Consider the following 72,089-nt stretch of genomic DNA (forward strand, 5'->3'; position numbering starts at 1 on the left):
ACCTTTAGAGAGAGACATGCACTCATCGTGATTTTGCTAGAATGCTCATCGTGCTTCACTTATATCTTTTGAGCTAGATATTTTGCTCTAGGTGCTTCACTTAGATCTTTTAAAGCACGGCGGTGCGTGACTTGGTAGTTGGTCTATGCTATGAAAGTAGTCCCAAAGGTGATAGGTACCCAAAGAGGATACAAACACCTCCATCTTCATGTGCATTGAATAGAAAGAGAAGTTTTGATTCCTCTCAATTAGTTTTGATCGAGATGTGGATTTGGTAATATTAAGAGCTATGTTAGTAGGGTGTTGTGAATCTAGAAATACTTGTGTTGAAGTTAGTGATTCCCGTAGCATGCACGTATGGTGAACCGCTATGTTAGGAAGTCAGAGCATAATTGATCTATTGATTGTCATCCTTTGTGTTGAGGTCGGGATCGCGCGATGGTTAACACGTACCAACCCTTCCCCTAGGAGTATGCGTTTAGCACTTTGTTTTGATTACTAATAAAAACTTCCGCAACAAGTATGTGAGTTCTTCATGACTAATGTGAGTCCATGGTATATATGCACTTTCACCTTCCACCATTGCTATCCTCTCTAGTACCGCGCAATTCTCGCCGGTGCACAAACCCACCATATGCCTTCCTCAAAACAGCCACCATACCTACCTACTATGGCATTTTCATAGCCATTCCGAGATATATTGCCATGCAACTCCCACTGTTCCGTCTCATGACTTGTGCAGTCACTCTCATATTGCCATTGCATGATCGTAAGATAGCTAGCATTATGTTTCAACGTCATACGCCAAACTAGATCGTTGCACATCCCGGTACACTGCCGGAGGCATTTCCTATAGAGTCATCATCATTTTGAGCTTTGTGCTGTGAGTAAATAAAAGTGTGATGATCATCATTATTAGAGCATTGTCCCATGTGAGGAAATAAAAAAAAGAGGCCAAAGAGCCCAAATAAAAAAGGGGAGAAAAAAAGAGAGAGGCCCAAGAGCCCAAATAAAAATAAAATAAAAAAGAGAGAAGGGACAATGCTACTATCTTTTTCCACACTTGTGCTTCATAATAGCACCATGTTCTTCACGATTGAGAGCTTCTTGCTTTGTCACTAACATATGCTCGTGGGAATCTTCATTGTATAACTTGGCTTGTATATTCCAATGATGGGCTTCCTCAAATTGCCCTAGGTCTTCGTGAGCAAGCAAGTTGGATGCACACCCACTAGTTCTCTTTTTGAGCTTTCACATACTTATAGCTCTAGTGCATCCCTTGTATGGCAATCCCTACTCATTCACATTGATCTATTAATGGGCATCTCCATAGCCCTTTGATACGCTGAGTCAATGTGACCATCTCCTCCTTTTTGTCTCACAACTACCACCACACTCCATTCCACCTATAGTGCTATATCCATGGCTCATGCTCATGTATTGCATGATAGTTATAAAAAGATTGAGAAAGTAAGAATGCGAAAACAATTACTTGGCCAATACCGGGGTTGTGCATGATTTACATTAGTTGTGTGAGGATGATGGAGCATAGCCAGACTATATGATTTTGTAGGGATTACTTTCTTTGGCCTTGTTATTTTGAAAGTTCATGATTACCTTGCTAGTTTGCTTGAAGTATTATTGTTTTCATATCAATAGCAAACTATTGTTTTGAATCTCACGGGTCTGAACATTCATGTCACATGAAAGAAGTTGCAAAGGACAACTATGCTAGGTAGCATACCACATCAAAAATTCAGTCTTTATCACTTCCCTACTCGAGGACGAGAAGGAGTTAAGCTTGGGGATGCTTGATACGTCTCCAACGTATCTATAATTTTTTATGGTTTCATGCTATTATCTTGTCAAACTTTGGATGTTTTGTATGCCTTTTATATCTTTTTTGGGACTAACTTATTAACTCAGTGCCAAGTGCCAGTTCCTGTTTTTTTCATGTTTTTGACCCTTTTCAGAGGAAGATTTGAAACGGAGTCCAAACGGAATAAAATCCCCGAAAAGATTTTTTCAGAAATAGAAGAAGATCGGGAGACTTGAGAACCAAGGCAGAGGGTCCCCAGGGACCCCACAAGCCGCCTAGCCCCGGTCAGGGGGGAGGCTGGGCCTCCCTGGCTTGTGGGCCCCCTGGACCTCCTCTTCCCTAGGTTTTGCGCCTATATATTCCCTAAAATCCCAGAAAAAATAAAGAGATCATCGAAAGTACTTTTCCACCGCCGCAAGCTTCTGTCTCCGCAAGATCCCATCTAGGGCACGTTCTGGTGCCCTGCCGAAGGGGGATTCGGATACGGAGGGCTTCTTAATCAACACCATGACCTCTGCGATGATGCGTGAGTAGTTCACCATAATCCTACGGGTCCATAGCTAGTAGCTAGATGGCTTCTTCTCTCTCTTGGATCTTCAATACAAAGTTCTCCATGATCTGCATGGAGATATATCCGATGTAATCTTCTTTTGCGGTGTGTTTGTCGAGATCCATTGAATTGTGGATTTATGATCAGATTATCTATGAACCTTATTTGAGTTTCTTCTGATCTCTCTTATGCATGATTTCATATCCTTGTAATTCTCTTCGAGTTGTGGGTTTTGTTTGGCCAACTAGATCTATGATACTTGCAATGGGAGAAGTGCTTGGTTTTGGGTTCATACCGTGAGGTGACCTCACCCAGTGACAGAAGGGGTAGCAAGGCACGCATCATGTTGTTGTCATCAAGGGTAAAAAGATGGGGTTTTCATCATTGGTTGGAGATTATCCCTCTACATCATGTCATCTTGCTTAAGGCATTACTCTGTTCATCATGAACTCAATACACTAGATGCATGCTGGATAGCGGTCGATGTGTGGAGTAATAGTAGTAGATGCAGAAAGTATCGGTCTACTTGTCTCGGACGTGATGCCTATATGTATGATCATTGCCTTAGATATCGTCATGACTTTGCGCGGTTCTATCAATTGCTCGACAGTAATTTGTTCACCCACCGTAATACTTGCTATTTTGAGAGAAGCCTCTAGTGAACACTATGGCCCCCATATTTTCAGCCTTACACTTTTACTTCGTTGCACTTTCCGCCTTCAGATCTCACTTTGCAATCAATCTTGAAGGGATTGACAACCCCTTTATAGCGTTGGGTGCAAGCTCTTTTGTGTTTGTGGAGGTACTCTGGACTTGACGAGATTCTCCTACTGGATTGATACCTTGGTTCTCAAACTGAGGGAAATACTTACTGCTCCTGTGCTGCATCGCCCTTTCCTCTTCAAGGGAAAAACCAACACAAGCTCAAGAGACGAGAGAGGGTTTCTGTCGCCGTAGCCAAAGGATTTCTGGCGCCGCTGCTAGGGATAGCACTCACACAGCAGTGGCACCCTCGGTACACTCCGGAGTACCCCGGAGACAGTTATTTCCCTCCTTGGGGGTAGACCAACTTAGGCCAAAATCCTAAGCTTGGGGGAGTACGTGTTTCTCACCGACTTTATATTCATGCTTACGTTTTCACTTTGTTAGTCGATGTTCACACTTTGCCACTGTATCATCCATGCTAGTTTATTTCTTTTTCTCGCTTTCTTCTCGTGTGTTTGTCTAGTTTGAGAAAACCCAAAAATATTTCTCGTTCTTCTTTTGCTTGTTGGGAGCTTTCCCGTGTAAATAGTTTTCTTTTTCTTTGGGTCAAGGAAGAAGACCATGGTTACAATGTTTAGTGGCTCTCGCATGCATATTTGTTTATCTGTTAAAGAGCCATATTACTTTGTCTTCTCCTTTGTGTTTGCTTGCAGATTCCAGCTTAGTCCAATGCACGAACGCTATTATTATTGTTCACATCATTTGGTCGTGCAAGTGAAAGGCAATAATGATGATATATGATGAAGTGACTGAACCTAGAAAAGCTGGTATGAACTCGATCTATTTTGTTTTTGTAAATATGACTAGCTCATCATTCCAGATTCAGCTTTGTTGTGAGAGAAACATGTTTGCAATAACAACTTAGAGATCATAGTTTCTGATGCCATGCTTAATTAGCTAGGAGCTTATAATTGTTTGTCTCGGATGCCAACATGAATTTCGAGATGACTACGATGTAGTATTATAGGATGGTATCCTCCTTTGAATGATTCAAGTGGCTTGACTTGGCGCATGTTTACGCATGTAGTTGAAACAAAATCAACATAGCCTCTATGATATTCATGTTCATGGTGATTTATGTCCTACTCATGCTTGCACTCAATGTTGGTTAATCTCAAAGCATTTTTACGACTGTTGTCGCTCTCTAGTTGGTCGCTTCCCAGTCTTTTGCTAGCCTTCACTTGTACTAAGCGGGAATACTTCTTGTGCATCCACTTCCATAAACCCAAAGTTGTTCCATATGAGTCCACCATACCTACCTATATGCGGTATCTACCTGCCGTTCCAAGTAAATTTGCATGTGTCACTCTCTAAACCTTCAAGAAATAATTTGTTTTGCATGCCTGAACCGCTCATGTGGTGACAAGGGGCGATGAGTATCTTCCATGCTAGGCGTGTTATCCTTGATATGTGTTTGTTCAAAATCATTCACGAGAAAGGGGCCGGTAATTGGAATGCCCAGTTCCATGCTCAAATCGAAAAGATAATTGCAAACAAAACTCCCCCTGGATTGTTGTTGGTATGGACGGCACCCGAGTATTCGGCTAGCCGTGGAGTGTGATTGATCGGTGGTGGGGGATTCAAAACTTTACTTTTCTGTTTGGGAACCGCCTATGGTATGCGTAGCATGGAAGATGGTGAAAACTATTGGTCATTGCGTTGACAATGAAAGCATGCCACCCAAAATTATTATCTCTGTTTTCAAAGCTTGAGCTCTAACACCTCTGCAAATCAATGCTTCCCTCTGCGAAGGGCCTGTCTATTTATGTTTCTGTTGAGTAATCCTCTTCTTATAAAAGCACCAATTAGAGAGAACCTCCATCATTTTTATGCTTTGCTTTTAACTGATATTGAGTATGACTGTGACTGGATCTTCTTTGCCATGAATTACAATGTTTAGTCTGCCCTTAGTCTTTGAAGGTGCACTGCATTTATGTTTTGCGGTCTCAGAAAGAGCTAGCGAGATACCATCTGTTCATACTGCTTCATGATTGTTTTGATTGAAGTGTTGACGTTTGAAACTTATTATTATTGCTCGCTAGTTGATTATGCCATTGATATGAGTTACCGTGAGACCTAGATGTCATTTGCTTATGTGGTTAGCTTATGATCTTGCTGAAATTCTGGATATGAGTTAGACATAGTTGCAACAACAAGATCAAACAGAGTTCATAAAAGTTTTTCTTTTCTCCCTTTCAGTTTCTCAACTGAATTGCTTGAGGACAAGCAAGGCTTTAAGATTGGGGGAGTTGATACGTCTCCGTCGTATCTACTTTTCCAAACTCTTTTGCCCTTGTTTTGGACTCTAATTTGCATGATTTGAATGCAACTAACCCGGACTAACGCTGTTTTCAGCAGAATTGCCATGGTGTTGTTTTTGCGCAGAAATAAAAGTTCTCGGAATGACCCGGAAATTTACGAGGATTTTTTGTGGAATATATAAAAAATACTGGCGCAAGAATCAAGCGAAGAAGTGGAGCGTGGAGCCCACAAGCCCACCAGGCGTGGCCCCCCTGGCCGCGCCTAGCAGGCTTGTGGGGCCCACGTTGCTCCACCGCCTCCAATTCCAGCTCTATTTAGTCCCTTTCGTCCGGAAAAAAATCAAGGAGAAGAGTTCATCGCGTTTTACGATACGGAGGCGCCGCCAACACCTGTTCTTCCTCCAGAGGGTAGATCTGGAGTCCGTTCTGGGCTCCGGAGAGGGGAGATCGTCGCCATCATCATCACCAACCTTCCTTCATCGCCAATTCCATGATGCTCTTCATCGTTCGTGAGTAATCCCATCGTAGGCTTGCTGGACGGTGATGGGTTGGATGAGATCTATCATGTAATCGAGTTAGTTTTGACGGGGATTGATCCCTAGTATCCACTATGTTCTGAGATTGATTTTGCTACTACTTTGCCATGCTTAATACTTGTCACTAGGGCCCAAGTGCCATGATTTCAGATCTGAACCTATTATGTTGTCGCCAATATATGTGTGTTCTTGATCCTATCTTGCAAGTTGTAGTCACCTACTATGTTTTATGACCCGGCAACCCCGGAGTGACAATAGCCGGAACCACTCTCGGAGATGACCATAGTATGAGGAGTTCATGTATTCACTAAGTGTTAATGCGTTGGTCCGGTTCTTTATTAAAGGGAGAACCTTAATATCCCGTAGTTTCCATTAGGACCCCGCTGCCACGGGAGGGATGGACAATAGATGTCATGCAAGTTCTTTTCCCTAAGCACATATGACTACATACGGAATACATGCCTACATTACATTGACGAACTGGAGCTAGTTACATATCTCTCCGTGTTATAAATGTTGCATGATGAATAACATCCGGCATAATCATCCATCACCGATCCAATGCCTACGAGTTTTTCCTAATGGTCCTTGCTACGTTACTTTGCCGCTACTTATGTCACTACTGCTACTATTACTCTATCGCTATTGCTGTCACTCCTGCTACTGTTACTCTGTCACTACTTCTGTCACTTTGTTGCTACTAGTTACTATTGCTACTGTTGCTATCACACTACTCTGCTACTGATACTTTTCTGCAGATACTAAGTCTTTCAGGTGTGGTTGAATTGACAACTCAACTGCTAATACTTGAGAATATTCTTTGGCTTCCCCTTGTGTCGAATCAATAAATTTGGGTTGAATACTCTATCCTCGAAAACTGTTGGATCCCCTATACTTGTGAGTTATCAATAAAGTGGGGCCCATGCGTCGCATGAGGAGAGAGAGAGGGGACCCGACAGGTGGGCCCCGACCCCACATGTCGGTGAGAGAAGACCTGGTCCAGCTGTTAAGTGGAAGTGTATTCTGGTAAATACGCTTTCATTTAAGCAGCAGCGCATTTCCAGCAATACGTTTTCTATTTTTCAGCCCAGGGACCTGTTGGAGAGGATATTTTTTGCAGATTGGTCCCTGATCTTCTTTCGTCCGTATCTTTTTAACTGTGACTCCGATCGAGGTGAAACCAACGCTCACGTCTTCGTCTCGTCGAGCCCGTCATGTTGGTAACATTTTTACAAGGTGGTTACACTGTGAAAATGACCCTTGTGTCCTTGTTTCCAATCAGCCGCCTTCGAGAGAGAGCGGTATCCGGCGATCCTTTCTGGGGGCTCTCCGCACCTCTTTCGGTAGTATTCTTCGACCCGAGGCAAGCCGACCACCTGAGATATGCCCTAAAGCTTGCTTTGTGTTCTTCCTGCATGTTCAATTAATATGCTTACGGTTGTATGTATAGTAACGTGTGGTACGTGACTCTGACGAACCCTTGCTCGCATTTTCTTCAATGACGGCACCACGCCCGATTCTGATCTGCTTTCGGCCGTCCGGGGTGGATTCCGACTTTATAACTCTCTCGTCGACAGCTAGCTCGTGTTCTGAGCTGCTTTTTGGCCGTCGCAGGTAGCTGTTGAATTTCTTTCCGTGGTAGTGACCCTATGCTCTGAGTCGTTCTTCGGCCGTCTTAGGGAACTGCAATATTATTTTTATCAACACCGCCTCATGCTTTGTGCTGCTTTCCAGCCATCTTGTGCCGGGGTTGAGTTATTTCGGTAACGTCCCAAATCTATGTTGTAAAGACCGTTCTGGTGGCTACCGATTTATTTGCCGGTTTTATGCGAGGGTTCTGAGGGTCTAATTTACATTTAGAGCTTGTAAAGTAATAGCGTGTCATTTACATACTGTCTTATTAATGACTCGTAATATAGAGATAGATTGAGGTGTTTCTAATGTTGTTATTTCATGCAGAATCATCATTATGTTAAGTCATTGCTGACAACAACCATGCTTGATAAATATGTTGTTTAAACCAAACCTAATGGGTTGATCTTGAGTCACCTGTCCAGGCTTATCCGTGCAACCACATTTGCCGATATGGAACGGCCATGACTTGGGCTGATAGCGTGACCTTTCACCGGTACTCCCAAAGAGGGAGGATTATGCACGCGTGCTACCCTGATCAGGTGGGTAGTGATAATCCTGTGAGCCCAGTTGAGTTGAGTTGGGCCCGTCCCTAGGTGGGACAGTTCAGTTAGGCCACGACGGTGGTAGGTGTCATGAGGACACAGGGCCACCCAGGGCAAGACTCCAGGGAGAGTGGTTGTCGGGGGTACGATGAAAGTGTCACGGGTCAGGCAAGTTCCGTTGGAGTAATGCAGCTCCACCCGAATGAGATCACGAGGTCAGTGCTTCATAGTGTGGGTAAAGTGTGCAACCTATGCAGAGTGTCAAATCTATTCGAATAGCCGAGTCCAATGTATTGGACAGCCCGACCAGACCTTAGTAGGTGATCAACCGTAAGAGCAATGATAATGATGGAAGAACTCGTCTTGTGCAGACATCGAAAGATGTCCCGTATATGACATGTTAGCCATGAGATGGCTATGAGATGAGTGGTCGATGACCACATGAGTTGGATTGGATCAGATTCACACTGGATCATGAGAATAGTCGGAGTACAAATCATTTAACTAATATGCTTTACCTTATCGCATTTACTTTAGAAGTTATCTTGCTAGATAACCCTGTTATACCTTGATAATTAACCTTGCTAGATAGGTATGCTATGTCATGATGATTAATATTGCTCTAATAACAAATGCATGCTTGAATGCCATAGACTGCTTTGCTCAGTGTATATGTTAGTTTTGGTTTGCTTGCGAGTACATTCAAAAGTACTCAACGGCTTTTAACGTGGCCAGGTTCACATAAGGATCCGTCGTACGCGAGGAGACAGAGTGTTCGCGGGCTAGGAGCGTAACCGAGTCAGATCCCTGTGGATTGGAACTGCATCAAGACCATGCTGCCTTAGATAGAGCTTTTCCGCTGCCATCACCCTTGTGGCTCATCTTGTAAAACTCTTATATTCATTAGTAGAAATGCCTATGTTCCCGATACCTGTTGTAAATGTGCATGCCAGAGTGATTTCCTGGGCTGGTATGCGAAGCGACCGTCTGGCTACAGTGGTAATCAGGCAGAGCGCCACACAGAGGTATGATGAAACAGCTGATATCAATCCGAAGTTTGTTGCACTGGACGGAGAAGCGGCCAAGGCTCATGGCATGCCTATTGTTCGGTAATTAAACCATATACAGGATTTCACTGACGTAGCATACCGGTATTGGCACGGGTCTCCTCTCGTCAAGCCTGAGTTAGCCAACGAGCTACCAACAAAAATATGAAGATTGCATAACTAGTAATCATTGTACCTGACGATGGACTAGTAAAATTCATGGACCCGAAACGCAAATCCCTCGCTGATTGGACGAACATGCAGGAATGCCTCCATAGGTAATTTCAATCATTATGGCACTATATCAACAACTTTTTATTCATTTCCTGATAGCAAGTAATTAATATAGAACTCATTTATTCATTTCCTTTTCTTGACAGGTCTTGGAAACGGTTCACCGCCAAGTGTCGGGGTGTTTGGAAGCCAGAGCTTACATTTAGACAAATGGATGTAAGTACTACTAGCTAGATCCGTGCATCTTTTTATTCTAGTTTCAATACCATTATCATGCTTGATTATGTTTTTGATTAAACTATGTTCTCGTAAAGTGCTTGAGGCAGGAACAGGGGAACAATTTATGTGGATACTATGTTTGCGAGTTCATTCTACAGACGACCCATGAGACGGGCAAAAACCGGGACTTCAAAAAAATTTAATTACGATAAACAATACTCATAACTTTATTTTATTACCATCAATTGTGTTCGGTTTCATTGATATATATTGACCCCTTCTTTAAATTAGAACGAATGGTTGTGGGACGGTCTTCTATCACATGAACGCGTACGAGTAATTCAAGAGGAAATTGCCGGATTCTTAGATGCAGAGGTCCTAGATCTGAAGGGAGAATACTATTGCCCCCCGGTTGAAGTGAAATGTTAAAGTGTAAAAGAGATGCATATGTGCATGTAACTCGTGTCTACATTTTGTAATATGCTCGACCAAACACGATGGATGAGATGGTGTAATATAGCCCCGACTAATGGCCCAAACGAACCGGGACTATAGCCCTGTTTTCTACTAGTGACATGCATGATCGCGCCCTGCTATCCTGGGGTAATCAAACTTGTGGGAGTAACATTAGAAAATTATATTACAAATTTTTCATATATAAATGGTACGTCTATGTTCCATGGATCAATAGAATATCCGTTCAATGAAAGAAGATGTTTGGGTCGAAAGCAAAACGTCAAATGGTACTTCTTCAATCTTAAGAACCATTAGCTCATTCTTTTAGGTGTGTTTATAAGAGTAAGGTGTGCATGAATGTATTTATGCGAATGAGTGTGTATACGTATTGAGCTCAAGGTCACTGCCGCCAGTACTATGTTAACTAATCAGCCGGATCATTTTCGAGGCTGACCACCTCTGAAAGTCAAAACACGAGGGGCGCACAGTCAAAGCACATGTCCACGACAAAGTATGCTTAAGTGTATTTATTTCTTCAATGATATATCTAAATTATAGTCAATTTTTGTGACTTGTCAATTTTTATTGACATGGTCATGCTGATCAGGAAAGGTTTGAGTTGTTGATTTTTATGACCTGTCCATGAAAAAGACAAGAAAACTGATGGATACATCTACAAGGTGGCCGATTGGTGGACCTAACGGGAGCCCCCGTGGCTGTGAAACATATGACCACACTAACTTGACTACGTATGGTCAATTGTACTCTATTAATTTATGTATTCAATTGTGCAATATTTGACTTATGGAGCTTTGACTGGAAAACTGATGTGCAGGCTGATCTATACAGGCAATGATCGAGTTGTCAAATTTTATGCCACACTAAGGATGTGGCGCCTATATATAGAAAAAGTGTTCGTGAGTCTTATCCCACACTAAAAGGCATTTCAATTATTGCTTGAAGCAAACTGCCTGACGGTGATGGAGCCGAGCACAGGTGCAGCCACTCTCGTGCTCCTTACTCTCACCTCACTCGTCGTCCTTGCGTCGGTACTAAGCCGCAAACGGAAAAACCATAGGCGGCCTCCAGGCCCATGGCGCCTCCCCTTGATCGGAAGCCTCCACCACGTCCTCACGTCGCAGCCGCAGGTCGCCCTCCGGGACCTGGCCAAGAAGCACGGCCCTGTCATGTACCTCCGGTTCGGCCAGATGGACACCGTTGTCATCTCCTCGCCGGCGGCGGCGCAGGAGGTGCTCCAGGACAAGGACCTCGCCTTCGCGTCGCGGCCTAACATCCTCGTCTCCGAGATCTTCGGCTACGGTGGCCGCGACGTCGCCCTCGCGCCCTACGGCCCGTACTGGCGCATGACGCGCAAGCTCTGCACTGTGGAGCTGCTCAGCGAACGGAAGGTGCGGCAGTTCGCGCCCTTCAGAGACAGCGAGACCATGTCCCTCGTCGAGAACGTCCGCGCCGCCAGTCGGGGCGACGTGCCGTTCAACCTAAGCAGGCTGGTCATTTCATGCACCAACACTATCACCGCCAAGGCGACATTCGGCCAGGTGTGTGACGGCGAGCTGCAGGATCAGTTCATCGCCGTGACCGACCTGGCGATCAAGGCCGCCGGCGGATCTTGCGTTGGGGATCTGGTCCCGTCGCTATGGTTCGTCGACTCCCTCACCGGGCTGAGAAGCCGCCTGTGGCGTGCGCGCCGGCAGCTGGATGCCATCTTGGACAAGATCATCGCCAATGAGCGCAGCGAGGGGCAGCAAGGCGACCACCTTCTCGGAGTTATGCTTAGGATCATGGATGAGGGCAATCTTGAATTCCCCATCGACATGACAAACATCAAGGCGATCATATCGGTACGGTGCTAGAAAAGATCTACATATTCTTTTTCCTGCGAGGGTAAAACATTTTTCATTATTGTTCATGCCCCTTCAGACTATGTTCATGGCAGGGACGGAGACGACGTCGGCAGTGGTCGAATGGGTCATGTCCGAGCTCATGAGGAACCCGAAGGTGATGGCCAAGGCGCAGGCTGAAGTTCGGCGTACCTTGGACAACAAGAGCCCAGTAGACCATGAAAAACACATAGATGATCTGTCCTACACCAAAATGGTGATCAAGGAGACCATGAGGTTAAACCCTGTGGTGCCGTTGCTTGTCCCTCATCTCTGTCGGGAAACCTGCGATGTTGGCGGATTTGAGATCAAGGAGGGCACCAGGGTCTTGGTCAATGCGTGGGCGATGGCGAGAAGCCCCGAGTATTGGAAAGACGCGGAGGAGTTCAGGCCGGAGAGGTTCAAGGATGGCACGACCACCTACAAGGGTTCGCGGTTCGAGTACCTGCCGTTCGGCACTGGGAGAAGGAAGTGCCCCGGCGATACCTTTGGGTTGGTCACGCTGGAGCTCGTGGTGGCACGACTCCTCTACTACTTCGATTGGAGCCTCCCTGTCGAAACACGGGTAGATGAATTTGACATGGAAACAAGCGTGGGGCTAACCGCGAGGAGGAAGAACCAGCTGCACCTAGTGGCGACCCCTTATAAGGGTGCTTGCTAGATAAATACTATCTTATTTTCTGTACACTCAACAAATAATCACTATGGAGGTTTTTTTGTGAGAAGTAATCACCGTGGAGTTGTATTTGTAAAACTAAGTTGACGAGCTCTCTATGCATGCGCATGGACAAGGCCTGCGGTAACACATTTGTACTAGTAATCTCTACTCCTAAAAGGGGACTTGGTAGCTTCCGCTTCAGGTTTTACTAGCAAAATGGTCCGTGCGTTGCAAGCAAAGAAAAAAAAACATAATCTTCAATGATGATGATCACATTATATTCACACATCATCGCTTGATTTTAAAATTTTGTGCACAAATGCAAGAAAATGTTTCTTCTTTTAAATCTATTCACAAGTTGAAGCAATCTTTACATTTTCAAAAGAAAAGATCATTGTTGTCAAAAATCTTGGTAACTCAAAGAATTATTCTTAATTTCAAGAATGTCTTTTAGAAAACATACAATAATAATCCGATCCATCCAACATTTATATCTTCAAAAATCACACGGGTGTATTTTCACAAAGACTTAGAAGCATTAATGTTTAACTACATACATTAGACCTTTCATGAACAATTTTACAAATATGAGAACAATTTTAAAATCGAGAACATTTTTTACAATTTAAAAATATTTACGAAAAATCGTGAATATGTTTTATATTACAAACGGGTTTAAATATTGTCTTTTGAATTGGCGACCAATTCTAAAAAAGACGAACATAATTTTTGATGTTGGAAGATTTTACTTTAAATTCACAAACATTTTTGAAACGCATGAAGTTTTTCTGAATAAACAAACATTTTCATAAGTCAGTAATATATTTATTAAATTCAGGACATTGTTTGGGAATTTGCAAAAAAAATTATAAAAATCCGGCGCCTTTTTTGAATCCACAAACATTTTATGTTTTCGTGAACATTTTAATTCAAAATTCCTATTTTTTAATATGCAAATGCTTTTGTAATTCTAAATTATTTAAATTATAAGTAAACAAAAATGGAACCGAAAAATGTAAATAAAAAAGAAATTATCAAAACAGGCATTAGCTATTTTTCAAATTTTAGGACATTGTTTAAATGCATTAGCATATTTTGAATTAAAAGCATTTTCTTAAATGCTTTAAATAATTTTTAATACATGGAGTTTGATTTGAAATCATGGACTTTTCTTATTTTACAAACATTTTTTGAAACTTGCAAACATTTTATTGTATATGCTAGCATTTTTTACAAAAACTCCGAGCAGTTTTTGAAGTCACAAACATTTTATTTTTTGAAATATGTTGATTTAAAATTTTAAATTTATTAAAAGTTTAAATGTTATTTGAAGTTCTAAATTATTTAAAATAGAAAAATAAAATGGAACTGAAGAGAAATAAATAAATGGAACTAAAAAATTGGGCCTGTGCAAGGGCCGGGCCATACGGTGTGGTGGATATTCTCCCAGGGTGCAGAGCGTAATATAGGAGGTTTTGACATGGGCCGGCCCAGTATGAGATTTTTCGGTTTGTGAAACGTTTTCTATTACTTACCGGTGGCATGGTGGGTAATTTATGCAAACTTCAGGGACAATTTCCATGACGTATCACAGAAGTAATAGGTGCTTTATTAATACTAGCAAAAGGGCCCGTGCGTTGCACGGGAAAAAATATCGCATATTTTAAATTTACAAAAAAGATCTATAATTTGAGTATTTGTAGCTATGACCCAAACAAAGATGATCTTAGCCTACAAAAACGTAGTTCAAGATTTCACAGATCTTCTATTTTAATAGGGCTTGCATGTAGATTCAATACCGTCAAAGAAACGGACAAGTGATCTTTAATTTCATCCCTAATCCTGATTTTATTAAGATGTTCATGCACAATCCAAATTAGTACCAGTATGAAAGAAAGACGGGTAATGCATTATTGATTAATATTGCATCCTAAATAATATTTTTAATATTGTTAACCGATAAAATAAAATCATATTCAGATTCTACATATTTTTCTAATCAAAATCCATATATAAGATGTTAAATTTAGAGTTATGGTTTAAAAGATATGAGTATTTAAAAAAATATTTAATATGTACTGCGGTTTAATGCCAAAAACATCAAGGGGTTTTCTATAAAATAGCATATGACGGACTAAGAATATCTATTTCCTTTATTAGTAGGTATAGCAAAAATGACCGTGCGTTGTAACGGAAGAAAAACTATCAGGTTATGCAGGCGTGATAGATATAAAAAGTATGAACCAATGCAACAATGGCATAAGGATTTTTGAAATGTTATTTCACAAAGTATATTCGAATGATGTCATGATGAGATAAGGCACTTTAAAATGTAATTTCAAAAACTAAAAATATGACGCTCATCGCGGCTTGATTTGTTAAGGCGTCACAAAAATATATTTTGTGGCTGAGCAAACTGCAAAACACAGAAACCTTTTTTTATACGACACGAGGGACTAAATAAAATCATAAAACGACCTCTAGAAGTTTCCTAATAAAACATTTATGTAAGCGACAATTAGTTTTGTTCATTATTAATATATGTGTTTTAATTTTTGCAAACATTTTCTAAAAGTTGATAGACATGTTTTCCAAATTCCTGAACATTTTTTATTTCATGACAATTTATTTGAAATCGTGATTTGTTTTATAATTTGTGAGCAATTTTTGAACTCATGAACATTTTTGACTTGCTGAATATTTTTTAAATACACAAACAGTTTATCATTTTCCTACTTTTTTCAAATTGGCAACTTTTAAATTTTTTGTTCTTTTGAAATCTGTAATTAATTTAGAGAAGAAAAAACCAAAACAGGAATAAGAAAGTAAAGAAAAAATACTACTAAACAGGTGCCCTGAGCTACACATGGGCCGGCCCATGCATAAAAGTGGTAAAAAGGTTGAGAAAATGTGGTGAGAACCAAGAATTGAACCCTGTTCTCTGGCATGGAGGATTGTAGCTCTTACCAACGCACTGGTCTTCTGTTACTTGTCTTTCAATATATCAGTCCTTTAAGAACATAACACAGGGTCACGATTTTTGAAATCCGAAAAATAAATCGTTTTTATACTTACGGGTGGCATTAGTGGGTAATTTTTATTTTTATCAACTTTAAGCGTAATTCTAATGAAGGACGACAGAAGCAATAGGTGCTTTATTATTAGGGAGAGAGGTAAAGGTAAAGATTTCGTCTCTTCTGCCATCGTTTTTTCGGTCCGGTTTTGTTTTTGTCTCGATCCCACCACCCACCGGTTTTCCGACGCGAAAGCAAAATCCAATCCCCTTCCTCCATGTGCCGCTGTAACCACCTATGGACCAGCCGGATACCGCGGCCTCAGAGCAAGTACAATAGGATGACGTAGGCGGGGTGTAAGACTTAAAATAATATATTTGTGATGAGTTGGAAGAGAGAGAAGAGGACAGAGAAGAGAAGGGGGCTACAAACTAACAGCCGGCTGTAACACGTGCTCCTAGACACTTTGTGAGAGGGGATGGTGGGCCTTGTATCAATAAAGTAGTATTCATTTACATCGACCTATTATACTTGCGGGCTATAAGCTTGGCTATAGATGACGTGTCAACATCATATAGCCAGCAGCTGGCTGTACTATTAACCATGCTCTCATCACCCCCTCCCCCAGCAGCCATGTACATCGGGACGCGCGGCCACACACACCTGACCTAGGTGGGTCTCGGACTCCCTCCGCCATTTGTCCAAGGCACGGAGCTACCTTCCACCATCCGATCTGATGGAGAGAGGGCCAGACCTTGCCACTCCGGTGGTCGTTGTGGCCAGATCCGACCGTGGGAGCCGCCGTAGCTAGATCCTCCACGTCGGTGGAGCAGGGCAGCCCGACAGAGGTGGGTGCCCGATCTCGCTCGTCCAGCAGTTCGCCGTCGGTGTCCACTGCTGGCAACATATCCCGTATGACACATACGTTTCTCGTAGACGATTATTTTCCATCGAAAGCACACAAGGAGTCGTCGAGCCAGCCGAGTGCTTTTCCGGCCATATGAAGACTGCACGTACGTAGACGTACAAAGTTAACCTGCTAAGCAAGAATCCATCCACCTGCTTGTCTGCCACCTTGCTCCTTAAACATACACATGTATCTCGACGGCCGAAAGCACAAGTTATCGGAATTGCGTCATATAAAGTACGCTGGAAAGTACTCGACGTACGGGTCTGCGCCAATAATTGGTATCTACAGCTTGATTTATTGACATGATTTTTAGAAAGCAATCGAAAGATCATGTCGAACCCGGATAAGGAGATCATTGTGGCGGGAGCAGGAGCGGGAGCACCGATGTCGATGATGGGGTGCCGCAATTCCCCCGGCTGGATCGAGAGGACTATGCACTATGGGCGATAAACAGTGAGGTCGCGATGATGGGAGCGGAGTTCTAGGAAGCCTGCCGCCGCGGCGAGCTGCCAGCATAGACCTCGCCGGCCCTGTGTGCTAGCCTCCTGCGCCGGCACCGCGGCCACCACGTGCTCGCCTGCTGTGAAGCCAACACCGCGGGGAAACGTAGATGATGAGGGGTGTATTAGTAAAGTGGTGCGACAAAAGTGGAACTCGCAGAGCAATTCGGGAAAAATAAGAAAAAAGTAGACGCAAAGTAAAAGTGATCGGAGCGAGTACTTTTTCAGACTATGAGTTGTCCTCCCCCTCCCCCTCTCCCCTCCAGCGACGCTCCCGCGAGCACCAGGGGAGGGGGGAAACCCTATCCACCGACCCAGGCCTCCCCTTTGCTTCCCTCCTCCCCTGATCGCCGCCTCGACGTGCTGACGGGCGAAGCACGACCAGAATCGACGGTGGCGGGGCTGTTTTCCCCCAGCCGCTTGGGGTCGGACGGCACGGGTAGACGGCTTCGGGCGGCGGCGTTGCGCGGGCACAGGGCATGGCGGTGCGGCGGCTGCAGCTGGAGGCGGAAGCGTTGGGTGCCGGCAGTGGCGCGGAGGGGCTGTGGGCGACAGGGCAGTGCCCGTGTCCTGTGCTGGATCGGCCCGTTCCGATCTGGCTGTCAACTCGCGCGGCTCGGCTTCATGCATTCGCTCGAGGGGTGGGCCGCGGGTGGTTGCTGGGTCCGAGCTCCCCTCTACTCGACGTCCTAGGTGGCGGCGCGCGTGCCATCTCTCGGTGAGATCTAGCTAGGCCTAGTTGGATCTGACGCTGGCAGGGGCGCGGGTCATGTTCGGCGTTACCTGGAAGGTTTGAGGCGACATGGTTACTTGGCTAGGCGGCAATGTGATCCGGGTGGCTGGTGGCTCAGGCAGGCGACACGGATGCGGATCGTGGTTGTGGACGACGTCTCGCGATGCGCAGGTAGGGGGGCTGACTTGGTTCGTGGGGGATTACTTCGCGCTGTGCCCTTGTTGCACATGGCCGGTTTGTGGCATTGGTCTGAGTTGGCTCTCCGGACGTTGTCGTGTTGTGATACGGATCGACGCCAATGACCACGAACATAGTGGTGCTCGAGCATGCTTGGTGTGGCAAGCGGTGGTCACTAGGTTGTTTCCCTACGGTCCACTCTTTATGTGCTCGAGCATGCTTGGTGGTGGCCAGCGGTTTTCATCCAATCTTTGTGGAACATTCTTTATGTGCGATTGTGTACTTGTTTGATTCTTTTTCTGTGCACTTGCACTTGTAGAAGTATTCTGTTGTGTACATGTAAAATTATTTTGATGTGCCCTTGTTAGTCATTAAACCTTAATGCCTGGAGTCAGTGGATGATGTATTGTATTTGATTTGATATGCAATTGGAATGAAATATATATTTTATTTGCAATATTTTATTTTGTTGTATTTATTTTTAATGGGCCTATCTTGAGGTATGCGTGCTTCTAGCAAAAAATGCTTCAACCCAAACAAATCAGACATATTCAATAGTAAAATAGGTATTGGGCCAGGCCCATGTAGGCTAGATTGATGGACATGGATCTGAAATTCATGATGATTCCATTTGGTCACTAACAATGCCACGTCAACTTGCCACGTCAGATCCTACGTGGCTCACACAAATGGGTAATGACCAAACCAAAATTTTGGTCGATAGAGACCTACGACCAAAATTTTAGAAAGGCCATGTTTGTTCATTCTTGACGGCCAACTGTTGACGTTGTAAATTTGGTCAAAAAAGGTCAATAAATGACAACAATGACGAATCAATGACCAACATAGGGAGTCATAATTGACCTTATTTCTTGTAGTGCGGGACCGACTGGGGACACAGGTGTGGGCGCTTCCTACAGTGGAGGTACCTACCCAAAATTAATGGCTGATGCCAGGCTAGGAGTGAAAGGTGGTCCCTTTCACGCCTACTATTGTGGTCGGGCGGTTGTGATGTGGATGATTGGTGGTGCCTAGGGGCATGGATGCCGCGGCAGCGGCCTCGGATGGCGGGCTTCACAGTTGGCTTTCCAGCAGGTCCCGTGGTGGCGGTGGTGGCTTCATCTCTCGTGTGGGCGACTAGGGATGGAGTGGCGGGAGGCCTTGGCCTGCTATGGCAGTGCCCAGATCGGGAGGTGGGCAAGTTGCCCCTTGTCGAGGTGGCAGTCGGGACTCCTCTTGGTGGTGCAGGCAAGTGTCCGAGTGAAAGCTGCATGTTTCTCGCGCTGGCGCCGACGACGCCTGTAGGTGCCACTTGCTTCTTGAAGACGGTATCGTGAACCCCCATCGTGTACCATGGCTCGCGGTGAAAACCTTTGTTTGTTCTCAGACACAGTAGCGACGACGCCTCGCATCCTGACCCTCCCGAGGGTGTTGCCAGTGAGCTCAGGGGTCTTTGTTCGGGCTTCGGGGAGGTGTTAGGCTTGCTCTAGGCTTATGTTGCATTTCTTTGGTCTGCTTTATAAGGGGACCTCCCCACCATATTGTATCATTCGACTGTGTACTATGGTTTGTTGCTTTATCTATAAAGCGGGACGAAAGCTCACTCTTTCGGATGTTTTCAGACTACCCATAATGAAAGTAACATAGGTAGTAAACTACTAACATAGATGTCACCTAAGCAAAAAATATAATGTGACAACTAATTAATGAGAAGAGAGAAAAATTGAGTAACTTAGCAAGTTACTCATAATAGGAGTAACATAGTGCATACCAAGGCAAGATGAGTCTATAGGCTAATAAAGGGAAGACTCAAAGTTACTACCCCTATGTTACTATCCACTATAAAGATAGTAACTTAAACTAATAACATATATATGTTACTACTCTATGTTATTCTCCATTATAATTAGTCTCATAACGATACAATGTGTATGCATGTGTCTATAGGAATGAATATATATACGTATTGCGAGCATGTGTGTATGTACTGTGTTTCTTAAAAAAGGAACATCATGGCTCAAGGTCACCGCCGCCACCCACCAGTACCACATTGTTAACTTTTGTTTTTTAACTATGAAGGGCCCCGAAGGGCACAGATTTATAATAGATAAGCATGCAATATTTTACTAAAGGACCCAATAGAAAGTTAAAACTATCACCTAGTTCAAAAACCTTTGGAAATAGGACCCCAGAAGACGAAACTCAAAAGCAATCTTGTCCTTGTCGCCTGCTTAGATCCGGGCCCAATTCAACCACCGCCGGGGACATAGACCATTTGGGGCGGAAGAATGGCTACAGCACCACTGATGAAACACCAGATGCTAGGTTGAAGCACCAATAAACAGCCTCTGTTTTGGCTCAATGACCGGGAGGAAAGAGAGGAGCCGGCCTGGAAGATTGCCGGAGCTCTGAATTGTTGCCCTTCGGCCAGCAGATAAAGCAACTCGACGTTGAAGATCGCAAAGAGTTGAGATCGAAACTTTCTCAGAGCATCTTCAACTGTAGCGTAAAATTTCATGACCAATAATTTTTTTTAACAATCCACTGTAGCATTTTTAGAACGCGGGGACCGGAGCATCTTCAAGAAACGCGCGTTAGTGCGGCGTTCAATCCAGCCAAATTCAGCGGTGTCACCTGTAGCAGCCCAGAATTTGCTGCGCGCGCAAGCCGGCGCACCAAATATAGTGCGGGGGATTACGTTTTTCAGCGCGTATTTAAATTTTTTTAGCGCGTATAATTTACAGCTTTTGTTGAAGCTATCAGACGCCGAAAAAACAAATCTTTTAACGCGTGGAGTACTTTTTGAACAGGTGTTGGAGATGCTCTCACATGTGCTGAAGAGATAGGGCTTCAAGGACGAACAAAGACAGTTCGTCTGCTGCTTGATCCCCTCCAGCCCTTTTTCTTCCGTCCACCTCCACGACAGCACAAGAAGAAGCAGAGAAGAGAGAAGTTGAGCTCCAGATCTAGGACTTCCGCGAGCTTATTTGGTGAGGAATGCCGACGAATACCCCCTCCGCCTCAGGCTCCAACCACCGGAGCACCAGAGGAACATCACCGCCGCTAGCCGCTGGACCTTGTATCCGTGGTTCTAATCTGCCGCATCATTGTCGAGACTAACCACCTCTGAGAGTCAAAACATGAGGGGCGCACAGTCAAAGCACATGTCCATGACAAAGTATGCTTATGTGTATACATTTCTTCAATTCTGTAATTAACTTATGGACCATGTGCTGAGGGCGACCATACTTGAAAATGAAGTGCAAGGGTGATGCTGATCAGTCAATGTTCGAGTTGTCCATTTCTATGACTTGTCCACCAAGAAGACAAGAAAACAGATGGATACATATATTAAAGCATCTACAACAGGCGTTCAACCTCCTGATGCTAAAAGCAATTTATAGCGTTGAAATAGTAAAATATAACGCGCCAGAGTGCCTGGCTCCAGCGTTCGCCGTAAAAAATTGCGCGCGCCTGCCCCTCCAGCAAACGCTGCAAAATGCATAGTATGCGCCCAACACAAATAACATACGAGACTACAAACGAGTTTTAGAAGATCAAACAAATAAAAAATAATCAACAACAAAAAGTTTGATTTTTCACAATAGTCAAAAATAAATAGTTCGACACTACACCAATAAAACATACAAATCATCACTCTCATTTCGTTGACCATTCTATGTCCACCACTCCTCGATTAGATCCTTCTGAAGATCATCATGCGTTTTGGCACGTCGAATGACACGATAGGATGCAACAAATCGGACCACCCTCGCAGCCCGACGACGCACTCGCACGGGATGTTCCAAGAGCTGATACTGAGAGTAGTCTAAATCTTAGTCACGCTCATTCTCGATGATCATGTTATGCACGATCACACAAGTGTGCATGATGCACCAAAGCATCTTTTGATCCCAAAATCTAGCGGGTCCTCTCACAATAGCAAATTTGGCTTGCAAAATTCCAAAAGCTCTCTCCACATCTTTCTGAGCCGCCTGAGCATTGTGGAAATATAGATTTTTCTTACCTTCTGGTTTTTTCAACGGCTTCACAAATGTTTGCCACTTTGGGTCGATGGCATCCACAAGATAGTACCCATAGTTGTATGTATGGCCGTTTGCTACAAACTCCATCGATGACAGTTCACCATTTGCAATCTTATTCATGAGTGATGGCCGATTAACAACGTTGATGTCATTCAAAGATCCAGGCATTCCATAAAAAGCATGTCAAATCCAAGTCACTTGAGAGACTGTCACCTTTTGAAAGGTGCTATGCCCGAGTTCTCTGGCGGCATTCCTCCTGTGCTGAAAAAACGATCATGGCTCGCCAGTTTCTGTGTAATGCGCCTGAACAACTCGGTGCTCATACTAAACCGGCGTCGGAAGTACGACTCGGGGTACACGGGATTATCCACAAAATAGTGCCACATCAATTTGTTATAGGCATCGATCTTATCCCTCCAAATTTTCTGCCGACCCATAACCGAACCACCATGCTTCGGTTTTTTATTGATGTGCATAGCTAGGATCATTGCAAGGTCCTCCTCCTCTTCAATATCAAATCCTTCTTTGAAATAATCATATGACGAACTCATCTACAATATTGAATTTAAACTCGTCCATAATAAAAACTACAAAAAACATTTTTTTAGAAAAGGAGGATATACCCCCGGCCTCTGTATCTGGACGATGCATACAACCATTTTATCAATTAATTCACAGAGACCATACCAAGTAATACATCAGTTAGCCTAAAGCCACCATCTAGGCAACACATGTTGCTACTCCTATTCCTTGATGAAGGTGTGCTAAATATCCGGCCAAATACCAAACAGATATCGCACCAAATCCTAACATCTATAGTCGGATGCTCCAGCCCAGCCACCACTAGGACTGGATCCCATACCGGTCCAGCGCACAGAGACTGCCTCCACCATCTTCCATCGTTCCATCTCCAGAGCTAGAACAGACGCATCATCCTTGCGAGGTCTGTCGTCGACGCCACCATGGTGCCAGACAGCGCCACCATCCTGCACATATCCATCTACACGTGCGTCTTGACGAACCACCGCAGCACCATGCCGCCGGGCTCCACCGTAGGGCTCACGGTAGATCAAACACCGCTCCTCCTTTTGTCCCGTCCACCCAGCACGTACTCCAAAACGATGCCCTCAGGAGGGAAACGACATCGAAGATGCCATCATCGTCCGACCGGTAGATCCAGATCTAAGATTTCCCTCGAAGCATCACGAGTGGGGTGCCACGACCTGCAACAACGATGCCGTGGGCTAGTAACGACGTCCTAGACGCCACCATCGTCTGCCATGACCGAGGTCGGCGCGGTTTTCACCGGAAGTCGCGTCCCCCCGATCTCGTGGCTGGATGGAATCGAGGGAGGCTCGTCGTGTAGACGAAGACCGCCATCGGCATGCCGGCAGGGGGCCTCCAGCCGCCCCACACCGATCCTCCTAGCGCCATCGGCCGATGAAGGTCAAGCCGTGACGGATCTGGGCAGGACACGCCAGATTCGCAGCCCTCGATGACTGCCCTTGCGTGCAGCTGCCGCCCTCGCTGGATGAAGCGCCTCACCGCCGCCATCCAACCCGACCATGGTCGACCATGGGGCCACGAACGCCGCCGCGCATCAGGTCCGCCGCCCTGACTGCCGCCCCCGTCTTCCCCGCGCGCGACAGTCCCTCCTCCTCACTGGGGCTCCGCGGCTACCACCCGCCCTGTCTCTAAGGCGCAGGGCCCGCCGCCACCGCGGCCCTTGCCGGCGGCAGCGGCGGCCGGGGAAGGAGGGAAACGCTCTGGAGGAAAGGGTTTCGGGGCCCCTGGCGTCGCCCGAGGGGAGGCGACGCGAGGCGTACGAAACTACAAAAAACATGCACCAAATTCATTTAAAAAATGTCAAGTTGAAACAAAGCATACCTTGCAAGCGTTTTGTCGAACACCTTGTGGACACCGAGCGATATTGGACGGCCCAGCGCTCTACGTCTGTGGAATGGGGCGCGCGAGGGGCGGCGGGGATTAGAGGGAGAAGGAGGAAACACAAGTGGCACGGGCATAGGCCGGGGAAGCGCCATCGGCTCGCCGGAGCAAATGGGGTGGCGAGGACGGCGGTTGCGGAGCAAAATGCACGCAAGGGCATCGCAAGCCGTTTCGCCCCGTGCGTTGAATCGTTTTTACCGCGCGCGCATTTTCTACACCCCGGGCTCAAAGCGGCTGTGTACGGGCAATAGACGTTGTTTTTTCAGCGCTGCCGTTGGACATGCTCCTACCACAGTAACTTGACGTCTTGCCATGAGAGTGCATAGTCAAGGAACATGTCCATGACTAAGTATGCTCAAGTGTTACTCTATTTGTTTATTTATTCAATTGTATAATATCCAGCTTATGGAGTTTTGACTGAAAAAAATGATGTGCAGGGATGTGTTCGAGTTGTCCAATTTTATGGCACACTGAAAGGATATGGCGCCTATATATATACTATAGAGAAAGAGTTGGCGAGTCTCATCTCATCCCACACTAAAAGGCATTTCAACTTTTTGCTTGAAGCAAAACTGCCTGATGGTGATGGAGCCGAGCGCAGGTGCAGCCACCCTCGTGTTCCTCACTCTAGCCTCACTTGTCATCCTTGCGTCGGTACTGACCCGCAAACCCAAAAACCAGAGGCGCCCTCCAGGCCCATGGCGTCTCCCCTTGATCGGAAGCCTCCACCACGTCCTCACGTCGCAGCCGCAGGTCGCCCTCCGGGACCTGGCCAAGAAGCACGGCCCGGTCATGTACCTCCGGTTCGGCCAGATGGACACCGTCGTCGTCTCCTCGCCGGCGGCGGCGCAAGAGGTCCTCCGCGATAAGGATCTCACCTTCGCGTCGCGGCCCAACATCCTCGTCTCGGAGGTCTTCTGCTACGGGGGCCGCGACGTCGCCCTCGCGCCCTACGGCCCGTACTGGCGGACGGCGCGCAAGCTCTGCACCGTGGAGCTTCTCAGCGAACGCAAGGTGCGTCAGTTCGCGCCCTTCAGAGACAGCGAGACCATGTCCCTCGTCGAGAACGTCCGCGCCGCCGGTCGGGGCGGCGTGCCGTTGAACCTCAGCAGGCTGCTCATTTCCTGCGCCAACACTATCACCGCCAAGGCCACGTTCGGCCAGGTGTGCGACGGCGAGCTGCAGGACCGGTTCATGGCCGTGGCCGCCCTGGCGATCGAGGTCTCCGGCGGATCCAGCGTCGGGGACCTCATCCCGTCGCTGTCGTTCGTCGACTCCCTCACCGGGCTGAGAGGCCGCCTGTGGCGTGCGCGTCGGCAGCTGGATGACATCTTGGACAAGATCATCGCTGATGAGCGCAGCGAGGGGCAGCAAGGCGACCACCTTCTCGGAGTTATGCTTCGGATCATGGATGAGGGCAATCTTGAATTCCCCATCGACATGACAAACATCAAGGCGATCATATCGGTATGGTACTAGAAAAGATCTAGATATTCTTTTTCCTGCGAGGGTAACTTAATTTTTATTTTTGTTCATGCAACTTCAGGATATGTTCACGGCAGGGACAGAGACCACGTCGGCAGTGGCCGAATGGGTCATGTCCGAGCTCATGAGGAACCCAAAGGTCATGGCCAAGGCGCAGGCTGAAGTGCGTCGTACCTTTGACAACAAGAGTCCACTAGACCATGAAAAACACATAGATGATCTGCACTACATCAAAATGATGATCAAGGAGACCATGAGGTTAAACCCTGTGGTGCCGTTGCTTGTCCCTCATCTCTGCCGGGAAACCTGCGATGTTGGCGGATTTGAGATCAAGGAGGGCACCAGGGTCTTGGTCAATGCGTGGGCGATGGCGAGAAGCCCGGAGTACTGGGAAAACGCAGAGGAGTTCATGCCGGAGAGGTTTGAGGATGGCACGGCAACCTACAAGGCCTCAAGGTTTGAGTACTTGCCATTCGGCACTGGGAGGAGGAAGTGTCCGGGCGATACATTTGGGCTAGCCACGCTTGATCTCATCGTGGCACGACTCCTCTACTACTTCGATTGGAGCCTCCCTGCAGGAACACGGCCTGACGAACTCGACATGGAAACAAGCCTGGGGCTAACCGCGAGGAGGAAGAACCAGCTGCATCTAGTGGCCACCCCGTATAAGGGTGCTTGCTAGATAAAGAATACTCATTCTGTCCTGAATTACTTCTCTTACATTTGTCTATACGGATGTATCTAACAATATATTCTAATGTTAGATACATCTGTATCTAAGCAAATTTGGTACAGATATTTTGAGACGGAGGTATATCTATGTGTTGTACTTTTCCTTTTCTATTCATAAAAAAAACAATCATTATGGTGTTGTATTTGTAAATTTAAGTTGACGACCTCTCTATGCCCCCATGGAAAAGGCGGCAACATATTTGTACTTAGTAATAAAACTACGTATGCACCATGGGAGGTAATTCTATTTATGTTGGTTTTGTTGAAACTCGTTCGTGGATCGATACTCTTTTTTTCTCTCTTTTGTTTCTCATCTTTCTGTTTGTGTTAGTAAAAAACTTACGTACACGTCCATCTATATATAGGACCAGACCCACTTAGTCGACCGACCTGATCTTGAACTCCAAAACCAACAAGGATAAGGCGACAAGCACACGTACCCATCATATGGCAATCGTAATTTACTTTCTCTAAGAGCATCTCTAGCCGATTCCGGTATACCCGTCCCGTAAAAATTGATGTACATGATATCATTAAACATTTTTTCTAATTTTATAGTAAGACTTTTGTTCTAGCAGAATATATCCCATAAATGGATTTCCTGGTTCTGGTGAAATTGCATAAACATCCCTAAAAACGCCACCTAAATTACAATTGTGTCCGCCTCGACCGCTTCCACCTCGAGGATCTCGTCATCGTCATGATGGACAGAGGGCCGACGTTGGACCTCACAGCAAGAAGACGCCATCTACACTGATCCCATGGCAGCGGCGCCAGCTAGCTAGCCAGGCCGCAACAGCAGCAACAAACTCGCCAGCTAGCGGCGGCGGCAGTTCGCAGGGCCGCAAATACGGTCCGGTGGTAGCCGGCGTTGAGGCATTCCGTTGAGCTCGGGAAAGACCGTTGCAGGAGTTGATAGTTCACTCCTGCCAACCATTTTTTGTTTTTCTGGTCCATGTAAAAATTGGCACCATTTCGGTAGATCGATTTGGAATATACATGATCCTGCAGAAATAAACATATTCAAAATGTTCGAATATATGGGATTTATTCGGTGTGGAATTTTTTAAAATGATATGTATTAATGTGTGGTAGCTTTAAGAATATGTAATCAATGTATGATTTTGCTAAACCACATCTAAATGTGATTTCCTAAATATTGTACACCTAAATACTAATCATTGGGTTTACAAAAAAAAATCACTTAGGTGTGCAATACCTCTATATCTAAATATATGACGATTTAGTAGGCTCAGTTAACAGCCAAAACTTCTTATACTTTGCGACATATTGCAACAGTTTGCGGCTCGATGAATACTGGTCTTCTTATTTTGTATTTCTTGAAATAAGCACGAAACGTAATTATGTTGCTGAGGACTTCAGAAATCTTTATTTTTGCTATCAATCTGAGAGCTAATCTTTCTCTCAAAAATGAAATAAAATCTGAGAGATAAGATAATCCATAGGAGCTTTTCATTTTAAAAACTTTTTTTGCCCGTTCAGTACGGAACTTTGTAAGTTATATGTAGCCTATTTTTATGAACGTGTTATATGTAACTGCACACAAAAAAACGTGGAATGTGTAAACAAGTTGCCAAAAAAGTCGGATCATTTTGTTAAGGGCAAAATGAAAACTAGAAAAATGATGTACCCAAAAACTGAAAAAACAAGTGGATTGGAACTTAGGGCATTTCCAACGGTAATATATAATAATTTTTTTGCACCAGTCTGCGGATTGTCGTCTGCGGGCGGGGGATCAGTCCACGGACATGTTTGCGGGAGGACGACATCCAACGCTAGCCGCATACATCCGTCCAACAATTCGAACCAACCTCATAAAATTCAATCAAACACGGGTGGATTTCATTCAAGTTCGGATATACTTTACATAAAAAGTTGATATTTTGACCGTTTAACTAAAAAACTGAAAAACAAAATCTTACCTTATATCGGATGACCACCTCGTACGTGTGGCTGCCCTGTGCTACCGCACCGCCGTCTTCGTCTGTGTCATTGTGGTCCCTCCAACAACGGAACGACGTCGGAAGGCCGCGATAGCCTTGTCTGGTGGCTGATTGCCGTCCCACCGTGTGGAGTGCCACCGCGACCATTGGCGACGTGGCCTTCAGAGCCTTGGCGGCGGCCTTGCCCACTGTCAGATTGGCGAAGCAGTTGCTAAGCGACCACTCCTCACTTATCTTGGCAAACACAGAGCGGCATCTGATATTGCACCGATCGTACCTTGCCTGCTGTCGTGCCTCGAGCTCGGACTCGGACACCATGGCCCGAGAGCCGGAGGGACCGCCGAAGCCTCCGCCTCCCAGGTGGTGGAGAACAGACGCATTGGCGATCGCGGGCGGCACATCCTGGGGGCGATGGCGTCGATGTGGTGATGATCTCCCGTCGATCCGTATGTAGCGGCTGTGCGATGGCGACGCTGACCCAGGCTTCACGCGGTGGAGGCACTGGGGCATGCGAGCTTCTGCTTCACGTGGGCGCCGAAGTGGAAGCTGCGGTTGCGCGGCGGGGACATGAGCCCCTACTTCAAGTAGCCGCCAACGTGGAGGCCGCGGTTGCGCGACTGGGACGGGGGCTCGTCATTGTCCTGCCGGATCGGGGATGCCGACTCGTTCTTGATGCGGACCCGCGGCGGGGACGGTGGCTCGTCCTTCATTTGTTTCGGTGATGTTGGCGCCGGTCCCATCTGACGAAGCAAATGCTCTGTCATGATCTTCATTTGATGGATGAATTCTTCGTCTGTCACAGCCGCCTCCTACAACAGATGTGGCCGCTGCTGCAGCTGCTCCTCCTCGTCCCCGGAAGAGATGATTATCTTGTATTTGCTGGAGGATCCCGCCGTCGTGGATGTCGATGGCCCAGGTGACCGAGGCGGCGGCTCCGCCATTCGCCAGACAACGAGCTCCCATGGAAGCCGCCTGCCCGCCCGGAGAACTATGACTTCGACATTGCCGCTCGCTTGACTCGTAGAGGATGTAGAGAAGGAAAGGCACGGGGAGGCGGAGGAGGACGGTGCGGTGCTCTGGACGGTGCCGGAGCGTGTCTTAAATAGCAGGGGCCAGGCCAGGCGGTGGGGCGGTCATGCCGCTTCAATGTGAGGCTGCTATCGGAGTTGGATTCTTGGGATGCGACGTCCGCACTGAAGCGGCGAGGCTCGAGAGGTCGCGTCAGTCTACGTGTCCTTCCCATCTGGTCTAATTATGACTTCAATGACGGCCGCGACATGCTGTGGGGCGGCATGAATGCAGCATGACGCGTGGGATTGAAAGCGCGGGAAGAGCGGATGTTTTTTTTGATGGGATAGAGAAGTCAGAATTGGGAGAAGTAGCGGTCCGGACTCCCGCAACCCCCCTTCCCAATGGTTATCTTCGGTTTGCGAAGAAAATCGTGGCCCGGACCGTGCCGCTATCCGATACAAGACCGCATTGGATGACTTGCACAGTCCGGACCGCACGGTCTGAACAGTTGCGGGAGGTTTATGGATCCACCTTGGAGATGCCCTTAAGTCACTAGTTTCCATATCTTGACTTATCTCAGCTAGTAGGTCAGACATGTTAGTTACACAAGTGAAAAACAAGTGCATTGGAACTTCAGTCACTAGTTTCCACAAGACATGTTAGTTACACATGTTAGTTCAGGTTGACTTATCTCAGCTAACAGGTTAGACATGTTAGGTGCACAAGTGGAATACACCTGAGCATACTATAGTCGTCGACATGTGCCTTGATGTACTACTACACTATATCATGTGGCCTGCACCCTCACTGTCTCACGGAGAACGTTACTTTGTCCTTCTCATGGTTAGAAGCAAAGACCTCCCAAAATTGCGTGTCACATACACATGTTCGAAACACACCTGCGGTACTTTTTTTCTTTTTTTTAAGAAGGAGGTTAAACCCCCGGCCTCTGCATCAATCGATGCATGCAACCATCTTATTAATTATTCCATAAAGGTCTAGCAAGAATATACATCAATCCATCCAAAGTCACCACTCACACCTACATACTCGATAATGTGGAGTGCTCTCACTCCACATATCTAAGACCGGTGTTGTTTCTAATCCATCCACATAACGTAACGGGAACAACACCCGATGCAGCACACCTAAAACGCACACCCTCACGCACACGTTTTACCAACCGCCGTCATCCTCGAACCACTGACCCATCTTTAGGAAAGAGATCCGCATCATCCTTGCCAGTCCAATCATCCGTCGACGCCACCACGGCGCCCAACGGCGCCACCGCCCTGCGCTCATCCGTCCAGATGCAAAGACTCTGGGAGATCTGTCGTGCGTAGCACCTGCCAACCAGGCATGACTCAGCGTAGCACCTGTCGGCCAGACATGACTTGACAGCTCCACCAAAATTCCGTGCAAGACGAAGCCGCTCCACCTCCTGCCTCAGTCTGCCAGCGCTGCTCCACAAACGATGCTCCCAAGAGAGAAACGGCACCGCAGTACCGCCATCGTCCGATCTGGAAGACCAGATCCTAGGGTTTCCCCCAAAGCAGTGCCCACCACCAGCAACCGTTCAGGACCCACACAGTGCCCACCACCACTCAGCCCTCAAGGCGACGCCTTCAGGAAGGTCACAACGCCAAGGACACCGCCGCCGCCCACCAGAGTTATGGTTTTCACCCGAGAGGCAAGGAAGGGGAGCAGAGGACCAGATGTATACCGACGTCTCCAAAAAGAATAACGGCGCCCTTGAGCGTCGTCGTCGGCGCGGCCGACCTGGGCCAACCAAGGGGTTTCCCCCAATCCGAATCTCCTCCACCGGCTTCACCCGTAGGAAGGGCCCCAGCAACCACGCCGGCACCGCCAAGAATCCGCAGGAGAGAGACCCACAGATCAGGACCTGGGAGGCGTAGGTGGCGGTGCGGGCAGCAGCCGACGAAGGGGAACAGCACACCTCCACAACGACACTTCCAAGAAAGATAGCGGCACCCGCGGGCGTCGCCGTCGCGGCTCCGATGAAGACCGGAGCAAGGATTTCTCCCGGAGCTACGCTGGATATCCACCGCCACCAACCGCTGAGCATGGCCGCCACGCACCATCACGACCCCCAGCCAAGGCCACTACACCGCGCGCCCTGGACACTGCTCGTGCCCAGCCGACTAGCGCAGCCGCGCTCGGCTGTCGCTCCCTACCACCAGGGCCGAGTGTCTCGCCAGATCCGGCCATGGAGCCCCGGATCCGCCCTCCGTCGCCGCCGATTAGCGAGATCACACCGGATCTCGCAACCGCCGACGCAGGGCGCCGCCGTCAGAGCTCGAGGGCCGACGCGAGGGGCCCCGCCGCCGCCATCCCCGGGGCGCGCGTGGCTTCGCCGGCGTCCCCTCCAGCAGCGGCAAAGCGGGAGGGGGCGGAGAGGGGGTCCGGTGGCGACGCGGTGCATGTCTCCAAATTGGTGCGTATCACCAAGATGAGCGCTTGACTCTGGAGCCGAGCCTCTGGTGCCGATCCGAAGGAGTTCCTGACGGGGGCGGGCGGCCGGGCGGGAGGCTGCGTGACGGAGCTCTCGACCAAGGGCGCGGGCGGAGGCGGAGGCGATCTGATCCGAGCTGGGAAGAGCTGGTTCGTTCAATGTGATCCTGTCACCTCTTTTTCTTTTCTTCTAAAACCCCCATATTTGACTAGGAGAATCGAGTACTACGTGGTTGCACAACATATTCTACCGAACATCATTGAATTAAGAGCGAGTTTGAGATTTCATTATAATATGCACTTTCCTCTAAGGCTATTCTCTTATATTTTCTCTTTTCTTTTGGAAATGAACCTCTAAGACTATTCCAAGTCCACGTATCATCTTGCCTCCTCTTTTGACCAAGTCAGTACCTCTTCTTCTCTTGTCTGTCTCCATCATTTTCCTTTCTATTTCCTTGCTTTCTCCACCTCGTGTTCCAACACGTGAGGAGACTCAGATACAAGATCAAAGAAGGACAGAAAAAATACACGGCAAATTTTTCTGGTGTCAGGCGGCTGGAGGCCCTCTATCAGTCTCCGGCGTCACTATACGTCTACATGGTCAGGCTGCAGATGGATCTAGACAATGGCAAGATCTAGTGTGGCGCGATTTCTAGTGAAAATTATCCCGACTTCGGTCATGGCAGACGATGACGTTGCATCGTTTCTTTGTCAAGACGTTGTCGTTGCAGGTTATGTCACCACGTTCAGGTTGTTACGGGGGACCCTAGATCTAGGTCTCCCGAATCGGACAACAATGGCCATTTCGTTATCATTGTGCCTTGTGGGGGCATCATTTTGAAGCAGATGCTAGATGGAGAAGTCAAGAGGTGGAACGGTGTTGCATCCTTAACAATGACTACATCGTGTCAATGCGGCGTGGCGCAATGGGATCTCAATGTTGGATACGTATTGTTGTGCGTGCATGGGAGGGTGGTGCTGTCTGGCATCGTGGTAGCCTCGACGACAGAAAGATATGGCAAAGTCCATGAAATTATCATTCATACAGATGGGATGGTGACACAATATTGTGTGCGTATTTGACGCATGCTGAGGGTCTGCTAGACTGTTTGATGCTTCCGGCTAGCTGGCGAGCGGCTGGGTGAGGCCACCGGATTACATGATGTGTGTTGGCGGATGGTCAGGGCAGACCATCAAGCTTGTACGTATGGCAACAGTGTTTCACAATGAGATGGCTTTAGGTTGATTCATGTATTTTATTTTAAATGGCTTTGTTAAATAATATTATAAATTTGACTATGTGCATCGCTCGCGTTATCCTCCATTTGAAAAAAAAAGAGTCGCTAATTTCACAGCACATGTTCTACCAAACCAAAATCTAGTATGCGAGTCAATGTAATGTATATGTTAGAACATCGGTAGCCGCCACTAGTTATGTGGCATACAAGTCGCTTCACATGTCGCGCCCTTCTCGCACTTGTCCTGATATAAAATGGACACACGACTCCCTCCTTGCATAAACAGTTGATACCGCACCTTCACTTTCACCAAGTCCGGCTCTTCTTCTTCCCCATGTCGACGGCCAAGGTGTTGCTCCCGGTGCCTAAGTCTGTCTCTCACCATCATCAAAGGAACCCTCTTCGCCTCGCCTTTGCCCATGGCTCCACCGAAGCATTCTTCCCGCCTAGTATCCGTCGTCGCCCCTCCCTCCACTCGATTCGCACGAGGTCTCGGAAGATATCTGCTTGTACGGGTAAGAAGCCCCACTTCTGTTTTGTCTAGTTCAAGGTCGTGTTTGTTCATTCAGTTTTGTTGCTACGGGAGTGCTACAGTTTTGACACTTCGTTAATCAGATGCCAGCCTTTCTTTCTCTCAGATATATTAGTCAGTACCGCAATCATGTTTTTATGCTGGACTCTTCTGAACTTCAACATGAAGCACATCGATTTTGCAAATGTAAAATCTTTGTTTCTGTCCAATCAGTCAACAGTGTATTTATTTGCTACGTGGGACTACTCTTCTGAACTTTCGATGCAGTACATCGGCTGTTACAGCAGTCAATAGCGAATCCAACTTATGTTCCTCCATGTCAAAATAGATCACATCTTGAAAAAATTTAGACTTTGTGTCCTCTCCTCCTTCGTGAACTTTGGTGCAAATACGAAAGAGAGCAATTATAATCGGCAAGATGATGCATGCGTAAGCTAATTATTACTAACTTTCATGCACCCTTGTGTTGATTAGATGGTGGTGGTGCCATGCGGTATTTCTAGGTTTGTTCAAAGTCAAGCAATCTTAAGTTTGACCAAACTCCTAGAAATATGTACTAATATTTAGATCCTAAATTAGTATTATTAGATCCTGATGGCAGATTTACTACAAAGCTGGTCAAACATATGGCAGGTTGACTTAGGACAAATATAAAAATGGACTTATTTAAGGATGGATGGAGTATACATTAGAGCTAGCCAATGTATGCATGGGATAATAATTAATTGAATGCTTAGATTTTTTTCCCATATTAAATCCAGGAAAAAATAAGGGATACTAATTTCAGAATATATGCCCAAAATCAAGGCTGTGATGAATTTGATAAAACAAACTGGACATGGAGTGTTGATTATTATGACCTGGACAGAGTACGTACAGTAGTAATTTCTTCCTTTCCGAATAAATACCTTGTTTTAGTTAGGCTGTGTGTATCTTTTGCTGCAAAAGTTGGATGAGTCTCCTCTATTTTTATGCAACAAATTTGTTTTAGTTTAGTTTACACTTACAATGAGCAGCCGAAAATCGAAGAGTGTATTACTGTGTGCAGCATTTTAATGAACGATGCTCTAATCTATTTTCTGTATCATTTCATTTCTTCAAACAGCATATGTCGAGAGCAGGCCGTTGGGGGAACGAAATGTAAACCGACAAAACATGGTATGCACATCATGCCTGATCCTTTATCGCCACACTCTGATATCAATTAAAATACATGTGATTATTATATAAATTAGGATCGGGAGGCCAGGATAAGGAAGCAGCTACAAAACCCAAAATTCTCGCCATCACCGTATGACACGGCATGGGTAGCTATGGTTCCATTGCCGGGTTCTCTTCAGGATCCATGTTTCCCACAGTGTGTGGAATGGATATTGCAAAACCAACATGGCAATGGATATTGGGGATCCGGTGAATTTGACTCACCAGCCAGCAGGGATGTTCTGTTATCCACATTGGCAAGTGTTATTGCACTTAAGAAATGGAATGTTGGCCCTGAGGAAATAATGAGAGGTACATACGCAAATTCATTCACGGCTCCAAATGAGTTTCTAATGTATTGTATTTTCTGGATTTGATGACATTGCAACGATATTTGCAGGACTACAATTTATTGGAAGAAATTTCTCTATAATCATGGATGAGCAGACAACTGCTCCAATTGGCTACAATCTCACTTTCTCTTCTTTGCTCATCCTGGCCATTGAGATGGGTCTGGAACTTCCCGTTAGCCATGCCGACATTAATGTGATAGTTCGCCATCGGGAGATGGAAATAGAAAGGTTTGTCAATAATGGTTCTGGCTTGATGTTAGGTTTATTAGTTTACTTTTATTTGTACTTTCAAGGAAAGAAATGATCACAAGTTACGCATAGTCTTTTTTATACCTTCGAAATACATGTATATCAGCCTTTAGTAACATAGGGAAACCCTTTTCTATTGTACCTTTGAAATACATGTATATCATCCTTGAGTAACATATGGAAATCCTTATTTCATTTAATCAAGACTTGACGCGGAGAAATCTTCGACGAAAGAAGTATACTCATCTTATGTTGCTGAAGGGTTAGTAAACGTGCTAGACCTGAGTGAAGTTATGACGTTCCAAAAGAAGAACGGATCATTGTTCAACTCTCCATCCGCAACTGCTGCTGCATTAATTCGCAACTATGATCTGGGAGCCTTCGAATACCTAAATTTGATTGTCAGTGAATTTGGAAGTGCAGGTGTGTCACTATACCTTTTCTTGTGAAAAATTTACAAGGGTTTAAATGGTGTATATGAATAACTAATCCCACTATACCTTTGCAGTACCTGCAATGTATCCACTAACGGTACATTATCAGCTTTCTATGGTGGATACGCTCCAAAAGGTCGGAATATCTCGTTTTTTTTCTTCTGAGATAAATCACATTTTGGACAAGACATATAGGTATTGTTCATGAGAACTTTCATGACTATTGATTTGGTATCTGTTACTATTGCCTAGTAAACTTGATTGTATCCATTTTTGCAGTCTGTTGTTAAAGAGAGACGATGAAATCATGTCCAATGTAGAAACATGTGCAGTGGCGTTTCGTATTTTACGAATGAATCGTTATGATGTGTCCTCAGGTACTTCATTGATTATGTAGAACAAAACAAAGTCCTACCTGAAACCTTCTATTTGATCTTAACATGCATGTAATTCATGTAGATGTGTTGTCCCATGTTGCTGAAGCGTCCACTTTACTTGACCCACCTCAAGAATATGTTACTGATACAAAATCCCTATTGGAACTATACAAGGCTTCAAAAGTTATTTTGTCACAAAATGAATTGGTCTTGGAGAAAATTGAAAAATGGTCGAGAAGCTTGTTAAAGGAAATAATGTGCAGTGATATGGCCCAAAGAATACCTGCGGTCATTGAAGAGGTAACTGTACAAAAATTTAAAATCCATGTTTGACCTGCCAGTGCTGTAGATGCTTACTTATGTTTTTTTTAAATCTCAGGTAGAGTATGCTCTTAAAATTCCATTCTATGCCACAGTGGACCCTCTAGATCACAAGTGGAGCATTGAACATTTTGATGCAATGGATTCTCATATGATGAAGACAAAATACATGTAAGACTTACATATCTAAAAATAATTGTCCGTCAAATAATGTTAATAGATATTCAAGACATAAAAATGTTTCAAATATTTTTCAGAATCAGGTCATGTGGTGTCAATAAAGATATTCTTGCTTTGGCTGTTGAGGACTTCTGTGTTTCTCAATCTATTTACCAGCGTGAAGTCGAGCACCTTGATAGGTAACATACCGTTATATGCTCATTTGTGTTCTTAACTTCGTTTCTTAGTCTCTACATTTTCTTGAATTTTGCAACAGTTGGGAGAAAGAGTGCAGGCTTGGGGAGCTACAATTTGCACGACAGAAGATGAAATATTGTTATCTCTGCGCTGCTGCCTCCATAACTCCACATGAACTGTCTGAAGCTCGTGTTGCTTGTGCCAAAGCTACTATACTCACAATTGTCATTGATGACTTCTTCGATTCTGGAGCAGGATCACCCGAAGCACTAGCAAACCTCATAAGTTTAGCTGAGAAGTAAATCTTTAACTTGATATCTTTACCTACGCTTCTGTGAACTAGTGTTGTTGTCTTGTGCATTTCTAGTAATTCATGCTATCTGCTTTAATAATGATTTTCAGATGGGAGGATCCTCATGAAGATGACTTCCACTCAGAGGAGGTTAAAATTCTATTCTATGCTCTGTATAAAACAATGAACCAGATTGCGGCAGCTGCTTCTCCATTACAAAACCGTGATGTTACCAAGGAGCTGGTTGAAACAGTGAGTGTCAGACATATGCTTGCTCCCTGATTCATGATTGTGTTGTGTTCTGTGTTGACATGCCGATATCCATCTGCAGTGGCTAGCTCTAATGAGGACTGAGATGACTGAGGTAGAATGGAGAAATAGCAAACATCTACCAAGTTTTGAGGAATACATGAAGGTCGCATATGTCTCGTTTGCACTAGGTCCCATTGTGCACACACCAATGTATTTTCTCGGAGTAAACTTCCCGGAGCACGTGCTCAGGGATGAAGAGTATGATGAGTTATTTACCATAATGAGCTCATGTTGCCGTCTTTTGAACGATATTCGAGGCTTTGAGGTATGTGATTACCATATTATAATGACTCAACCATTTATATGCATACTTTTATCTTGTAATTGGGAAGTTCATGAAAAGCATAACAACCATCAATCTTGTGGCTTCTATTGCAGAGGGAGCTCAGCCATGGTAAACTAAATAGCACTTTACTGCTTGTTCGTCACAGTGGTGGCTCCCTGTCCATAGAAGAGGCTAAACAGGAGATACAGAGGTCCATAGCTTCACTAACAACAGACCTGCTAAGGTTGCTTCTTAGAGAAGATAAAGTTGTTCCCATGCCATGCAAGGAGATCTTCTGGAGGTTCAACCAGACAGGTCACCTGTTCTACACTCGGATCGATGGTTTCACCTCGCCGGAGGAAATGGTTGGCGCTGTGAATGCAGTGGTCTACGATCCCCTGAAGCTCCAAGGTGGAACCGTCCCATCTTTGTCTGCTCAATTGGAAAATTAAGAACATATAAATTAATAAAGGATGCTAGGTTTGACCCTATGTTCTGGTTATGGTTCTACGCCGAAGGCACTGCAACCTAATCATTTTCCCATAACATGTGGTCTTAAATGTAATAATTTGTGGCTTTATTATATTTATTAGACATTTTGGATTTACCGAGGAATCAGAGACACACATTAAGCATACCAGAAAACTAGATTTGTTGACAAGGTTCACGAACCTATGTCCCCAGACATGACTATGGATGCACCTCCCCATAATGACCACACAATACAACCATTTTAAGATCCTTGGCACCTGATGATGTTTGTATATTTTTTTTAAACGGAGGCAAAAGCTTTACCTCATCTATTAAATAAGAGAGAGAATAGAGTTTGTTACAGAACGCTCAAATACACGACATGCGAACATGTCAAGCAGAATAATCGGCGACACGCTTTTGTGCTTGAAAACTCGTGCATTTCCCTCATTCGAGTCGTCCATGAGACAAGCATGATGAGGGACGCCTTGGCTTGCCTAAGAGGTGTAGCGCAGTCACAGATACTAGCCCACCAGTCGTTAACTGTGTCGAATACTGGCTAGTTGTTCAAGTCGATCCCAAGGATGTGATACTCATCAATGAGTAAGGCCCACAACCTTCGGGTGTACCGGCATTTGAAGAGTAGATGAGATCCACATTCTTGCACTCTCTTGCAGAGGGGGCATAGGTGGCAGTTTGGCCACCCTCGCTTTGCCAACCTATCGGCCGTCGAGATCCTGTCTTGGTGAGCCAACCAAGCGAAGAGCTTGACCTTTGGAGGTGCCCAAGACTTCCAGACCATTCTATCCATGGGTGAGAGGACCAACCCTAGGAATTGCACCTTGTATGCCGAAGCCGCGGAGTAGATCCCATTATGCGTGTGCTTTCACAGAATGTCATCCTGGGACAACTCGTCGAGCTCAACCTCAAGGAGGAGCAGCCATAAGGTGAAAAACTGCTTGACATGCTCGGCGGAGACGTTTGTGGGCAGTTTGATCCTTCGGATCCATGCATTATTCTTGAGAGCTTCACACACCTTCCAGTTTTTCCTATTGGAGGCCTCGTAGATCAGCGGTGTGATGTCCATTGTCTTGCGCCCATGGAGCCATGGCGCATCCCAGAAAGGGGCCCTGCTGTTCGGGAACGTTGCATGGAAAACAAAAAAATTCCTACGCACACGAAGACCTATCATGGTGATGATCATCTACGAGAGGGAGATTGGATCCACATACCCTTGTAGATCGCTAAGCGGGAAGCGTTAAGAAACACGGTTGATGTAGTGGAACGTCTTTGCGATCCGACTCACCGTCGTCCCACGATCCATCCCGATCTAGCACCGAACGGACAGGACCTTCGCGTTCAGAACATGTACAGCTCGATGACGATCTCCGCCTCCTTGATCCAGCAAGAGAGACGGGGGAAGTAGATGAATTCTCCGGAAGCGTAACGGCTTGCCGACAGCATAATGGTGGTGGATCTATTCCAGCAGGGCTTCGCCTAAGCGCTGCTGAAAACCGATCTAGAGGAAGAACTACGATCTAGAGGAGAGGGTAGCACATGGCTGAAAATTTTGTGCAAAACCCCTCAAAAACTCCAGTATATATAGGAGGAAGGAGGGATGAGGCTTGCCCACCAAGGGAAGCCTCCCTTGGCTCGGCCGAAGCAAAGATGGAAGAGTCCTCCTCCAATTCCACCTGGAGGAGGACTCTTCTCCCACTTGTCCACCTCTTTTGGATTTTCCACCTTTTTCCTCATGGGCCTTCTTTGGTTGATTGGACAGCCCATCAGGGGCTATTGTGCCACCCCAAAGTCCATGTGTCCCTCTCAGGGAGTGGTGGGCCCCCTTTGTGGAACCCCGTAACCCATTCTTAACTCCCGGCACACTGCCGGTAATGCCCGAAACCTTTTCGGAATCCAAATACCAACTTTCTATATATCAATCTTCGTTTTCGGACCATTACGGAACTCCTTGTGATGTCCTGGATTTCATCAGAGACTCGGAACAATATTCGGTTACCAACATCAATAATTCAACTATATCGAAAACGTCACCAAACCTTAAGTGTGCAGATCCTGCGGCTTCGAGAACTATGTAGACATGACAGAGGCACTCTCCGGTCAATATTCAATAGCGGGACCTGGACATCCATATTGGATCCTACATATTCTACGAAGATCCTATCGATTGAACCTCTATGTCAAGGATTCACACAATCCCGTATATCATTCCCTTTGTCCTTCGGTATGTTACTTGTCCGAGATTCGATCGTCGGTATCTCCATACGTATTTCAATCTCGTTAAGGCAAGTCTCTTTACTCGTTCCATAATACAAGATCCCATGATTAACTCTTTAGTCACATTGCTTGCAAGGCTTGTTTGTGATGTTGTATGACCGAGTGGGCCTTGAGATACCTGTCCGTCACACGGAGTGACAAATCCTAGTCTTGATCCATGCTAACTCAACATACACATTTGGAGACGCCTGTAGAGTACCTTTATAGTCACCCAGTAACTTTGTGACGTTTGGTACACACAAGGCATTCCTCCGGTGTCAGTGAGTTACATGATCTCATGGTCATAGAAATGTATACTTCACATGCAGAAAACAATAGCAACAAAACGATACGATCATATGCTACGTTTATAGTTTGGGTCTTGTCCATCACATCATTCTCCTAATGATGTGATCCGTCATCAAGTGACAACACTTGTCTATGGCTAGGAAACCTTAACCATCCTTGAACAATAGGCTAGTCAACTAGAGGCTCACTAGGGACATTGTTTTGTCTATATACCCACACATGCATTTATGTTTCCATTCAATAAAGTTATAACATGGATAATAAACGATTATCTTGAAACGGGAAATATAATAATAACTATTTTATCATTGCCTATAGGGCATATTTCCAACACTTGCACCATTGCCAATGGTGATTGTGATGGACGCATAGAAAAAATCTACGTCCTTGTCGTCGCAATGGTTGCCCATCCCCACCCACATCTTAGTGGGGTCCTTCCATGTACCACGGCCAGCGCAACCGGAGAGCACGCATGAACTTGTCTATGTTGAGGACCCCAAGGACCCCAAACTCGCGTGGTCTGTAGAAAATCTTCCAGTTCACCTGACATTTTGCCCCCATTGTCTTTTCCGCACCGGACCATAAGAAGGCTCTTTCAAGCTTGTTCACATAGAGGAGGAATGTTTGGCAGAATGATCAATGGTGTTGCGGGGTAGACCAGTTGAGAGGTGATCACAGACTTGACCAGGGTAGTTCTACCAATGCTTGTGACATTTTGCCCCTTGTAGGTTGTAAGCTTGCCCGCGTCCTTGTCGACAATGAATTGGAAGTCCACCACTTTCAGCTTCCAAATGGAAAGGGGTAGCCCGAGATAGCACATGGGGAAGGAAGTCCTAGCCGTCGGGAGGCTTTGCGTTAAACGCCCCAAGAGCTGGTTGCAACGGATGGGCACGAACGAGCTCTTGTGAAATTTGGTGCAAAGACCTGTAACCTCTCCAAAGCCCCGCAAAATGTTTGCGGAGTTTTCCACATCCGATTGGGACCAAGAAAACGGCACCATCGTCAGCGTAGAGAGATGTGCTCATCATGGGACCTCTTCCTCTGAGCTTGTGAAGGAGCCCCTTTCTCGTGGCCACATCAAGAATTCTTTGAAGAGGGTCAATTGCGATGACGCAGAGGAGTGGGGATGTGGGGGCCCCTGCCGCAGACCCTTTCCATGTTTGATTGGGCATCCAGCAATACCATTGAGGATGATCCTTGAAGAGGAAGAGGAAAGTAGAGCCGCGATCTAGTCCCTGAATTTGCACGGGAAGCGCCGCCGTTAGAGCAAGTCAAGCAAGCATTCCCACTTGACGGTGTCAAAAGCCTTACGGATATCAGGCTTGAATAGGAGGGACGGGTTTTCGCTCTTGTGGAGACGCCTAGCAAGGTTTTTCTATGGTGCTTGTGAATATAATGGCAAATCAAACAATGCATATAATATTATCTTCAGAACGGAACTATCTCGTGCAGATATATTTTGAGTCTTGGTGTCACCAGGCATAATCCAATAGAAAATTCATTTAGTCACCATAACGATAGTCAGCTTCATTACATCCTTCCACCAAAAGGTTCAACATAATAGTGTAGCACGTGGTGCCTCCTCTTGATAATAAACATTTCACACAAGCTGAACCCATGGAAAAATTGATGTAAATGTTTAGTCAATAATGCTTCATTTTGCAAGTTCAAAGAGATAGTTTCTTTCATTCTTTACCTTCGTCCCTCCATAAGCACAACCATTTAGCTCAGTTGAGGATATCAATCACCACCCGCACCTGCAGAATATATAGCATATAGTGATAGTGTTGGGAAGTAGACATAAATACAGTATTAGCACCCAAATACTTATGGTACCCCAGTCCTATGTACCTAAGGCTAGGTACCCCATACTAACTTGCCAGATCCTGTCATACCTTTACTTACAGAAGATACCCCAAGATAGGCATCCCGGGATACGTGGGTCGTGATATTACCGAACGACAACACTATCCACCACCTTAGGGTTAGGGTTAGGTTATCCTTATCAATCTATGTAAGGCGAGGAAACTTCGACCCAGAGGGCACAAGCTATCAGAAGACTTAAGCCATCCTTATGCTCGAGGCTCATTGTAACACACCATTGTTAGCAATCCCGCACCACTAGACATAAGGCTATTACCCATCTCAGGGGCCTGAAATAGGATGTATCGTCTCCCTGTCAGCTTTGTTCTTCCTCATTTGTTTGAGGTTTCGGGACCTATAAGCAAAGGATACTTCCCCGGTATCTTGGATAGTGCCGATGTAGCCAATTTTCACTCACTGGTAGAAAACGGGCATTTGGCCGGGACCCTTTAGTCCCGGCCTGCCTCTGGGCCGGGACTAAAGGCCCGGCCACGTCGCCCCAATTCCCTATGCCTCCCTCGAGGCTATAGTCCCGGCCCGTAAGGAACCTTTAGTCCCGGTTCGTGTCCCAAACCGGGACTAAAGGGCTACGCGGTGGGCAGCCCGCATGTGCGCCACCTTTAGTCCCGGTTTGTGTCTCAAACCGGGACTAAAGTCCTCTGCCTATATATAGCACAGCCCCCCTCTCCCCACTTCGTTGCATTTTTCTTGGATGGAGGATTGTGGGTGGGTGCTTGCTCTCCACTTTTTTGATGCGGTAGAGGTGTTTGTTGAAATGTGTGTTAGAGCGATGCCGCTTCAGTTCACCGAACACAACTACGATATGAGATGCCCGAGCCACGCTTAAACCTCTTCCTCTTTATTTCTACTTATTCTAAAAGGTTAGCAACTATATTTCCTCGTTTAGACCGTGCGGTACTAATTTTTAGGATCGTGATTGTATTTGATATACTGTCGTATAACGCAGAGATGAGCCATCCATGGATGTACGGTGATCGACGCACAGCCGCTTACAGAGAAGGTGTGCATTCTTTTTGAGATGCAGCCGATGCGAACAAGCATGGTGGTGGCTATATGTTTTGTCCATGTGTTGAATGTCGGAATGAGAAGGATTACACTTCCTCAAGAGTCATTCAGAGCCACCTGCTCCGGTCCGGTTTTATGTCGGGCTATAATGTTTGGACCAAGCACGGAGAAAGAGGGGTTATGATGGAAGACGACGATGAAGAAGAAGAGAACGATGATGACAACTACCGATCTATGTTCCCTGAGTATGCTGATACCGCAATGGAAGACAATGAAGAAGAAGATCAGGATGAAGAACGGGAACCAGATGAGCCCGCTGATGATCTTGACCGGGTCATTTCTGATGCACGGCGAGGTTGCGACACGGAAAAGGAGAGGTTGCAGTTCGAGCAGATGTTACAGGACCACAACAAATTGTTGTACCCAACTTGTGAAGATGGCCAGAAGAAGCTGGGTAGCACACTGGAATTGCTGAAGTGGAAGGCAGAGACCGGTGTGACTGGCTCGTCTTTCAAAAAGTTGCTGGTACTGATGAAGAAGATGCTTCCAAGAAAGAACGAATTGCCCGCCAGCACGTACGAAGCAAAGAAGCTTGTCTGCCCTCTAGGATTAGACGTGCAGAAGATACATGCATGCCCTAATGACTGCATCCTCTACCGCGGTGAGAAGTACGAGAATATGGATAAATGCCCGGTATGCACTGCATTGCGGTATAAGATCAGAAAAGATGACCCTGGTGATATTGAGGGCGAGCCACCCAGGAAGAGGGTTCCTGCCAAGGTGATGTGGTATGCTCCTATAATACCACGGTTGAAACGTCTGTTCAGAAATAAAGATCATGCGAAGTTGTTGTGATGGCACATGGAAGATCGTATGAAAGACGATAAGTTGAGGCACACCGCTGATGGTCGGCAGTGGAGAAAAATCAAGAGAGAGTTCCCGAAATTTGCAGCTGACGCAAGGAACTTATGGTTAGGTCTGAGTACAGATGGCATGAATCCTTTTGGGAAGCAGAGTTGCAGTCACAGCACCTGGCCCGTTACTCTATGTATCTACAACCTTCCTCCTTGGTTGTGCATGAAGCGTAAGTTCATTATGATGCCAGTGCTTATACAAGGTCTAAAGCAACCCGGCAATGATATTGATGTGTACCTAAGGCCATTAGTGGATGAACTTTTATAGCTGTGGGCCGAACCAGGTGTACGTGTGTGGGACGAGCACAAACAAGAGGAATTTGACCTTCGAGCGTTGCTTTTCGTAACCATCAATGATTGGCGTGCTCTTAGTAACATTTCAGGGCAGTCAAACAAGGGATAGAATGCATGCACGCACTGTTTGGATCAGATAGAAAGTATATATCTCGACAACTGTAGGAAGAATGTGTATCCGTACAATCGTCGTTTTCTTCCGCCCAAGCATCCCTTAAAGAAAAAAGGCAAGCATTTCAATGGCAAGGCAGAACCCCGGGGGAAGCCTGTCATCCGTACTGGTGCTGAAGTATTTGATATGGTCAAAGATTTAAAAGTAATCTTTGGAAAGGGTCATGGCAGCCAACCTGTTCCTAACGGCCCTGATAAGCGCGTACCCATGTGGAAGAAGAAATCTATATTTTGGGAGCTACCCTACTGGGAAGTCCATGAGGTCCGCTCGGCAATCGACGTGATGCACCTGACGAAGAATCTCTGCGTGAATATTCTAGGCTTCCTGGGCTTGTATGGGAAGTCAAAAGATACACCGGAAGCACGGGAGGACCAGGAACGTCATAAAGGAAGAGATGGCATGCATCCAGGACAGTTTCAAGGGCATGCCAGCTACGCTCTTACTAAGGAAGAGAAGGAAATCTTCTTTGAAGTCCTGTTCAGTATCAAGGTCCCGACTGGCTTCTCGTCGAATATAAAGGGAATCGTAAATATGAAAGACAAAAAATTCGAAAACCTAAAGTCTCATGACTGCCACGTGCTTATGACGCAATTGCTTCCGGTTGCATTGAGGGGAATTCTACCGGAAAATGTTCGCCTGGCAATTGTGAAGGTATGTGCATTCCTCAATGCAATTTCTCAGAAGGTAATCGATCGAGAAAGTCTATCAGGGTTACAGATTGATGTTTTCCAATGTCTGGTCAGCTTTGAGTTGTTGTTCCCGCCATCCTTCTTCAATATAATGACACACCTCCTAGTTCACCTAGTCGAAGTGATTAGAATTCTCGGTCCTGTGTTTCTACACAATATGTTCCCCTTCGAGAGGTTCATGGGAGTCTTAAAGAAATATGTTCGTAACCGTGCTAGGCCAGAAGGAAGCATCTCCAAGGGCTATGGAACAGAGGAGGTCATTGAGTTTTGTGTGGACTTTCTTCCTGACCTTAAGCCGATTGGTGTTCCTGAATCTCGGTATGAGGGTAGGCTGACAGGAAAAGGCACACTAGGAAGGAAAGCAAAAGTATGTATGGACGGGCATTCTTTCTCTCAAGCACACTACACAGTTCTACACAATTCCACCGTGGTGGCTCCGTATATCGTGAGACACAAGAATATTCTACGCTCCGAAAACCCGGGGAAGGCTGACTCTTGGATTAAAGGGGAACACGAGAAGACTTTCGGCAGTTGGTTGCAGACACATCTCATGAATGATGACACCGTTGAAGATGAGCTGTACTGTTTGGCCAGGCCACCATCTTCGACTATATGTACTTTCCAAGGGTATGAGATAAATGGGAATACATTTTACACGGTTGCCCAAGATAAAAAGAGCACCAACCAAAATACTGGTGTCCGCTTTGATGCAACAGACGAGAATGGGCACTGTTTGGAAACATATTACGGGTACATAGAGGAGATATGGGAACTTGACTATGGACCTACTTTTAAGATCCCTTTATTTCGGTGCAAATGGGTGAAGCTGACAGGAGGTGGGGTAGTTGTAGACCAAAAGTACAGCATGACAAAGTGGATCTCAACAATCTTGCGTACATGGACGAACCATTTGTCCTAGCCAATGATGTCGCTTAGGTTTTCTATGTGAAGGACATGTCTATATTAACGAGAAAAAGAAATCAACAAAAGAAGATATCGTCCGATGAGCCAAAACGCCACATAGTTCTTTCAGGGAAAAGAAACATCGTGGGAGTAGATGACAAGACAGACATGTCAGAAGATTATAATAAGTTTCACGAAATTCCGCCCTTCAAAGTGAAAACTGACCCAAACATCCTACTGAATGATGAAGATTCTCCATGGCTACGACCCAGAAGAAAACAGAAATAATAGATAGGAATATTGGTGCAATAATGTAATAATGTATTAAACCTTTTAACACATGCTATGTGGGTGAAATGATGATAGCATGCCAACTTTCAACATTTTCAGAGTTCATTTGTAGTGCTTTTCAATTTGAGGGTCAACTAGCTCAAAAAAAATAAGTTAATGCACGAAATATACCAAATGAAGTCAGAAATTGTTGAAATTTTACGATGTGCCTTTGAATGGTGCATTTTGAACACACAAAAAGTATGGAGTTCAAATAAGTTCAAAAAAATGAAATCCCTTTGTAAGAGATGAGTTCTCGTTCGAAACCCTCATACTTCGAGAGAGATTGTCCGTTTTGTACGCGAAGTGCATCCAGTTTTTGTCGTAGCACTCTCAACTTTTTAACACATGCTATGTGGGTGAAATGATGATATCATGCCAACTTTCAACATTTTCAGAGTTCATTTGTAGTGCTTTTCAATTTCAGGGTCAACTAGCTCAAAAAAAATAAGTTAATGCACGAAATATACCAAATGAAGTCAGAAATTGTTGAAATTTTGTGATGTGCCTTTGAATGGTGCATTTTGAACACACAAAAAGTATGGAATTCAAATAAGTTCAAAAAAATGAAATCCCTTTGTAAGAAATGAGTTCTCGTTCGAAACCCTCATACTTCGAGATGAGATTGTCCGTTTTGTACACGAAGTGCATCCAGTTTTTGTCGTAGCCCTCTCAACTTTTTAACACATGCTATGTGGGTGAAATGATTATATCATGCCAACTTTCAACATTTTCAAAGTTCATTTGTAGTGCTTTTCAATTTGAGGGTCAACTAGCTCAAAAAAAAATAAGTTAATGCACGAAATGTACCAAATGAAGTCAGAAATTGTTGAAATTTTGTGATGTGCCTTTGAATGGTGCATTTGGAACACACAAAATGTATGGAGTTCAAATAAGTACAAAAAAATGAAATCCCTTTGTAAGAGATGAGTTCTCGTTCGAAACCCTCATACTTCGAGAGAGATTGTCCGGTTTGTACACGAAGTGCATCCAATTTTTGTCGTAGCCCTCTCAACTTTTTAACACATCCTATGTGGGTGAAATGATGATAGCATGCCAACTTTCAACATTTTCAGAGTTCATTTGTAGTGCTTTTCAATTTCAGGGTCAACTAGCTGAAAAAAAGTAAATGCACGAAATATACCAAATGAAGTCAGAAATTGTTGAAATTTCGTGATGTGCCTTTGAATGGTGCATTTTGAACACACAAAAAGTATGGAGTTCAAATAAGTTCAAAAAAATGAAATCCCTTTGTAAGAGATGAGTTCTCGCTCGAAACCCTCATACTTCGAGAGAGATTGTCCGTTTTGTACACGAAGTGCATCCAGTTTTTGTCGTAGCCCTCTCAACTTTTTAACACAAGCTATGTGGGTGAAATGATGATAGCATGCCAACTTTCAACATTTTCAGAGTTCATTTGTAGTGCTTTTCAATTTCAGGGTCAACTAGCTCAAAAAAAATAAGTAAATGCACGAAATATACCAAATGAAGTCAGAAATTGTTGAAATTTTGTGATGTGCCTTTGAATGGTGCATTTTGAACACACAAAAAGTATGGAGTTCAAATAAGTTCAAAAAATGAAATCCCTTTGTAAGAGATGAGTTCTCGTTCGAAACCCTCATACTTCGAGAGAGATTGTCCGTTTTGTACACGAAGTGCATCCAGTTTTTGTCGTAGCACTCTCAACTTTTTAACACATGCTATGTGGGTGAAATGATGATAGCATGCCAACTTTCAACATTTTCAGAGTTCATTTGTAGTGCTTTTCAATTTCAGGGTCAACTAGCTCAAAAAAGAATAAGTTAATGCACGAAATGTACCAAATGAAGTCAAAAAAATTTAAAATTTTGTGATGTGCCTTTGAATGGTGCATTTTGAACACACAAAAAGTATGGAATTCAAATAAGTTCAAAAAAATGAAATCCCTTTGTAAGAAATGAGTTCTCGTTCGAAACCCTCATACTTCGAGAGAGATTGTCCGTTTTGTACACGAAGTGCATCCAGTTTTTGTCGTAGGCCTCTCAACTTTTTAACACATGCTATGTGGGTGAAATGATGATAGCATGCCAACTTTCAACATTTTCAAAGTTCATTTGTAGTGCTTTTCAATTTCAGGGTCAACTAGCTCAAAAAAAATAAGTAAATGCTCGAAATATACCAAATGAAGTCAGAAATTGTTGAAATTTTGTGATGTGCCTTTGAATGGTGCATTTTGAACACACAAAAAGTATGGAGTTCAAATAAGTTCAAAAAAATGAAATCCCTTTGTAAGAGATGAGTTCTCGTTCGAAACTCTGATACTTCGAGAGAGATTGTCCGTTTTGTACACGAAGTGCATCCAGTTTTGTCGTAGCCCTCTCAACTTTTTAACACATGCTATGTGGGTGAAATGATGATAGCATGCCAACTTTCAACATTTTCAGAGTTCATTTGTAGTGCTTTTAAATTTCAGGGTCAACTAGCTCAAAAATAATAATTAAATGCACGAAATATACCAAATGAAGTCAGAAATTGTTGAAATTTTGTTATGTGCCTTTGAATGGTGCATTTTGAACACACAAAAAATATGGAGTTCAAATAAGTTCAAAAAAATGAAATCCCTTTGTAAGAGATGAGTTCTCGTTCGAAACCCTGATACTTCGAGAGAGATTGTCCGTTTTGTACACGAAGTGCATCCAGTTGTTGTCGTAGCCCTCTCAACTTTTTAACACATGCTATGTGGGTGAAACAACTTTCAACATTTTCAGAGTTCATTTGTAGTGCTTTTCCATTTCAGGGTCAACTAGCTCAAAAAAAATAAGTAAATGCACGAAATATACCAAATGAAGTGAGAAAGTGTTGAAATTTTGTGATGTGCCTTTGAATGGTGCATTTTGAACACACAAAAAGTATGGAGTTCAAATAAGTTCAAAAAACTGAAATCCCTTTGTAAGAGATGAGTTCTCGTTCGAAACCCTGTTACTTCGAGAGAGATTGTCCGTTTTGTACACGAAGTGCATCCAGTTTTTGTCGTAGCCCTCTCAACTTTTGAACACATGCTATGTGGGTGAAATGATGATAGCATGCCAACTTTCAACATTTTCAGAGTTCATTTGTAGTGCTTTTCAATTTCAGGGTCAAATAGCTCAAAAATAATAAGTAAATGCACGAAATATACCAAATGAAGTCAGAAATTGTTGAAATTTTGTGATGTGCCTTTGAATGGTGCATTTTGAACACACAAAAAGTATGGAGTTCAAATAAGTTCAAAAAAATGAAATCCCTTTGTAAGAGATGAGTTCTCGTTCGAAACTCTGATACTTCGAGAGAGATTGTCCGTTTTGTACACGAAGTGCATCCAGTTTTGTCGTAGCCCTCTCAACTTTTTAACACATGCTATGTGGGTGAAATGATGATAGCATGCCAACTTTCAACATTTTCAGAGTTCATTTGTAGTGCTTTTAAATTTCAGGGTCAACTAGCTCAAAAATAATAATTAAATGCACGAAATATACCAAATGAAGTCAGAAATTGTTGAAATTTTGTTATGTGCCTTTGAATGGTGCATTTTGAACACACAAAAAATATGGAGTTCAAATAAGTTCAAAAAAATGAAATCCCTTTGTAAGAGATGAGTTCTCGTTCGAAACCCTGATACTTCGAGAGAGATTGTCCGTTTTGTACACGAAGTGCATCCAGTTGTTGTCGTAGCCCTCTCAACTTTTTAACACATGCTATGTGGGTGAAACAACTTTCAACATTTTCAGAGTTCATTTGTAGTGCTTTTCCATTTCAGGGTCAACTAGCTCAAAAAAAATAAGTAAATGCACGAAATATACCAAATGAAGTGAGAAAGTGTTGAAATTTTGTGATGTGCCTTTGAATGGTGCATTTTGAACACACAAAAAGTATGGAGTTCAAATAAGTTCAAAAAACTGAAATCCCTTTGTAAGAGATGAGTTCTCGTTCGAAACCCTGTTACTTCGAGAGAGATTGTCCGTTTTGTACACGAAGTGCATCCAGTTTTTGTCGTAGCCCTCTCAACTTTTGAACACATGCTATGTGGGTGAAATGATGATAGCATGCCAACTTTCAACATTTTCAGAGTTCATTTGTAGTGCTTTTCAATTTCAGGGTCAAATAGCTCAAAAATAATAAGTAAATGCACGAAATATACCAAATGAAGTCAGAAATTGTTGAAATTTTGTGATGTGCCTTTGAATGGTGCATTTCGAACACACAAAAAGTATGGAGTTGAAATAAGTTCAAAAAATGAAATCCCTTTGTAAGAGATGAGTTCTCGTTCGAAACCGTGATACTTCGAGAGAGATTGTCTGTTTTGTACACGAAGTGCATCCAGTTTTTGTCGTAGCCCTCTCAACTTTTTAACACATGCTATGTGGGTGAAATGATGATAGCATGCCAACTTTCAACATTTTCAAAGTTCATTTGTAGTGCTTTTCAATTTCAGGGTCAACTAGCTCAAAAAAAATAAGTAAATGCTCGAAATATACCAAATGAAGTCAGAAATTGTTGAAATTTTGTGATGTGCCTTTGAATGGTGCATTTTGAACACACAAAAAGTATGGAGTTCAAATAAGTTCAAAAAAATGAAATCCCTTTGTAAGAGATGAGTTCTCGTTCGAAACCCTGATACTTCGAGAGAGATTGTCCGTTTTGTACACGAAGTGCATCCAGTTTTGTCGTAGGCCTCTCAACTTTTTAACACATGCTATGTGGGTGAAATGATGATAGCATGCCAACTTTCAACATTTTCAGAGTTCATTTGTAGTGCTTTTCAATTTCAGGGTCAAATAGCTCAAAAATAATAAGTAAATGCACGAAATATACCAAATGAAGTCAGAAATTGTTGAAATTTTGTTATGTGCCTTTGAATGGTGCATTTTGAACACACAAAAAATATGGAGTTCAAATAAGTTCAAAAAAATGAAATCCCTTTGTAAGAGATGAGTTCTCGTTCGAAACCCTGATACTTCGAGAGAGATTGTCCGTTTTGTACACGAAGTGCATCCAGTTGTTGTCGTAGCCCTCTCAACTTTTTAACACATGCTATGTGGGTGAAACAACTTTCAACATTTTCAGAGTTCATTTGTAGTGCTTTTCCATTTCAGGGTCAACTAGCTCAAAAAAAATAAGTAAATGCACGAAATATACCAAATGAAGTGAGAAAGTGTTGAAATTTTGTGATGTGCCTTTGAATGGTGCATTTTGAACACACAAAAAGTATGGAGTTCAAATAAGTTCAAAAAACTGAAATCCCTTTGTAAGAGATGAGTTCTCGTTCGAAACCCTGTTACTTCGAGAGAGATTGTCCGTTTTGTACACGAAGTGCATCCAGTTTTTGTCGTAGCCCTCTCAACTTTTGAACACATGCTATGTGGGTGAAATGATGATAGCATGCCAACTTTCAACATTTTCAGAGTTCATTTGTAGTGCTTTTCAATTTCAGGGTCAAATAGCTCAAAAATAATAAGTAAATGCACGAAATATACCAAATGAAGTCAGAAATTGTTGAAATTTTGTGATGTGCCTTTGAATGGTGCATTTTGAACACACAAAAAGTATGGAGTTCAAATAAGTTCAAAAAAATGAAATCCCTTTGTAAGAGATGAGTTCTCGTTCGAAACTCTGATACTTCGAGAGAGATTGTCCGTTTTGTACACGAAGTGCATCCAGTTTTGTCGTAGCCCTCTCAACTTTTTAACACATGCTATGTGGGTGAAATGATGATAGCATGCCAACTTTCAACATTTTCAGAGTTCATTTGTAGTGCTTTTAAATTTCAGGGTCAACTAGCTCAAAAATAATAATTAAATGCACGAAATATACCAAATGAAGTCAGAAATTGTTGAAATTTTGTTATGTGCCTTTGAATGGTGCATTTTGAACACACAAAAAATATGGAGTTCAAATAAGTTCAAAAAAATGAAATCCCTTTGTAAGAGATGAGTTCTCGTTCGAAACCCTGATACTTCGAGAGAGATTGTCCGTTTTGTACACGAAGTGCATCCAGTTGTTGTCGTAGCCCTCTCAACTTTTTAACACATGCTATGTGGGTGAAACAACTTTCAACATTTTCAGAGTTCATTTGTAGTGCTTTTCCATTTCAGGGTCAACTAGCTCAAAAAAAATAAGTAAATGCACGAAATATACCAAATGAAGTGAGAAAGTGTTGAAATTTTGTGATGTGCCTTTGAATGGTGCATTTTGAACACACAAAAAGTATGGAGTTCAAATAAGTTCAAAAAACTGAAATCCCTTTGTAAGAGATGAGTTCTCGTTCGAAACCCTGTTACTTCGAGAGAGATTGTCCGTTTTGTACACGAAGTGCATCCAGTTTTTGTCGTAGCCCTCTCAACTTTTGAACACATGCTATGTGGGTGAAATGATGATAGCATGCCAACTTTCAACATTTTCAGAGTTCATTTGTAGTGCTTTTCAATTTCAGGGTCAAATAGCTCAAAAATAATAAGTAAATGCACGAAATATACCAAATGAAGTCAGAAATTGTTGAAATTTTGTGATGTGCCTTTGAATGGTGCATTTCGAACACACAAAAAGTATGGAGTTGAAATAAGTTCAAAAAATGAAATCCCTTTGTAAGAGATGAGTTCTCGTTCGAAACCGTGATACTTCGAGAGAGATTGTCTGTTTTGTACACGAAGTGCATCCAGTTTTTGTCGTAGCCCTCTCAACTTTTTAACACATGCTATGTGGGTGAAATGATGATAGCATGCCAACTTTCAACATTTTCAGAGTTCATTTCTAGTGCTTTTCAATTTCAGGGTGAACTAGCTCAAAAAAAAATAAGTAAATGCACGAAATATACCAAATGAAGTCAGAAATTGTTGAAATTTTGTGATGTGCCTTTGAATGGTGCATTTTGAACACACAAAAAGTATGGAGTTCAAATAAGTTCAAAAAACTGAAATCCCTTTGTAAGAGATGAGTTCTCGTTCGAAACCCTGATACTTCGAGAGATTGTCCGTTTTGTACACGAAGTGTATCCAGTAATTATCGTAGCCCTCTCAACTTTTTAACACATGCTATGTGGGTGAAATGATGATAGCATGCCAACTTTCAACATTTTCAGAGTTCATTTGTAGTGCTTTTCAATTTCAGGGTCAACTAGCTCAAAAAATATAAGTAAATGCACGGAATATACCAAATGAAGTCAGAAATTGTTGAAATTTTGTGATGTGCCTTTGAATGGTGCATTTTGAACACACAAAAAGTATGGATTTCAAATAAGTTCAGAAAAATGAAATCCCTTTGTAAGAGATGAGTTCTGGTTCGAAACCCTGATACTTCGAGAGAGATTGTCCATTTTGTACACGAAGTGCATCCAGTTTTTGTCGTAGCCCTCTCAACTTTTTAACACATGCTATGTGGGTGAAATGATGATAGCATGCCAACTTTCAACATTTTCAGAGTTCATTTGTAGTGCTTTTCAATTTCAGGGTCAACTAGCTCAAAAAAAATAAGTAAATGCATGAAATATACCAAATGAAGTCAGAAATTGTTGAAATTTTGTGATGTGCCTTTGAATGGTGCATTTTGAACACACAAAAAGTATGGAGTTCAAATAAGTTCAAAAAAATGAAATCCCTTTGTAAGAGATGAGTTCTCGTTCGAAACCCTCATACTTCGAGAGAGATTATCCGTTTTGTACACGAAGTGCATCCAGTTTTTGTCGTAGCCCTCTCAACTTTTTAACACATGCTATGTGGGTGAAATTATTATAGCATGCCAACTTTCAACATTTTCAGAGTTCATTTGTAGTGCTTTTCAATTTCAGGGTCAACTAGCTCAAAAAAAAAAGTAAATGCACGAAATATACCAAATGAAGTCAGAAATTGTTGAAATTTTGTGATGTGCCTTTGAATGGTGCATTTTGAACACACAAAAAGTATGGAGTTCAAATAAGTTCAAAAAAATGAAATCCCTTTGTAAGAGATGAGTTCTCGTTCGAAACCCTGATACTTCGAGAGAGATTGTCCGTTTTGTACACGAAGTGCATCCAGTTTTTGTCGTAGCCCTCTCAACTTTTTAACACATGCTATGTGGGTGAAATTATGATAGCATGCCAACTTTCAACATTTTCAGAGTTCATTTGTAGTGCTTTTCAATTTCAGGGTCAACTAGCTCAAAAAAAAAAGTAAATGCACGAAATATACCAAATGAAGTCAGAAATTGTTGAAATTTTGTGATGTGCCTTTGAATGGTGCATTTTGAACACACAAAAAGTATGGAGTTCAAATAAGTTCAAAAAAATGAAATCCTTTGTTAGAGATGAGTTCTCGTTCGAAACCCTGATACTTCGAGAGAGATTGTCCGTTTTGTACACGAAGTGCATCCAGTTTTTGTCGTAGCCCTCTCATCTTTTTAACACATGCTATGTGGGTGAAATGATGATAGCATGCCAACTTTCAACATTTTCAGAGTTCATTTGTAGTGCTTTTCAATTTTAGGGTCAACTAGCTCAAAAAAAATAAGTAAATGCACGAAATATACCAAATGAAGTCAGAAATTGTTGAAATTTTGTGATGTGCCTTTGAATGGTGCATTTTGAACACACAAAAAGTATGGAGTTCAAGTAAGTTCAAAAAAATGAAATCCCTTTGTAAGAGATGAGTTCTCGTTCGAAACCCTGATACTTCGAGAGAGATTGTCCGTTTTGTACACGAAGTGCATCCAGTTTTTTTCGTACCCCTATCAACTTTTTAACACATGCTATGTGGGTGAACTGATGATAGCATGCCAACTTTCAACATTTTCAGAGTTCATTTGTAGTGCTTTTCAATTTCAGGGTCAACTAGCTCAAAAAAAATAAGTAAATGCACGAAATATACCAAATGGAGTCAGAAATTGTTGAAATTTTGTGATGTGCCTTTGAATGGTGCATTTTGAACACACAAAAAGTATGGAGTTCAAATAAGTTCAAAAAAATGAAATCCCTTTGTAAGAGATGAGTTCTCGTTCGAAACCCTGATACTTCGAGAGAGATTGTCCGTTTTGTACACGAAGTGCATCCAGTTTTGTCGTACCCCTCTCAACTTTTTAACACATGCTATGTGGGTGAACTGATGATAGCATGCCAACTTTCAACATTTTCAGAGTTCATTTGTAGTGCTTTTCAATTTCAGGGTCAACTAGCTCAAAAAAAATAAGTAAATGCACGAAATATACCAAATGAAGTCAGAAATTGTTGAAATTTTGTGATGTGCCTTTGAATGGTGCATTTTGAACACACAAAAAGTATGGAGTTCAAATAAGTTCAAAAAAATGAAATCCCTTTGTAAGAGATGAGTTCTCGTTTGAAACCGTGATACTTCGAGAGAGATTGTCCGTTTTGTACACGAAGTGCATTCAGTTTTTGTCGTACCCCTCTCAACTTTTTAACACATGCTATGTGGGTGAAATGATGATAGCATGCCAACTTTCAACATTTTCAGAGTTCATTTGTAGTGCTTTTCAATTTCAGGGTCAACTAGCTCAAAAAAACAAGTAAATGCACGAAATATACCAAATGAAGTCAGAAATTGTTGAAATTTTGTGATGTGCCTTTGAATGGTGCATTTTGAACACACAAAACGTATGGAGTTCAAATAAGTTCAAAAAAATGAAATCCCTTTGTAAGAGATGAGTTCTCGTTCGAAACCCTCATACTTCGAGAGAGATTGTCCGTTTTGTACACAAGTGCATGCAGTTTTTGTCGTAGCCCTCTCAACTTTTTAACACATGCTATGTGGGTGAAATGATGATAGCATGCCAACTTTCAACATTTTCAGAGTTCATTTGTAGTGCTTTTCAATTTCAGGGTCAACTAGCTCAAAAAAAAAAGTAAATGCACGAAATATACCAAATGAAATGAGAAATTGTTGAAATTTTGTGATGTGCCTTTGAATGGTGCATTTTGAACACACAGAAAGTATGGAGTTCAAATAAGTTCAAAAAAATGAAATCCCTTTGTAAGAGATGAGTTCTCGTTCGAAACCCTGCTACTTCGAGAGAGATTGTCACTTTTGTACACGAAGTGCATCCAGTTTTTGTCGTAGCCCTCTCAACTTTTAAACACATGCTATGTTGGTGAAATGATGATAGCATGCCAACTTTCAACATTTTCAGAGTTCATTTGTAGTGCTTTGCAATTTCAGGGTCAACTAGCTCAAAAACAATAAGTAAATGCACGAAATATACCAAATGAAGTCAGAAATTGTTGAAATTTTGTGATGTGCCTTTGAATGGTGCATTTTGAACACACAAAAAGTATGGAGTTCAAGTAAGTTCAAAAAAATGAAATCCCTTTGTAAGAGATGAGTTCTCGTTCGAAACCCTGATACTTCGAGAGATTGTCCGTTTTGTACACGAAGTGTATCCAGTTTTTATCGTAGCCCTCTCAACTTTTTAACACATGCTATGTGGGTGAAATGATGATAGCATGCCAACTTTCAACATTTTCAGAGTTCATTTGTAGTGCTTTTCAATTTCAGGGTCAACTAGCTCAAAAAATATAAGTAAATGCACGAAATATACCAAATGAAGTCAGAAATTGTTGAAATTTTGTGATGTGCCTTTGAATGGTGCATTTTGAACACACAAAAAGTATGGATTTCAAATAAGTTCAAAAAAATGAAATCCCTTTGTAAGAGATGAGTTCTGGTTCGAAACCCTGATACTTCGAGAGAGATTGTCCATTTTGTACACGAAGAGCATCCAGTTTTTGTCGTAGCCCTCTCAACTTTTTAACACATGCTATGTGGGTGAAATGATGATAGCATGCCAACTTTCAACATTTTCAGAGTTCATTTGTAGTGCTTTTCAATTTCAGGGTCAACTAGCTCAAAAAAAAATAAGTAAATGCACGAAATATACCAAATGAAGTCAGAAATTGTTGAAATTTTGTGATGTGCCTTTGAATGGTGCATTTTGAACACACAAAAAGTATGGAGTTCAAATAAGTTCAAAAAAATGAAATCCCTTTGTAAGAGATGAGTTCTCGTTCGAAACCCTGATACTTCGAGAGAGATTATCCGTTTTGTACACGAAGTGCATCCAGTTTTTGTCGTAGCCCTCTCAACTTTTTAACACATGCTATGTGGGTGAAATTATTATAGCATGCCAACTTTCAACATTTTCAGAGTTCATTTGTAGTGCTTTTCAATTTCAGGGTCAACTAGCTCAAAAAAAAAAGTAAATGCACGAAATATACCAAATGAAGTCAGAAATTGTTGAAATTTTGTGATGTGCCTTTGAATGGTGCATTTTGAACACACAAAAAGTATGGAGTTCAAATAAGTTCAAAAAAATGAAATCCCTTTGTAAGAGATGAGTTCTCGTTCGAAACCCTGATACTTCGAGAGAGATTGTCCGTTTTGTACACGAAGTGCATCCAGTTTTTGTCGTAGCCCTCTCAACTTTTTAACACATGCTATGTGGGTGAAATTATGATAGCATGCCAACTTTCAACATTTTCAGAGTTCATTTGTAGTGCTTTTCAATTTCAGGGTCAACTAGCTCAAAAAAAAAAGTAAATGCACGAAATATACCAAATGAAGTCAGAAATTGTTGAAATTTTGTGATGTGCCTTTGAATGGTGCATTTTGAACACACAAAAAGTATGGAGTTCAAATAAGTTCAAAAAAATGAAATCCTTTGTTAGAGATGAGTTCTCGTTCGAAACCCTGATACTTCGAGAGAGATTGTCCGTTTTGTACACGAAGTGCATCCAGTTTTTGTCGTAGCCCTCTCAACTTTTTAACACATGCTATATGGGTGAAATGATGATAGCATGCCAACTTTCAACATTTTCAGAGTTCATTTGTAGTGCTTTTCAATTTTAGGGTCAACTAGCTCAAAAAAAATAAGTAAATGCACGAAATATACCAAATGAAGTCAGAAATTGTTGAAATTTTGTGATGTGCCTTTGAATGGTGCATTTTGAACACACAAAAAGTATGGAGTTCAAGTAAGTTCAAAAAAATGAAATCCCTTTGTAAGAGATGAGTTCTCGTTCGAAACCCTGATACTTCGAGAGAGATTGTCCGTTTTGTACACGAAGTGCATCCAGTTTTTTTCGTACCCCTATCAACTTTTTAACACATGCTATGTGGGTGAACTGATGATAGCATGCCAACTTTCAACATTTTCAGAGTTCATTTGTAGTGCTTTTCAATTTCAGGGTCAACTAGCTCAAAAAAAATAAGTAAATGCACGAAATATACCAAATGGAGTCAGAAATTGTTGAAATTTTGTGATGTGCCTTTGAATGGTGCATTTTGAACACACAAAAAGTATGGAGTTCAAATAAGTTCAAAAAAATGAAATCCCTTTGTAAGAGATGAGTTCTCGTTCGAAACCCTGATACTTCGAGAGAGATTGTCCGTTTTGTACACGAAGTGCATCCAGTTTTGTCGTACCCCTCTCAACTTTTTAACACATGCTATGTGGGTGAACTGATGATAGCATGCCAACTTTCAACATTTTCAGAGTTCATTTGTAGTGCTTTTCAATTTCAGGGTCAACTAGCTCAAAAAAAATAAGTAAATGCACGAAATATACCAAATGAAGTCAGAAATTGTTGAAATTTTGTGATGTGCCTTTGAATGGTGCATTTTGAACACACAAAAAGTATGGAGTTCAAATAAGTTCAAAAAAATGAAATCCCTTTGTAAGAGATGAGTTCTCGTTTGAAACCCTGATACTTCGAGAGAGATTGTCCGTTTTGTACACGAAGTGCATTCAGTTTTTGTCGTACCCCTCTCAACTTTTTAACACATGCTATGTGGGTGAAATGATGATAGCATGCCAACTTTCAACATTTTCAGAGTTCATTTGTAGTGCTTTTCAATTTCAGGGTCAACTAGCTCAAAAAAACAAGTAAATGCACGAAATATACCAAATGAAGTCAGAAATTGTTGAAATTTTGTGATGTGCCTTTGAATGGTGCATTTTGAACACACAAAACGTATGGAGTTCAAATAAGTTCAAAAAAATGAAATCCCTTTGTAAGAGATGAGTTCTCGTTCGAAACCCTCATACTTCGAGAGAGATTGTCCGTTTTGTACACAAGTGCATGCAGTTTTTGTCGTAGCCCTCTCAACTTTTTAACACATGCTATGTGGGTGAAATGATGATAGCATGCCAACTTTCAACATTTTCAGAGTTCATTTGTAGTGCTTTTCAATTTCAGGGTCAACTAGCTCAAAAAAAATAAGTAAATGCACGAAATATACCAAATGAAGTGAGAAATTGTTGAAATTTTGTGATGTGCCTTTGAATGGTGCATTTTGAACACACAGAAAGTATGGAGTTCAAATAAGTTCAAAAAATTGAAATCCCTTTGTAAGAGATGAGTTCTCGTTCGAAACCCTGCTACTTCGAGAGAGATTGTCAGTTTTGTACACGAAGTGCATCCAGTTTTTGTCGTAGCCCTCTCAACTTTTAAACACATGCTATGTTGTTGAAATGATGATAGCATGCCAACTTTCAACATTTTCAGAGTTCATTTGTAGTGCTTTGCAATTTCAGGGTCAACTAGCTCAAAAACAATAAGTAAATGCACGAAATATACCAAATGAAGTCAGAAATTGTTGAAATTTTGTGATGTGCCTTTGAATGGTGCATTTTGAACACACAAAAAGTATGGAGTTCAAATAAGTTCAAAAAAATGAAATCCCTTTGTAAGAGATGAGTTCTCGTTCGAAACCCTGATACTTCGAGAGAGATTATCCGTTTTGTACACGAAGTGCATCCAGTTTTTGTCGTAGCCCTCTCAACTTTTTAACACATGCTATGTGGGTGAAATTATGATAGCATGCCAACTTTCAACATTTTCAGAGTTCATTTGTAGTGCTTTTCAATTTCAGGGTCAACTAGCTCAAAAAAAAAAGTAAATGCACGAAATATACCAAATGAAGTCAGAAATTGTTGAAATTTTGTGATGTGCCTTTGAATGGTGCATTTTGAACACACAAAAAGTATGGAGTTCAAATAAGTTCAAAAAAATGAAATCCCTTTGTAAGAGATGAGTTCTCGTTCGAAACCCTGATACTTCGAGAGAGATTGTCCGTTTTGTACACGAAGTGCATCCAGTTTTTGTCGTAGCCCTCTCAACTTTTTAACACATGCTATGTGGGTGAAATTATGATAGCATGCCAACTTTCAACATTTTCAGAGTTCATTTGTAGTGCTTTTCAATTTCAGGGTCAACTAGCTCAAAAAAAAAGTAAATGCACGAAATATACCAAATGAAGTCAGAAATTGTTGAAATTTTGTGATGTGCCTTTGAATGGTGCATTGTGAACACACAAAAAGTATGGAGTTCAAATAAATTCAAAAAAATGAAATCCTTTGTTAGAGATGAGTTCTCGTTCGAAACCCTGATACTTCGAGAGAGATTGTCCGTTTTGTACACGAAGTGCATCCAGTTTTTGTCGTAGCCCTCTCAACTTTTTAACACATGCTATGTGGGTGAAATGATGTTAGCATGCCAACTTTCAACATTTTCAGAGTTCATTTGTAGTGCTTTTCAATTTTAGGGTCAACTAGCTCAAAAAAAATAAGTAAATGCACGAAATATACCAAATGAAGTCAGAAATTGTTGAAATTTTGTGATGTGCCTTTGAATGGTGCATTTTGAACACACAAAAAGTATGGAGTTCAAGTAAGTTCAAAAAAATGAAATCCCTTTGTAAGAGATGAGTTCTCGTTCGAAACCCTAATACTTCGAGAGAGATTGTCCGTTTTGTACACGAAGTGCATCCAGTTTTTTTCGTACCCCTCTCAACTTTTTAACACATGCTATGTGGGTGAACTGATGATAGCATGCCAACTTTCAACATTTTCAGAGTTCATTTGTAGTGCTTTTCAATTTTAGGGTCAACTAGCTCAAAAAAAATAAGTAAATGCACGAAATATACCAAATGGAGTCAGAAATTGTTGAAATTTTGTGATGTGCCTTTGAATGGTGCATTTTGAACACACAAAAAGTATGGAGTTCAAATAAGTTCAAAAAAATGAAATCCCTTTGTAAGAGATGAGTTCTCGTTCGAAACCCTGATACTTCGAGAGAGATTGTCCGTTTTGTACACGAAGTGCATCCAGTTTTTTTCGTACCCCTATCAACTTTTTAACACATGCTATGTGGGTGAACTGATGATAGCATGCCAACTTTCAACATTTTCAGAGTTCATTTGTAGTGCTTTTCAATTTCAGGGTCAACTAGCTCAAAAAAAATAAGTAAATGCACGAAATATACCAAATGGAGTCAGAAATTGTTGAAATTTTGTGATGTGCCTTTGAATGGTGCATTTTGAACACACAAAAAGTATGGAGTTCAAATAAGTTCAAAAAAATGAAATCCCTTTGTAAGAGATGAGTTCTCGTTCGAAACCCTGATACTTCGAGAGAGATTGTCCGTTTTGTACACGAAGTGCATCCAGTTTTGTCGTACCCCTCTCAACTTTTTAACACATGCTATGTGGGTGAACTGATGATAGCATGCCAACTTTCAACATTTTCAGAGTTCATTTGTAGTGCTTTTCAATTTCAGGGTCAACTAGCTCAAAAAAAATAAGTAAATGCACGAAATATACCAAATGGAGTCAGAAATTGTTGAAATTTTGTGATGTGCCTTTGAATGGTGCATTTTGAACACACAAAAAGTATGGAGTTCAAATAAGTTCAAAAAAATGAAATCCCTTTGTAAGAGATGAGTTCTCGTTCGAAACCCTGATACTTCGAGAGAGATTGTCCGTTTTGTACACGAAGTGCATCCAGTTTTTTTCGTACCCCTATCAACTTTTTAACACATGCTATGTGGGTGAACTGATGATAGCATGCCAACTTTCAACATTTTCAGAGTTCATTTGTAGTGCTTTTCAATTTCAGGGTCAACTAGCTCAAAAAAAATAAGTAAATGCACGAAATATACCAAATGGAGTCAGAAATTGTTGAAATTTTGTGATGTGCCTTTGAATGGTGCATTTTGAACACACAAAAAGTATGGAGTTCAAATAAGTTCAAAAAAATGAAATCCCTTTGTAAGAGATGAGTTCTCGTTCGAAACCCTCATACTTCGAGAGAGATTGTCCGTTTTGTACACGAAGTGCATCCAGTTTTGTCGTACCCCTCTCAACTTTTTAACACATGCTATGTGGGTGAACTGATGATAGCATGCCAACTTTCAACATTTTCAGAGTTCATTTGTAGTGCTTTTCAATTTCAGGGTCAACTAGCTCAAAAAAAATAAGTAAATGCACGAAATATACCAAATGAAGTGAGAAATTGTTGAAATTTTGTGATGTGCCTTTGAATGGTGCATTTTGAACACACAGAAAGTATGGAGTTCAAATAAGTTCAAAAAAATGAAATCCCTTTGTAAGAGATGAGTTCTCGTTCGAAACCCTGCTACTTCGAGAGAGATTGTCAGTTTTGTACACGAAGTGCATCCAGTTTTTGTCGTAGCCCTCTCAACTTTTAAACACATGCTATGTTGGTGAAATGATGATAGCATGCCAACTTTCAACATTTTCAGAGTTCATTTGTAGTGCTTTGCAATTTCAGGGTCAACTAGCTCAAAAACAATAAGTAAATGCACGAAATATACCAAATGAAGTCAGAAATTGTTGAAATTTTGTGATGTGCCTTTGAATGGTGCATTTTGAACACACAAAAAGTATGGAGTTCAAATAAGTCCAAAAAAATGAAATCCCTTTGTAAGAGATGAGTTCTCGTTCGAAACCCTGATACTTCGAGAGAGATTATCCGTTTTGTACACGAAGTGCATCCAGTTTTTGTCGTAGCCCTCTCAACTTTTTAACACATGCTATGTGGGTGAAATTATGATAGCATGCCAACTTTCAACATTTTCAGAGTTCATTTGTAGTGCTTTTCAATTTCAGATTCAACTAGCTCAAAAAAAAAGTAAATGCACGAAATATACCAAATGAAGTCAGAAATTGTTGAAATTTTGTGATGTGCCTTTGAATGGTGCATTTTGAACACACAAAAAGTATGGAGTTCAAATAAGTTCAAAAAAATGAAATCCCTTTGTAAGAGATGAGTTCTCGTTCGAAACCCTGATACTTCGAGAGAGATAGTCCGTTTTGTACACGAAGTGCATCTAGTTTTTGTCGTAGCCCTCTCAACTTTTTAACACATGCTATGTGGGTGAAATTATGATAGCATGCCAACTTTCAACATTTTCAGAGTTCATTTGTAGTGCTTTTCAATTTCAGGGTCAACTAGCTCAAAAAAAAAAGTAAATGCACGAAATATACCAAATGAAGTCAGAAATTGTTGAAATTTTGTGATGTGCCTTTGAATGGTGCATTGTGAACACACAAAAAGTATGGAGTTCAAATAAATTCAAAAAAATGAAATCCTTTGTTAGAGATGAGTTCTCGTTCGAAACCCTCATACTTCGAGAGAGATTGTCCGTTTTGTACACGAAGTGCATCCAGTTTTTGTCTAGCCCTCTCAACTTTTTAACACATGCTATGTGGGTGAAATGATGTTAGCATGCCAACTTTCAACATTTTCAGAGTTCATTTGTAGTGCTTTTCAATTTTAGGGTCAACTAGCTCAAAAAAAATAAGTAAATGCACGAAATATACCAAATGAAGTCAGAAATTGTTGAAATTTTGTGATGTGCCTTTGAATGGTGCATTTTGAACACACAAAAAGTATGGAGTTCAAGTAAGTTCAAAAAAATGAAATCCCTTTGTAAGAGATGAGTTCTCGTTCGAAACCCTAATACTTCGAGAGAGATTGTCCGTTTTGTACACGAAGTGCATCCAGTTTTTTTCGTACCCCTCTCAACTTTTTAACACATGCTATGTGGGTGAACTGATGATAGCATGCCAACTTTCAACATTTTCAGAGTTCATTTGTAGTGCTTTTCAATTTCAGGGTCAACTAGCTCAAAAAAAATAAGTAAATGCACGAAATATACCAAATGGAGTCAGAAATTGTTGAAATTTTGTGATGTGCCTTTGAATGGTGCATTTTGAACACACAAAAAGTATGGAGTTCAAATAAGTTCAAAAAAATGAAATCCCTTTGTAAGAGATGAGTTCTCGTTCGAAACCCTGATACTTCGAGAGAGATTGTCCGTTTTGTACACGAAGTGCATCCAGTTTTTGTCGTAGCCCTCTCAACTTTTTAACACATGCTATGTGGGTGAAATTATGATAGCATGCCAACTTTCAACATTTTCAGAGTTCATTTGTAGTGCTTTTCAATTTCAGGGTCAACTAGCTCAAAAAAAAAAAGTAAATGCACGAAATATACCAAATGAAGTCAGAAATTGTTGAAATTTTGTGATGTGCCTTTGAATGGTGCATTTTGAACACACAAAAAGTATGGAGTTCAAATAAGTTCAAAAAAATGAAATCCTTTGTTAGAGATGAGTTCTCGTTCGAAACCCTGATACTTCGAGAGAGATTGTCCGTTTTGTACACGAAGTGCATCCAGTTTTTGTCGTAGCCCTCTCAACTTTTTAACACATGCTATATGGGTGAAATGATGATAGCATGCCAACTTTCAACATTTTCAGAGTTCATTTGTAGTGCTTTTCAATTTTAGGGTCAACTAGCTCAAAAAAAATAAGTAAATGCACGAAATATACCAAATGAAGTCAGAAATTGTTGAAATTTTGTGATGTGCCTTTGAATGGTGCATTTTGAACACACAAAAAGTATGGAGTTCAAGTAAGTTCAAAAAAATGAAATCCCTTTGTAAGAGATGAGTTCTCGTTCGAAACCCTGATACTTCGAGAGAGATTGTCCGTTTTGTACACGAAGTGCATCCAGTTTTTTTCGTACCCCTATCAACTTTTTAACACATGCTATGTGGGTGAACTGATGATAGCATGCCAACTTTCAACATTTTCAGAGTTCATTTGTAGTGCTTTTCAATTTCAGGGTCAACTAGCTCAAAAAAAATAAGTAAATGCACGAAATATACCAAATGGAGTCAGAAATTGTTGAAATTTTGTGATGTGCCTTTGAATGGTGCATTTTGAACACACAAAAAGTATGGAGTTCAAATAAGTTCAAAAAAATGAAATCCCTTTGTAAGAGATGAGTTCTCGTTCGAAACCCTGATACTTCGAGAGAGATTGTCCGTTTTGTACACGAAGTGCATCCAGTTTTGTCGTACCCCTCTCAACTTTTTAACACATGCTATGTGGGTGAACTGATGATAGCATGCCAACTTTCAACATTTTCAGAGTTCATTTGTAGTGCTTTTCAATTTCAGGGTCAACTAGCTCAAAAAAAATAAGTAAATGCACGAAATATACCAAATGAAGTCAGAAATTGTTGAAATTTTGTGATGTGCCTTTGAATGGTGCATTTTGAACATACAAAAAGTATGGAGTTCAAATAAGTTCAAAAAAATGAAATCCCTTTGTAAGAGATGAGTTCTCGTTTGAAACCCTGATACTTCGAGAGAGATTGTCCGTTTTGTACACGAAGTGCATTCAGTTTTTGTCGTACCCCTCTCAACTTTTTAACACATGCTATGTGGGTGAAATGATGATAGCATGCCAACTTTCAACATTTTCAGAGTTCATTTGTAGTGCTTTTCAATTTCAGGGTCAACTAGCTCAAAAAAACAAGTAAATGCACGAAATATACCAAATGAAGTCAGAAATTGTTGAAATTTTGTGATGTGCCTTTGAATGGTGCATTTTGAACACACAAAACGTATGGAGTTCAAATAAGTTCAAAAAAATGAAATCCCTTTGTAAGAGATGAGTTCTCGTTCGAAACCCTCATACTTCGAGAGAGATTGTCCGTTTTGTACACAAGTGCATGCAGTTTTTGTCGTAGCCCTCTCAACTTTTTAACACATGCTATGTGGGTGAAATGATGATAGCATGCCAACTTTCAACATTTTCAGAGTTCATTTGTAGTGCTTTTCAATTTCAGGGTCAACTAGCTCAAAAAAAATAAGTAAATGCACGAAATATACCAAATGAAGTGAGAAATTGTTGAAATTTTGTGATGTGCCTTTGAATGGTGCATTTTGAACACACAGAAAGTATGGAGTTCAAATAAGTTCAAAAAATTGAAATCCCTTTGTAAGAGATGAGTTCTCGTTCGAAACCCTGCTACTTCGAGAGAGATTGTCAGTTTTGTACACGAAGTGCATCCAGTTTTTGTCGTAGCCCTCTCAACTTTTAAACACATGCTATGTTGTTGAAATGATGATAGCATGCCAACTTTCAACATTTTCAGAGTTCATTTGTAGTGCTTTGCAATTTCAGGGTCAACTAGCTCAAAAACAATAAGTAAATGCACGAAATATACCAAATGAAGTCAGAAATTGTTGAAATTTTGTGATGTGCCTTTGAATGGTGCATTTTGAACACACAAAAAGTATGGAGTTCAAATAAGTTCAAAAAAATGAAATCCCTTTGTAAGAGATGAGTTCTCGTTCGAAACCCTGATACTTCGAGAGAGATTATCCGTTTTGTACACGAAGTGCATCCAGTTTTTGTCGTAGCCCTCTCAACTTTTTAACACATGCTATGTGGGTGAAATTATGATAGCATGCCAACTTTCAACATTTTCAGAGTTCATTTGTAGTGCTTTTCAATTTCAGGGTCAACTAGCTCAAAAAAAAAAGTAAATGCACGAAATATACCAAATGAAGTCAGAAATTGTTGAAATTTTGTGATGTGCCTTTGAATGGTGCATTTTGAACACACAAAAAGTATGGAGTTCAAATAAGTTCAAAAAAATGAAATCCCTTTGTAAGAGATGAGTTCTCGTTCGAAACCCTGATACTTCGAGAGAGATTGTCCGTTTTGTACACGAAGTGCATCCAGTTTTTGTCGTAGCCCTCTCAACTTTTTAACACATGCTATGTGGGTGAAATTATGATAGCATGCCAACTTTCAACATTTTCAGAGTTCATTTGTAGTGCTTTTCAATTTCAGGGTCAACTAGCTCAAAAAAAAAGTAAATGCACGAAATATACCAAATGAAGTCAGAAATTGTTGAAATTTTGTGATGTGCCTTTGAATGGTGCATTGTGAACACACAAAAAGTATGGAGTTCAAATAAATTCAAAAAAATGAAATCCTTTGTTAGAGATGAGTTCTCGTTCGAAACCCTGATACTTCGAGAGAGATTGTCCGTTTTGTACACGAAGTGCATCCAGTTTTTGTCGTAGCCCTCTCAACTTTTTAACACATGCTATGTGGGTGAAATGATGTTAGCATGCCAACTTTCAACATTTTCAGAGTTCATTTGTAGTGCTTTTCAATTTTAGGGTCAACTAGCTCAAAAAAAATAAGTAAATGCACGAAATATACCAAATGAAGTCAGAAATTGTTGAAATTTTGTGATGTGCCTTTGAATGGTGCATTTTGAACACACAAAAAGTATGGAGTTCAAGTAAGTTCAAAAAAATGAAATCCCTTTGTAAGAGATGAGTTCTCGTTCGAAACCCTAATACTTCGAGAGAGATTGTCCGTTTTGTACACGAAGTGCATCCAGTTTTTTTCGTACCCCTCTCAACTTTTTAACACATGCTATGTGGGTGAACTGATGATAGCATGCCAACTTTCAACATTTTCAGAGTTCATTTGTAGTGCTTTTCAATTTTAGGGTCAACTAGCTCAAAAAAAATAAGTAAATGCACGAAATATACCAAATGGAGTCAGAAATTGTTGAAATTTTGTGATGTGCCTTTGAATGGTGCATTTTGAACACACAAAAAGTATGGAGTTCAAATAAGTTCAAAAAAATGAAATCCCTTTGTAAGAGATGAGTTCTCGTTCGAAACCCTGATACTTCGAGAGAGATTGTCCGTTTTGTACACGAAGTGCATCCAGTTTTTTTCGTACCCCTATCAACTTTTTAACACATGCTATGTGGGTGAACTGATGATAGCATGCCAACTTTCAACATTTTCAGAGTTCATTTGTAGTGCTTTTCAATTTCAGGGTCAACTAGCTCAAAAAAAATAAGTAAATGCACGAAATATACCAAATGGAGTCAGAAATTGTTGAAATTTTGTGATGTGCCTTTGAATGGTGCATTTTGAACACACAAAAAGTATGGAGTTCAAATAAGTTCAAAAAAATGAAATCCCTTTGTAAGAGATGAGTTCTCGTTCGAAACCCTGATACTTCGAGAGAGATTGTCCGTTTTGTACACGAAGTGCATCCAGTTTTGTCGTACCCCTCTCAACTTTTTAACACATGCTATGTGGGTGAACTGATGATAGCATGCCAACTTTCAACATTTTCAGAGTTCATTTGTAGTGCTTTTCAATTTCAGGGTCAACTAGCTCAAAAAAAATAAGTAAATGCACGAAATATACCAAATGGAGTCAGAAATTGTTGAAATTTTGTGATGTGCCTTTGAATGGTGCATTTTGAACACACAAAAAGTATGGAGTTCAAATAAGTTCAAAAAAATGAAATCCCTTTGTAAGAGATGAGTTCTCGTTCGAAACCCTGATACTTCGAGAGAGATTGTCCGTTTTGTACACGAAGTGCATCCAGTTTTTTTCGTACCCCTATCAACTTTTTAACACATGCTATGTGGGTGAACTGATGATAGCATGCCAACTTTCAACATTTTCAGAGTTCATTTGTAGTGCTTTTCAATTTCAGGGTCAACTAGCTCAAAAAAAATAAGTAAATGCACGAAATATACCAAATGGAGTCAGAAATTGTTGAAATTTTGTGATGTGCCTTTGAATGGTGCATTTTGAACACACAAAAAGTATGGAGTTCAAATAAGTTCAAAAAAATGAAATCCCTTTGTAAGAGATGAGTTCTCGTTCGAAACCCTCATACTTCGAGAGAGATTGTCCGTTTTGTACACGAAGTGCATCCAGTTTTGTCGTACCCCTCTCAACTTTTTAACACATGCTATGTGGGTGAACTGATGATAGCATGCCAACTTTCAACATTTTCAGAGTTCATTTGTAGTGCTTTTCAATTTCAGGGTCAACTAGCTCAAAAAAAATAAGTAAATGCACGAAATATACCAAATGAAGTGAGAAATTGTTGAAATTTTGTGATGTGCCTTTGAATGGTGCATTTTGAACACACAGAAAGTATGGAGTTCAAATAAGTTCAAAAAAATGAAATCCCTTTGTAAGAGATGAGTTCTCGTTCGAAACCCTGCTACTTCGAGAGAGATTGTCAGTTTTGTACACGAAGTGCATCCAGTTTTTGTCGTAGCCCTCTCAACTTTTAAACACATGCTATGTTGGTGAAATGATGATAGCATGCCAACTTTCAACATTTTCAGAGTTCATTTGTAGTGCTTTGCAATTTCAGGGTCAACTAGCTCAAAAACAATAAGTAAATGCACGAAATATACCAAATGAAGTCAGAAATTGTTGAAATTTTGTGATGTGCCTTTGAATGGTGCATTTTGAACACACAAATAGTATGGAGTTCAAATAAGTCCAAAAAAATGAAATCCCTTTGTAAGAGATGAGTTCTCGTTCGAAACCCTGATACTTCGAGAGAGATTATCCGTTTTGTACACGAAGTGCATCCAGTTTTTGTCGTAGCCCTCTCAACTTTTTAACACATGCTATGTGGGTGAAATTATGATAGCATGCCAACTTTCAACATTTTCAGAGTTCATTTGTAGTGCTTTTCAATTTCAGATTCAACTAGCTCAAAAAAAAAAGTAAATGCACGAAATATACCAAATGAAGTCAGAAATTGTTGAAATTTTGTGATGTGCCTTTGAATGGTGCATTTTGAACACACAAAAAGTATGGAGTTCAAATAAGTTCAAAAAAATGAAATCCCTTTGTAAGAGATGAGTTCTCGTTCGAAACCCTGATACTTCGAGAGAGATAGTCCGTTTTGTACACGAAGTGCATCCAGTTTTTGTCGTAGCCCTCTCAACTTTTTAACACATGCTATGTGGGTGAAATTATGATAGCATGCCAACTTTCAACATTTTCAGAGTTCATTTGTAGTGCTTTTCAATTTCAGGGTCAACTAGCTCAAAAAAAAAAGTAAATGCACGAAATATACCAAATGAAGTCAGAAATTGTTGAAATTTTGTGATGTGCCTTTGAATGGTGCATTGTGAACACACAAAAAGTATGGAGTTCAAATAAATTCAAAAAAATGAAATCCTTTGTTAGAGATGAGTTCTCGTTCGAAACCCTCATACTTCGAGAGAGATTGTCCGTTTTGTACACGAAGTGCATCCAGTTTTTGTCTAGCCCTCTCAACTTTTTAACACATGCTATGTGGGTGAAATGATGTTAGCATGCCAACTTTCAACATTTTCAGAGTTCATTTGTAGTGCTTTTCAATTTTAGGGTCAACTAGCTCAAAAAAAATAAGTAAATGCACGAAATATACCAAATGAAGTCAGAAATTGTTGAAATTTTGTGATGTGCCTTTGAATGGTGCATTTTGAACACACAAAAAGTATGGAGTTCAAGTAAGTTCAAAAAAATGAAATCCCTTTGTAAGAGATGAGTTCTCGTTCGAAACCCTAATACTTCGAGAGAGATTGTCCGTTTTGTACACGAAGTGCATCCAGTTTTTTTCGTACCCCTCTCAACTTTTTAACACATGCTATGTGGGTGAACTGATGATAGCATGCCAACTTTCAACATTTTCAGAGTTCATTTGTAGTGCTTTTCAATTTCAGGGTCAACTAGCTCAAAAAAAATAAGTAAATGCACGAAATATACCAAATGGAGTCAGAAATTGTTGAAATTTTGTGATGTGCCTTTGAATGGTGCATTTTGAACACACAAAAAGTATGGAGTTCAAATAAGTTCAAAAAAATGAAATCCCTTTGTAAGAGATGAGTTCTCGTTCGAAACCCTGATACTTCGAGAGAGATTGTCCGTTTTGTACACGAAGTGCATCCAGTTTTGTCGTAACCCTCTCAACTTTTTAACACATGCTATGTGGGTGAAATGATGATCGCATGCCAACTTTCAACATTTTCAGAGTTCATTTGTAGTGCTTTTCAATTTCAGGGTCAACTAGCTCAAAAAAAATAAGTAAATGCACGAAATATACCAAATGAAGTCAGAAATTGTTGAAATTTTGTGATGTGCCTTTGAATGGTGCATTTTGAACACACAAAAAGTATGGAGTTCAAATAAGTTCAAAAAAATGAAATCCCTTTGTAAGAGATGAGTTCTCGTTTGAAACCGTGATACTTCGAGAGAGATTGTCCGTTTTGTACACGAAATGCATTCAGTTTTTGTCGTACCCCTCTCAACTTTTTAACACATGCTATGTGGGTGAACTGATGATAGCATGCCAACTTTCAACATTT

The 72,089-nt window shown here is 42.2% G+C and overlaps 3 protein-coding genes across 3 annotated transcripts; all 3 read left to right on the top strand.

Moving 5' to 3' along the window:
- The first annotated feature begins 11,012 nt into the window (after nt 1-11,012).
- On the top strand, nt 11,013-12,813 carry LOC123424378 (cytochrome P450 99A2-like). Its single transcript, XM_045107980.1, has 2 exons — nt 11,013-11,925; nt 12,005-12,813. Exons 1-2 carry the CDS (start codon nt 11,044-11,046, stop codon nt 12,623-12,625), a joined length of 1,503 nt encoding a protein of 500 aa, XP_044963915.1. The 5' UTR covers nt 11,013-11,043; the 3' UTR covers nt 12,626-12,813.
- An 11,666-nt stretch (nt 12,814-24,479) lies between these two features.
- Nucleotides 24,480-26,398, top strand: LOC123424377 (cytochrome P450 99A2-like). Its single transcript, XM_045107979.1, has 2 exons — nt 24,480-25,416; nt 25,496-26,398. The coding sequence occupies exons 1-2, from the start codon at nt 24,529-24,531 to the stop codon at nt 26,114-26,116; spliced, it is 1,509 nt and encodes a 502-aa protein (XP_044963914.1). The 5' UTR covers nt 24,480-24,528; the 3' UTR covers nt 26,117-26,398.
- Nucleotides 26,399-33,120: 6,722 nt separating this feature from the next.
- On the top strand, nt 33,121-38,035 carry LOC123429122 (ent-kaur-16-ene synthase, chloroplastic-like). Its single transcript, XM_045113186.1, has 14 exons — nt 33,121-33,366; nt 34,489-34,541; nt 34,619-34,895; nt 34,984-35,164; nt 35,391-35,608; nt 35,694-35,814; nt 35,899-35,996; nt 36,079-36,296; nt 36,376-36,488; nt 36,575-36,676; nt 36,754-36,972; nt 37,077-37,218; nt 37,298-37,543; nt 37,657-38,035. Exons 1-14 carry the CDS (start codon nt 33,186-33,188, stop codon nt 37,993-37,995), a joined length of 2,508 nt encoding a protein of 835 aa, XP_044969121.1. The 5' UTR covers nt 33,121-33,185; the 3' UTR covers nt 37,996-38,035.
- Nucleotides 38,036-72,089: the final 34,054 nt, after the last annotated feature.

This window comes from Hordeum vulgare, chromosome 2H (genome assembly GCF_904849725.1).
Source record: "Hordeum vulgare subsp. vulgare chromosome 2H, MorexV3_pseudomolecules_assembly, whole genome shotgun sequence".
Taxonomy (NCBI): domain Eukaryota; kingdom Viridiplantae; phylum Streptophyta; class Magnoliopsida; order Poales; family Poaceae; genus Hordeum; species Hordeum vulgare.

Coding starts and splice junctions, on each gene's coding strand:
- LOC123429122 (XM_045113186.1), top strand. CDS start 33,186: ATGTCGACGGCCAAGGTGTTGCTCCCGGTGCCTAAGTCTGTCTCTCAC. Junction 33,367..34,488: donor GAAGATATCTGCTTGTACGG/GTAAGAAGCCCC, acceptor TTCTTCAAACAG/CATATGTCGAGAGCAGGCCG. Junction 34,542..34,618: donor ATGTAAACCGACAAAACATG/GTATGCACATCA, acceptor TATATAAATTAG/GATCGGGAGGCCAGGATAAG.
- LOC123424377 (XM_045107979.1), top strand. CDS start 24,529: ATGGTGATGGAGCCGAGCGCAGGTGCAGCCACCCTCGTGTTCCTCACT. Junction 25,417..25,495: donor ACATCAAGGCGATCATATCG/GTATGGTACTAG, acceptor ATGCAACTTCAG/GATATGTTCACGGCAGGGAC.
- LOC123424378 (XM_045107980.1), top strand. CDS start 11,044: ATGGAGCCGAGCACAGGTGCAGCCACTCTCGTGCTCCTTACTCTCACC. Junction 11,926..12,004: donor ACATCAAGGCGATCATATCG/GTACGGTGCTAG, acceptor ATGCCCCTTCAG/ACTATGTTCATGGCAGGGAC.